A 72,089-nucleotide genomic window follows, 5' to 3' on the forward strand; every position below is an offset into this window, starting at 1 on the left:
AGTTAGAAATGTACTCACCAAATACTTTGACCCATAACTTACTGAATAAATAAGTATGAAGTACTCACTTTACCCTGTTTTTGGTCCTTGCTCGTATGAAGGTGGTTTACCTATTTATGCAAGTGCTTCTCTGACAATAGATGTGTAACAGCCTAATGTAACATTGTATGGAAATACAATATAACACTGAAGCAGACATGTTTTATACATTTAACAAGGTGCTTTATTAATGCAACAGTGTTAGTCAGTTTTTCAATGTTCATCATCAGCCGTGTCATACTGTCCATGAACCCCCTGTCAGTTGCCTCCATATGCTCCAGTATTTTTTAATTTTAAGTCCTCCAGCATGAAAGCCAACAACTGTCCATCATTTGGCAATTTCCTTTTTTTTCTAGTCTGTAACTGCACAAACGCGCACTCTCACAGCGAGATTCAACACCAAACATGTTGCTTGTTTTCTGTAGATGTGTCCTATGCATGATCAGTAGGAGGAGATTCACCCAAATACTCATTTTAATGTGGACAGAGGTATTTTCAAAAACACTTGGTGTGGACACCTATTGTTTTTACATGAAACCAGTATTTTCAAAGTTATCCGGTCTAGTGTGGATGTAGCCTCAGTTGCTCTGTTTAGATTATCCAAGAGCAAGAGACTGTTGAGAGTCCACAAAATGGAAGAAACAAAGACAACTGGCTTGTCTGCTTCCCCTGTCCTTGATCAGACTGCAGTTTCTTCCGACCAAAAGATGTTTTGTGCTGAGTCCCTTCTTCAGTCCTGAAAAAGGGTCTCGGTCCAAGACATCAATTATCTGTTCAATTCCCTAGATGCTGCCTGACTCACTGAGTTCCTCCAGTATTGTGTGTGTGTTGCTTTGGATTTCCAGCATCTGCAGACTTTCTCATGTTCCAGGTTTAATCTCACTGACGTGCGTCATGGAATTTTTTGTTTTTCAGAAACAGTAGAGTGTAATACGTAAAAAAATGCTATAAATTACCACAGTAAATATATATAAAAATAAATAAAATGAAAAGAGAGCAAAATAGCGAGGTGGTGTTCATGCGGTGATTCATTGATTGTTCAGAAATCTGATGGCAGTGTGGAAGAAGCTGTTCCTTAAGCAGTGAGGGTGTGTCTTCAGGCTCCTGTACCTCCTCCCTGATGGTAGCAATAAGAAAACAGCACGTAATGGGCGAAGGGGGTCCTTAATGATAGATGCCGCTATGTTGAAGCATTGCCTTTTGAAGCAGAGCAGGCTGGTTACCATGACAGAGAAGGACAAAGTGCTGGTGAATGAGATTAGTACAGTTAGGTACCGGATGTTAGTATGGACACAGCAGGTTGAAGAGCCTGTAGTATTCAGGCTTCATATCATCAATGCACCCAAATCTCCACCGACATCTGTATAGAGCACTCCCACTTTCTTATATCCAGAAGCACATTCTCCATTGCCATTTGAAGCAGGTGCCTTGTGACTTTACTTATTAACTGATAGTAAATGACAAGCTACGTAGCCCGGGGTGCAGAACGCAATAAATACAGGACAAACAGTGATACAAGCCGCCTCATATTCAAGCAGCTTCTGGTATTCGTTGTAACACACTTGAACAGGGGAGCCACGGTGGCGTAGCGGGCAGAGCGACGTTATTACAGTTTGGGGTGGTGGAATTCAGAGTTCAGTTCCGGCGTCCTCCCCGTGGAATGCACAGATTTCTCCAGGTCCTCCCATTTCGTTCCACAATCCAAAGACCTACCGGTTGGTAGGTTACTTGGTCATGGAAATCATCCTGTGATTAGGCTAGGGGTAATTGGGGGTTGCTGGGCAGTGAGGCTCAAAGAGCCAGAAGGGCCTAATTTTTAAAAAAACATAAATTTTGATTCAATGGTACCAAAACACATAGCTTCTTATTTTTGTTTTCCTTTCCACAATTAATAATTTCTATTTTGCTTTTAAGATTACAATAAAGCTTCAAATCACTGCGTATACCACACACCCGGCGACAGATTTGATGATCTGTGAAGAGCACTTAGCCATTGGAAGTGATTTTGCCATCTTCAGAAAGAACCACCTATTGCCAATGTCCCTCCATTATTGCTTCGACCACGTTAGCTTCCTTGCACTGCGCATCAGCATCCAGCCTACACTCTCAGTGCAGCTAGATTTCCTGCCTATCACTCTATGTCAGGTAATGTTCTGTCTTCTGTGTGATTATTTCCTAGGGCATATTAACCTTGCTGATGCAGGGCACTCAGTCTGAAACATCAACAATTCCTTCCCCAACCCCCCCCCCCCACAGATGTCGCTCGGCCTGCGGACTTCCTCCAGCAGTTTGTTCTCTCTCCAGATTCCAGCATCAGCAGTCTCTTGTGTCTTTTAACTTTGCTCAGAATTAATTATGGCACTGGATGAAAACATATGAGATAATTCTGTGCATTTTAATAGTTCTTCCTTTGGCCAACACTAAACAAAATATAATGAATCTAATCAGAGAAAATGTATTGTAACACACGTAAATTTAGTTTCCTTATTTACTTTTAAATGATTCTTTTTTTTTCCCAGGTTCAGATTCAGATTTATTTACTGCCTGTACATCGAAACGTACAGTGAAATGTATCATCTGCATTAACAACCAACACCCCTAACGCATCTTTGGCCTGCAAGTGTCACCACACACTCAAACACCAACAGAGCTTTCCCAGCACGCATGGTAGAACAACACAGAATAGAAAACAGAACATACCAAGTGACAAAGCAACAACAGCAAAACAAGCCCCACTCCTCCCTCCCACCCACTTACACAGTCCCCTAACCCTGGGGCAGGCCGTCTTCTTTGGCCTCCAAACTCTGGCAATCGACTCCCAAAGGACTTGCAGACGAAGGGGTCCAGATATCAGTCTTCAACTTCTGGACTTCCAATCGACTTTTGGGCTTCACCACATCCACGTCACTGACCTTCAAATGTGAAGCAGAGGCTTAGATTCTGGCCTAACCTCCAACTCCCCCACATCCCTGACCCTAAACCCTAACTCGATCCCTGAATCCCCCGTCTGTCCCCAAAACCATCCCTTATTTCTTCTCCTTTATAATGAACCTCATTAGGGAAAGGGAGAGATGGTCACCATGTCAGCCTGTCCCCGAGCAGTTTTTAGGAAGGTCATGCTTGATTTACTTCATAGATTTCCTTTAATTTATTTTTTCCAGATAAAGATGTAGTTGGCATAACCAGCATCGACTGTTCATCATTAATTGCGCTTAGTGGTCAGCCAACTGCTTGAGTTGCAGCCTGTTATCCCACTCTGCTGTTTGTTAGGCACTTCCAGGATCTAGAGCCAGAAGATGTGTGAAATTCCCCGTTCAGAGTCCATAGGGATAGAACTTAGAATTATGAATGTGCAATCACTCTGATGGAATTATACCAATAGACCAGCCCACCCTATAACCATCAGAGTTTTGAAGAATGGAGGCAGATTTGGGAAAGGTGCAAAAAAAACCCAGGGTTGTCATACCCTAATTAGACTGGAACTTCCTTAGTACAAGAGGATTGGATGGGGTAGAATTTGTTAGGTGCACCAAGAAGAGATTTTTTATAACATTATGTGGATTGTTAACTAGAGGGGGAGTCATACTGGTCCTTGTACAGGGTAATGAACATGGCCAGGACACTAACCTTTCAGTGGAGGGACATTTAGGAAACAGTGATCACAACATAAGACTTAAGAAAAATATGAATAATGATTTAAAAATAGACCTTGTTGGAAAGTAAATTGAGGGAGGTTAGATTAGGAGAACATTAGGCAGAGTTAATTAGGAATGGTTATTTTTGAGTAAGTCCATATCTGCCATTTGGAGGTTATTTGGAGCCAGATGTACAGATTACTTGTGTTGGTATGTTTCAGTAAGAAGGAAGGGCAAGGATGGCAAGGTAAATGAACTCTTAATAATTAATTTGTTGCAGGTTTATTCAAGAGAAAGGAAAAATATGTATGGTTTAGGAAGGTAAAACTGAAAAGCACCAGAGAAGCCAGAGAAGAACTCAACAAGAGAATTAAGGAAGCCAAGCGGGGCCATGAAAAGTTCTTGGGAAGTAGGATTAAAGAGAACCCCAAGGAATTCTATACATCAAGAGGAGATGGATAATTTGGGAGAGAATAGGACTACTCATGAATAAAAGAGGGAACACGTATTTGGAGATGGAGGATTGAATGAGGTCCTAAATGAGAACTTTGCATCAGTATTTGCCTAGGACAGGGAAATGAAGGATAGAGAGAACAGTATGAAGCAGGCAAGTTTCCATGGCTAGGTATCTTAAAGAACAATGAGGTGGTAATGTCCTCAGGACCTGATGGAATATACCCTAGGTTATTGAGAGGCAAGAAATGAGATTCCTGGGGATTGACCAAGTTCCTTGTGTCCTCTCTAACCACTGGCAAAGTTCCGGAGGACTGGAGAGTAGCTAATGTCATTCCTTTTTTCAAGAAGGGAAGTAGGAAGACTCCTGGAAACCAGGGACTGGAGAGTCTCACTTTAGCGGTACTGAAGTTGTTGGAGTGAATTCTTAGGGATAGGATTTATGACTATTTGGACAAGTGTGGCTTAATTAGGAACAGTTGACATGGCTTTCTATGAGACAAGTCATGATTTACTAACTTGACTGAGATTTTTCGAGGAGGTATCCAAAGAGATCAATGAAGGTAAAGCAATGGAGATTGTTTACGTGAGTTGTTTACATCCTCTTCACATTCACCCTACCTCGTCCTTTCAACATTCGGTAGGTTTCAATGAGATCCCCCACATTCTTCTAAACACCAGTGAGTACAGGCCCAAAGCTGCCAAACACTCCTCATGTGTTAACCCCTTCATTCCCAGAACTATTCTTGTGAACCTCCTGTAGACTATCTCCAATGACAACACATCACTTCTGTGGGGCCCGAAACAGTTTACAATACTCCAAGTGCGGCCTGACTAGTGTCTTACCAGTCACTAATGTCTCAGCATTATCTCTTTGCTTTTATATTCTATTCCCCTTGAAATAAATGCCAAACATTGCATTTGCTTTCTTTACCACAGACTCAACCTGTAAATAATTTTTTTGGGAATTTTGCAGGAGGACTCCTAAGTTCCTCTGCACCGCTGATCTTTGAACCTTCTTCCCATTTAGATAATAGTCCGCACCATTGCTCCTTTCACCAAAATGCATTATCATACAACACTTCCAACACTGCATTCCACCTGCCACTTTTTTGTCCATTCTTCCAATTTGTCTAAGTCATGCTGCAATCATATTGCTCCCTCAGCACTACCTACCCCTCCATCTATCTTCATATTATCTGCAAATGTTGCCACAAAGCCATCAATTCCATTATCTAAATAATTGACAAACAATGTGAAAAGCAGCACTCCCAATACTGACCCCTGAGGAGCACCACTAGTCACTGGCAGCCAACTCTTTTATTCCCACTTACTGCCTTCTGCCTGTCAGCCATTCCATTATCCATGCTAGTATCTTTCCTGTAATGCTATAGGATTTTATCTTGTTAAGCATCCTCATGTGTGGCATCTTATCAAATGCTTCTGAAAATCCAAGTAAATGACATCCACTGCCTCTCCTATGTCCACCCTGCTTGTTACTTCCTCGAAGAACTCAAACAGACTTGTCAGGCAAGATCTCCCTTTACAGAAACTATGCTGACTTTGACTTACTTTGTCATTGGTCTCCAAGTATCTCAAACCCTCCTCCTTAACAATAGGTTCCAACACTTTCCCAACCACTGAGATTAGGTCAACTGGCCTATGATTTCCTTTCTTTTGCCTTCCTTCCTCCCTTCTTAAAGAGCGAAGTGACTTCTGCAATCTTCCAGTCCTCTGGGACCATGACAGAATCAAGCGATTCTTGAAAGGTCAAGACCAATGCATCCATTATCTCTTCTCTCAGGACTCTGGGATGCAGTCCATCTGGTCCAGGTGACTTATCCACCTTCAGACCTTTCAGCGAGCCTAGCACTTTTTCCTTTGTAATAGCAATTACACGCACTCTTGCTCCCTGACACTCTCTGTCACACTGCAGTGTCTTTCAACATGAAGATAGGTGCAAAGTACCCAATAAGTGCATCTTTTAGTCCATGAGCCAGGACCCCAAATTTGGGCCACCAGTACCTTCTGGGGGGAATAATTCTTATAGTGATTTTTGGCAAGGTATACACCCCTAGTGCTAGAAAATATGTGTTGGCATTGCGGCGGTGGTAGCTTGCATGGTAACCTCCATGCTATAAGAACCATGATCCCATGGTGCTTTGCCTAAGATAAGATGAATTTTGCCAGGTACCTGTCCCCTTACTTTGCTCAGATGATGAACCTCCCAGAGAAGAATCCTTCTGTGTATGAGGCTTTCAATGAGCTCAGGTATCATCTTTTCAGTGCCAAAAAAAGTGAAATCGAAAGTCATCAACTCCCATCATGCAAGGACTGCTTAACAAAACATGAACAGCGAGCCAACTACCAGGCTGGTATATGGAGAAGATGTTTGGAGAAGGACCCACAAGTGCCAAGCCCTGTTGGTAGAGGATGGAAGATGGAGAGAGAAGAGGAAGCTGGACAGTTGGTGGTGCACTGGATGGAAGGCCAGCCAGCACCCAATGCCGTCCGATCTACTGGCCTGTAACTGTCCAAACGAATGTTCACTCCCAAGATGTATGTGTGTTGCAAATGGCCTCAGGTGTACTGACATGTGTAGACTGGCAGACTGTGAGAACCAGGCATCCATGTCAGAGAGTGTGGGAAGCTAAGATGAAGATGTGGAAGACGAGGAAGGCATGGAAAACTTGGAAAATTAATATGATTATTAATAGGTCATGAAAGTATGAAAAACAAAGTATAGGAAGCAGTCTTTGATTAAATATATTCATTTTGCAACCAAATGGGGCTTAGGTTATGACTGTGTGGAACTGAACATTTGAATTATTGTACTGTAATTCTATATGCTATGACAAAAGCTTAAGATTATTTTGATTTGATACAACAATATGGAAAATATCATAACATTGATAAATCTCCAGAAATCTCTCCAAATGAGGTTTTTTACCTTTTGGGGGGTGGGGTAGCATTTTCTGCTGTACTGATGTTAATATGGAATATACACAAAAAGTGACTACTTATTTGAATTCCTGAATAAATTCTCTACAAATCTATGTGATTGTATGTGTCCTAGGGTTTTTATTGACTTTTCCAAAATAAACAACAGACAAATATTTTTCTAAAAATGAAATGATTCACTCTACTGAAATTGGGCACTGTACTGCGAGTGCCACCAATGACATAATTTTCAATGTAGAATTTTATAACAACATTTGATGAAAAGTGGTTGAACTCCGCTATCGTTGTGACAAACTTCAATGTTGAGGGATCACTGATGACAAAATACCACTAGGTTGAATATATATGTTGCACGTTATATTGGCCACTTTTCAGAAATGCTTATTTTAGGGTAGTGTTATAAAATGCATGATAGCACACATAAAGCTACCACTGGTGCAATGCTATCACATATTTTCTAACTCTAGAGACATATACCTTGTCAAAAATCACTATGAGCATTATTCCCCTCAGATGGTACCGACCAACCCTACTGGCTCATGGACTTTTTATCCATAATAACTTTTCTGTGTCCACAACTCCCTGTAGTTTTTTGTGGTCTCAGGCAGAGCATTTTCCATACCAAGCCATTATGCATCCAGTTAGAATGCTTTCTAAAGAGCAACTATACAACTAGGTGATGGTCAATGGGGACATGCCAAATTTCTTTAGCTCCCCTAGAGAAGTCAAGGTGCTGGAGTGCATTGCTGATAATATTGTTGAAGAAAGACAAACTATTGATTAGTTAGTTTGCAGAAGTAATAAAGATTGGTGACAGTTTGGACAAAAATCCCCAAAGTATATGTGTGGATCATTCGCAGAAATTGGCAGAGAAATGGCAGAAAGACTTTAATCTGGCCAAATATATGAGGTGCTGCAATTTGAGAGATCAAATATAAAGGGAAAGTACATAGTAAGTGGTAGCTTCTAAAATTATAAAAAGGCATAGACAGAGTCAGCAAGTACCTTTTTCCCCGGTCAAGATGTTATAAGGCATGCATTTAAGGTGAGATGGGAAAATTCAAAGGAGAGGAGTGGAGCACATTTTTCACACAGAGTAGTGGGTGCCTGGAATGTGCTTCCAGGGGTGGTGATAGAAACAGATATGATATAGGTGCTTATGTGTCTCTTAGACAGGCACATGAATAATGGAGGGAAATGAACCATGTGAAAGCAGAAGGGACAAGGTTGCTAGTTTAATCAGTTGGTGCAATATCATGGGTTGAAGGACCTGTTCCTGTACTGTACTCCTTTATGTTCTATATTCTATTTGTACAGTGGTTTGAGCTCCCATGTGCCCATTCCTTCTTGACAGTGGAGTTCTCATGCTTGGGGAGTGCTTCCAATTTAGTGTGAGTGAATAACTGATGTGTATTTTGTTTCTCATTACAGCCTCTCTGCAAAGGTTTTTGGGGATGGGCAATGGAGAATGTGTGTTTTCGACATTGGTGGGCTGGCTTTGTCCTGGATGGTGCTGAGCTTAGTAAGGTCACAACAGCATGTTGATCAAGGGAAAAAAAATTAAAAACTCAGAGCTAAAGGGAAAGTGGTGTAGGATCCTAATTTTTGTTGGTGGTAGGAAGCATAGAATTTTGTTTGATGCTTATAACTGAAATTGTGCTCACAGAAAGTCTCTGTAGTGCTCTCTGTGATTTATTGATTAAGTTAGGTGTATTTGGGAGGGAACAATATGAAGAAATTTGCAGGTAATGCAATAACACATTAAGTTTGATGAGATGAAATCTGTCAGAGCAAAAAATGTGGCAAAAAGGATTTAATTCAGAGGAATATGCAGTAATCCACCTGGGGAAAACAATGAAGGTAAGGGAGTGCACAATAAATTGTAAGGATATTTTAAACAGTAACAGAACAGAGTGCAATATATAGATCACCGAGGGTGATGGACAGTTTGACAATGATACATAGTATTCTTTTATTTATTGGGAGTGTGTGTGCAGATATTTGTGAAGATATTGCCAGAATTGGAGAATTTTAGTCATGTGGTACACTTGAATATGTTGAGGCTTTTTCCTCTAGAATTTGACATACCGGGAGAGATTAGATCAAAATGTGACAAATTATGACAGGTGTATATAGGGTAAGTAGACAATAACAGAAAAATGTGGCATACATATATACAAGATGTTGTTGCTGCTGACATTCACCCTGTTGGTAGATCAGAATTTTCCAGCGTTCTTTCCTGTTGGTTCTAATTGCATCCTGGTCTACAAATAAATATCCTGCCTGTACTGAACGAGCAATTGTCTCAAGCGAGAGCTCAAACTTTATTTCAAACTGATTAGTAATTAGATTTCTTTGTGAGCAGCCATATAATCATACTGAAAATGAACAGTGAATCTTGGCCTGAATTGTGAAGCATTCCAGCCATGCATAATATATGTGACAGAATGGAATCAATACTTCACACAGCATACATTGAGAATACATGTTGCTACTACATTTTATATCCAGGATTTAATTTCAGAACACTTCACAGTGAGGTTAGCAGTGCTACAGTTGTTTGTTCATTTTGTATCAAGGAATCTAGTTAAATTTATATCAAATTTTCTAATGAGCACTGTGATCAAGCATTAACTTTGCTCTTTCATCTCTAGGTGTTTGAGGGGTTTGCTTAGATTTTCCAACAAAAGCTATTTGCTCAAAATCTTCTTGCCAGCAAGCATATAGTAAATTTGGCATGAAGTGCACAATAATTAATTACTTTGAAGAAAATAGCTCATTTGGTTAACCACTTTAAATGAATAGCATATATTTAATTAACTAATTTTGTTTGTGAATCATATCTACAGCCATAAATGAAATTTACTCCATATTGATAATTTGTGTCATTTCAATCTTTAGTTTGTTTATTTATGTCCTAAGGAAGTCATGCTGTAAATATGTTAAATAAATATAGGAAATTTAGCAGCTTATGGACTCTATATGATGCAAATGCTGTTATGCTATACAATGTTTTTAATAATTCATAGTAATAAAATATCAGCATCCAGTGATTTGCTTGCACTAATATATTATTTCCAAATAGATTTATTTGTTGCTGTTGGTTAATACAATTTTACAGATTAGGTGAGTCTTTCATTTAACATTGCTCCAATTTCCATGGGCATGATTAAGTCGTAAGTCAACATTTTGCTGTGGTTGGCAGGAAAACATTCTTTAAAGCAGAACTCCTATACCAGATCATATAGCCTCGTGCCCAGATTCACAGGCACTTCAGGGATACGTACAACACTTACTGCTCCCAGCTCTATTGAATCACTACTCCACCCACTATCTGCAGCAATGCAGCTAAAAATCCAGCTTTACATCCAGCTTCTCACATTGGGTCATGCTTAATTGAATTACATTTTAATTTTTTTTGCGTGCGTCTGAAATACTAACAGTGATGTTACTTATCAATAAAAGACCATTAATTTAATGTTTAGTAGCCAATACCAATCAGTGAGAAAATCTTTTAGCACAGCTACAAGCTGGAAAATGCTAACATTCCCACCTTCAATGCAGATAGCATTATGAAATTAAATGCTATAATGATAACCGTACCAATTATTTTCCTTTAGATGATGGAGGGTAGATTAAAAACTTAATGCAACACAGCATTTATATTCATCGGGATGGTTTGCACATTGGATAAAATGCAGATGGAATTTGTAGAAATACAGTGCAGATTCATTCTGACCGGTCTGAAAGATGACATTAACTGCGTTTATCCCGTGTCCATTGCAATGGAAATTCAAGTGGACACTGGATAATCATATTCACAGTGGAAATAAAAGCAGCTTTTGTTGGCAGAGCAGAGCAAACAGCTGAAGGCGATAATAGCAGTGGAGGTGGTGAGGATCAAAGTGGCCATCCCCCCGACATACTTTAAAACCCAGGAATAAGTCAATTATTCCTGGATTTCTAAGTACATTATAACTACCGCTTATAAATAGGTTCGATTTTGATCAAAAGTACGGTGAATGCTTTATAGTAAACGACGTGTTAAAAAGCTCAAAGCAAGCTCTATCTAGCTTTTCGTCCCCTTGGCTCCACCAATAGAAAAAAGGTGGAGCCAGTCGAACAAACGATCTGAAACTAAGAGAACTCTCCCCACATCCATATACCAATCATTAAAAATTTGCCAGGACTTTCTGTGTGCCACCTGCCATCACACACGAGACTTTCCTGTTCATTTACCTGTTCCTTCAATCTGCTGACACCACTTTTTTAATGATAAAAGTAAATTAGCTGGATGAACGCCTTGTTTCGAGTGTGTGCCCGCAGTTTTCAATTTAAAAAGGTTATTAGTGCAAATAAGCACCACATAGCAACTATTGCCCTATTCACTATGCATTCAATGAAATCCAAAATGGTTCTTTTGAGTTGAATTTAAAGTGGAATGTAATATTTGTGAGGGCGTGACCGGCGCCCCCTCCCCCCTCCCCAGCAGTGTATGAACATTGAAGCAAAGCTATTGAACATGTCCGATTGTCCGCAGATGCGGTTCAGCACCATGGACAGCACCAAACAATCGCGCTGGAAAAGAACAGAGTACAAATCTCAGATATTATAAAACCTGCTGCTTCCAAAATATTAATTATTGATGTCAAACATTGAGCATATAGTACGGGATGTGCCATTCCAAAAAGAGGGGTGAGCCAATATTGATTTGAATTTCAAACTGTCTACTAGCACTTTGTACTTTAGCATCATTGGTGGATCAATATTTAATGCCTGGAGATCCAGAGAATGCACCAGTCATGTCAAGGGACCTCTTCAGCCAATCTGCTTTGCTTGGCAGGTGATTATTATTCATAGAAGTCTGCCTGTATTCTTTCCCTTCCAGAGCTCCACACTGCTGACTCAGTGCCTTATTCAGTCATCTTTCTCTACGCCGCTGTTGCCGGACCCTTTTCCCTTCCAGCCTCTAAGTATTTGCTTCCTCCACCATGTCTAAAACAGCAATCGGTAAGAATTTCTCACTTTTGTACTACGCAGTGAATTTTATCAGCAGAAAATACAGTGTTTGCACATATAATGATTTTGGTCTTTTTTTCACATATACGTACGTATGCGTGTGGTTCTCTGTGTTGATTATATACTTCATTTATGCTAGTATTTGTTCAAATATATAGTTTATTAAATCGATTAATTGTTAACTGTAAAGTCTATTGGTAGTTTTCTTCTCTGAAATATTCGGTCCATTAATAACTGCAGTTTATTCAGAATTACCCAGCCCAGAAATGGGAGTAGCACTTCAGAAATTACTGAAATTAGTTTTATAATTTGCAATCAGTAGTAGCTCGTGTCGGCGTAAATGAAATAACCCTTATCCCCAAAACTAGCTCGTTTAGAAGCTCGGTTAGATGATAGATCGTGGGCTAACAAAATGTAGTAACCTTATACTTTCTTTTATTCTTTTGTATGATTGGTTTCGTTCTTTAAAGGGCAGTGTAAGTCCTGAAATCTTCGGGAAATATAAGTGCTTTTGCAGTGGTATGCTTGTTCGGGATTTTTTTTTCACTCTGACTGGACACAGCACAATGCAGACAGACCCCACCCATATAGCTGTTCTTTCAGCATTCGGGCACAATCTTTTCAGTTTATGTGACCCGATTGAGATTGCTGATAAAAACAAAATGAACAATCTTACAGATTGATATTTACTAAATAAGATATGAAATTCTAGTAGGCAGCATATTAAATGTCACTTTATCCTTAAATGAACGAGTCTGCAGAATTACAGCAGACCACCATTTAATGAATGGGACACCATTAAGACAATGATCAAATAAGTGAACTGCTCAAATCCTTTGATGTTCACTACAGGCTATGTCTTAAAACTAGCAGGGGAAAAAAGATGAAGAGATATATAAGGAATCAACCAGCTGCTAATTATAATTTTGGACCCATTATTAAATACTACCATCTGGGAATTTTAATAATATCTTCAATTAGTTCCCTCTTCAGACACAGATGTTCAGTTAGCGTGGACAGAAGAGATTTGTATGTAAATGAAATGTAGAATGAATAGTGAGGAAGAAGGTGGGAAGGGCGTGGTGCTCATTCTAAAACATAGCTCTATGCAAATACACGGAGACTAAACTCTGGGAGAGCAGCCAGCCCTGCAGTGCTTACAGCAGTGATCCCTCCCCACTGCACCAATCTGGTAATCAGTATTGATAATTTGTAGTTGGTGAAAGACTGATCACTGCAGACACCCTTATTAAGAATTCTGTTGCCATGGAAAGCTCTTTGACTGATTAATGAACAGCTTCTACATGGCAAACAGCAGATTCAGTTAAGGATGGGGCTGCTGGGATTAGTAGTTCAAAAGGGCCACTGCTGGGAATCAAAGTTCAGGTTAGCAGAACCCTCAGACAGGCTCTGTATTTGAATGGGCAAAGCAAACCTCAGATGGTGTCCAGGAGAAAAATAGATCAGAATTATACCATTAGTGAGAACATTATTTACATCAGTAATGGTCTGTGTATTGTTTCCATCATTATTACAAGCACATTTGCACTAGAAAAAAATCTTCCTCCCACGTCTGTATAAAATATTATTGTCTCTATTATTCTTTAATCTTTTGAATTTTGAGAATTTTCCTTTAAGAAATTAGTCAATTCTGCTCTTGCTCATCACATTGTATTGGCAAATTTTGCATCTACCATTTTCAGTTTATTCGCATCATAAAATATATAAATGCAAAGTATATGATGTTGTGCTCTCACAAACTCATCTCCTTAACAGATTGATTCCTGACATGGATAAAAATGTACATTTTTAATATAATGTAATACACAAGTTAATTGTGTATTAGAAGCAATTATAGCATGGTTTGCTGAATACCTCGTTGATGATTTACCACCATTATTACCCTGCCCAACCCTTTTGCATGTTATCATTTACTAGAAGAGCAAAGTGGTTCGGGTCACTGATTCTTCAATAACCACTGTCTTGCCATTTTGTGGCTAGCCACCAAGGATGCAGTTCAAAGCAAATTACCCTTAACTCATTCAAGACAGCGCCCCATGCTTCAACATGGTGCTCATTCTTTTATACTGGCTGGAATTGACAATGTTTGCCTAGCTCTTTGAGGTAGGTATTTCAAATAGTAGATAGGGTTCATACTGAAATGCATGTTTTCTGATTGGGTGTCAATCACTAGTATAAACTGAAATCTGATTTCACAAAACATTTTAGAGAAAAATTCTTGTTAATCATTTTACATTTGGTAATCTCTTTTTAAACCAGTATGACCTTGCAAAGAGGTCATTTTAGGTAAGTGTATGATGTAAATCAGAATTTATTTTAATCTCTACTTCCCACATTTGTTTCCCCTCTTGCTTAAGATACTATGAAAATCAAAATCCATCTTGGGATAATTTATATTAATTAATTCACATGTCATTATTAATATTGAAGAGGAATTGGATTCCACCTGATGGCCTTCAATTCAAAAGCAAAATTGAATAATTTATTTTGATGAAATAAATAAAAGACAAATTGCTCAGACGTAGTACTGGAATATTAACACCTTGAATATTAATTGAAAAAAATGTAAATATCCAAAAGCAATATCAAATTTGGAATTTCAAGATAGTTTTTCATTGATTGATCATTATTCATGGAATTCTGTTCTTTGTCTATTAGTACCTTTCAGAACATGTGTATCCATATGTATGTGTGTCCATATAGTCCTAACTGTTTCCATGCTAACATTCTTCCATTTCAATATGGCTGACTCTTATATGCCTTTTGGCTTCAGCGAGACAATGAATTGCATAAAACTCACTCAATGGTGAGAAAGCCTCCCCGCTATATTTTCAAAATATATGAGGTATTGAATACAGAAATATAATGATGCCTTTACTAATGGTTCAGGAAATCAATTGAAAGACTCGTATGATTTTCTTTTATTTACTAGACTTTCACAGACAACTATTTGCCACTAATGTTCAAATGACTTTGCCAGTCCTCCTTTGCTTTAATGTTCCTTATCATAAAACTACAGCGTGGCAGTGGCTATGAAAGCAGTATTTAAAATGGTACTCCAGTGACATACCAATATCATGGAGATACCACAAATCACTATTTTAGCAAGCATACTATTTTTCCAGGATATTTCTAAATGAATAACAAGTAATAAAAACTATATGGTTTGTTCTCAAGAATAAAGCAAAAGTTGCACAGTTAGACAATGCAGAGTGATGTTTAGCATTATGCAGAATTAACTAATGAAGGATATTCCTAACATAATGTGCTATTTGATAAGAATTTACTAAAGAAAACTGTAAAATGGCAATATGGGGAAGAAAGTTTTTAGAGACAGGAAAACCGAATACAGAGCAGCAATTAAATACATTCATAAATAATAACTATTATGCAAATGATGGAAATATTCAGCAGTTCAGGTAGCACCTGTAGATAGACAAACAATTTTGCTCAATGAATTTTCATTGGAACTAGGGCTTTTAGTCTGTCAAAATACTCCAAGAATCTTCACAGTAGTAGACCCAACTCAAACAGGAACATCAAGGCAATAAAGTGGAAGAGATAGTGTGCTTGAAGCAGGAGTTAATTTTCTGCATATCTTTTGAAAGAATTCTTTTGAAAATGTTCTAACTAAAATAGTCTTTAAAGAGGGATTTGAAAATGGGGACAAGGGAAATGAAGAGAGAACTTGTTCACCTGTATTAAATGTATAGTGTTGGCTGTGCATTTGTCCCTGTATCCAAAATATAGTTTATTGCCTTCAGAGAATTCCAGCTTTCAAGTAACATAGTAATAATGAATTACATACCAAGGTGAATATTTGTATGATAGAACCAGAAAACTCTGCTCTCAACTTTTAAGTGTGCCATTTAGAACTATTTGTCATTAGAATCACTGTGGTACAATGTACCCCTTTGCTAGCCTGGTGGGTATGCATTGCATGTTGTGGTACCATTTCATAGTGACCATCTATGATATAATAGCACATTTAAGCATTAGAGCTTAATCTCCAGGGAGATTGTTCCCAGAAAGCTTGGAAACAACTAACCTGAGCATTAGTCTTCTTTTGCTTCTCTTGAATTTTTTTCTTTATAATAGAAGGCAATGACTAATCTAACATCATGTATGGTCAGTGGAATTGTGTGCCCTCCAGCTAACATGGGATGATGGTGACAAAGAACGTTTGAAGTCAAGACACAATGAAAGTTTTGTAGACTACGAACAGTAAGAACCGATGGAAAATGTGGTCCAATTGGAAAATACATATTCATACCCTATAGAACTAACATGGGCCTGAATGTATCCCTTTCCCTGTGTCACATTGTCTGATGTTACCATGGATACATGACATGCTAGCACTCCCAAATGTGAAATGGGGCTCTTGGCATCACTAAGAAGCTCAATTTTTATGTCGCTGTCTTTGGAAAGTGATGTGGTTCAAATTAGTAAGAAGGTTTTTCTTAAGTTAGATTTTACCTTACTGTATTTTTTTTATTTGCTTGCCAGTAATGAAATTGTAAAACGGGCCCAAAATGGTGGAATACCATTTAACCACTCAAATTTTAGGCTTTGGTCTTGCACCTGGAGTTTCCAATGTTCACAAACCACAGTCCTTAAGGGATAAGAAATAAAACCAACTCACCTGCACTTGCCTGAATCAGCAGATTGCAGAATGGCACAGCGTGTGCTGACTACTGCATTTTCCTCCCCTCGTTCCTGGCTTCAAATTAACATTGCAAAGCACACAAGGTGGAGAATTATTTCAAAAGCAAGCTCAAAAGACTCGTGTCAGCAAAAAAAATTGTTATTAATATGTAAAGCTAGGGTGCTGAATTGTCAAATTTATAAAACGTTTTGCATTGGAATTTCTTCTGTATGCTGCTAATATCAACTGTCCCTGTATGAACACAAGAGATTCTGCAGATGCAAAAAATCCTGAGTAACAAGTACAAGATACTGCAAGAATTCAGCAGGACAAGCAGCAACTATGAAGAAGAATAAACGTTCGACATTTTGGTCCAAGACACTTTATCAGGCTGCATCAGGTCCTGATGAAAATTCTTGACCCGAAACGTCAAATGTTTATTCCTTTCCATAGATACTGCCTGATTTGATGAGTTCCTCTAGTACCTTGTGCATGTGTCTGTCTGTTAGACATTTTGCTGGAATTCATTGCTAAGTAATAGTCAGTTAATCCATCATTTTACCAGAATGAAGGGAGTACAGTATAATTGTGTGGTGCATTTTCTTATTGCTGTATCCTATTTTGTTCTCATTATCTGGTTTCATAAGGATGGGGGTGAGGAAATCAATAAGTGGCATAGATTATTGACAAACCCATCAGTAAACAGGTCCAAAAAGTCTGCTGCACTGCAGAAGTGTTAATTTATAGGCCATCTGTTGATTCTCCAGAACAAGCACTAACATAAAGGGTGGTATTGCAAGGAGTTTATAGAGATATGCAGGGTGGTTACTATAATACCATTCTCCTGTGCATTGTGTAGAGTGATAGCATCATTGTGAAAATGTTGCTATATTAATCTTCCTGAAACATCAGGAAGCTCTCACCATTTATCATTATTGAGGCTGTCTGACACTGTTTCATTCCAGGGGCATCATTGCCTTCCTAAGGATCAGTAACCTGCAACTGGCTGTTGCCATTAGTCTGCTTGCTGAAGCTGCCATTGTCCTCCCCTATCCTGGTACTACCACTCTCTAATCTGGTCAACCACTCCCTCTCTATCGTGTGCTTGTCATCATTCTCCATCCAGAGTGCCTTGGTTCTCCATGTGTGGAGATGCCACCTTGCAGTTGCACCTCTGTCCATCATACGCTGCCATCATTCTTCAAGCTGGGCTGTCACCGATCTCACCTTGCGCCTGCTGTCTCTTTCAATCACGGGATTGCCATTTCTCTCTTCATCCTGCGGATGCCACCATTCTCCATCATGACTTCTTCCATCACTCTGCTTTCCGGGGATGCTGTCCAGAGAATATTGTGTCATTCCATATTTTGACAAGTTGCCACTCTCCATGCCAAGCGTTCCATCATTCTCCATTCTAAGAGCGCGAATGTCTTCCTTCCAAGCGATGCTGTGTCTCTACTGAGTGTACGATCACAAATAGAGGAAGCTGAAAGAAAAGGTATTCAGAAATCACCAGACACTGCCATTGAGCAGACGGTGACTAATACCAACTTCCAGAATGACATTTAAATTTAAATACTCTAAAGAAAGAGAGGTGTTTTTGCACTGGTTTCTATTACAAGAATAAGAGAGAAGGCTTTGTGTACAGTCATTATTTTCTAAATGAATTATCACTGCGGCTTTGGCAATTGCAGCTGCCAGTTTCCATTCAAAAATATCACAAGAGTAAACCTTTGTTTTCATGATGTTTGTAGAGCAATGTAAGCTCGGGCACCAGGCCTGTTTATTGAGAGCTATTGTATCATTAATGCTTCATCTTTGCAAGCAGATTAGGAACTAGTTGCAATTTTGTTTGAAAGACAGTATCTCATCTCTAACAACACACTTTCCAACTGAGTTTTCACCCTAAGTTAGATTATCAGGAGCTGGAGTGAAGTAACCGGACTTGTGTAACCTCCAGATCCTGATGAAGAGTCTCGGCCCAAAACATCATCTCTTTATTCCTTTCCATAGACGCTGCCTGACTTGCTGAGTTCCTCCAGCGTTTTGTGGTGTTACTTTGGATTTTCAGTATCTGCAGAATCTCTTGCGTAAAGAGCCCCGCCTAAACTGTACCCTCCAAAAACGTAAACAAGAACAGTTTAGTATTGTTCTGACAAAGGGTCTCGGCCCGAAACATCAGCTGTACTTCTCCCTATAGATGCTGCCTGGCCCGCTGAGTTCCACCAGCATTTTGTGTGTGTTGTTGTTTGAATTTCCAACATCTGCAGATTTCCTTGTGTTTAGTATTGTTCTGTCTGACTAATTGGTAATCACCCCTTCTAGGAACTTACTTTATTTTATGCAATATCTACTATCTGGTAAACAGCAGCTTGAAAAACCAAAGTAATGCTTCAGTATTTGATAGAATTTTAAATTGCATTAAAATCTAATTTAATATGGGTTTATTATGAGAGAGAAATCGCCTTGTATTCATTCTAATAATTTGATAGAGCTGCCAGGCAGCTTAATTGAATAATCTCTAAAAACTGACACGAAGCCTGGAATGCAAAAGTATCCCATGTATGCAACGCAGCCAGTTCATCAGTGATTCTACCACAGTCATAAAAAAAATGGTTTCTGCCTCCAGCCAAAATGGGGAAACAGCAGGGGGACAATACCTCACACTCTGTCAGTTAAAACCAGCCCCCACTGCTTAAAGTTAGCTTGAACAATTTATTCAGATGGTGTTTATGACTGGATCAGATGCTGGATTTTAAATACTGCAGTGGATGATTTAGCAGTGGTAATGCAAAGTACGTGTCCTATAGCCACAGGGCACTGAGCTCTTCAAGACACACAGTCAAACAACAATGGGAACAGATAACTGTGCAGGTCAGTATCTCCGATCACCTTTGAGGACCAGAGACAGAGTTTAGTAAGAAACTCAATGACCTCACATGAATTGTCAGGGTCAGTGTACGCATGTTCACATTCTACCACCTGCAGCATTAGTCTTAGCCACACATAAAAATATATAAAAAATATAGCTTTATTTGTCACAGGAACTTCTAAACATACAGTGAAATGTGTCATTTTATGGTAAATCAAATCAATGAGGATTGTACTGGGCAGCCCACAATGTTGTCAATATAGCATGTTCATAACTCACTAAATTTAAACATACGCCTTTAGAATTTGGGAGGAAACTGGAGCACCTGGAGGAAACTCATACAGTCACGGGAAGAACACACAAGCTCCTTACAGACAAAAGTGGGTATTGAATTCTGATTAGTGATCACTGGCATTGTAACAGCATTATACTAAGCACTATGTTATTGAAACTCTATCAGTCTGTACTCATCCTTATGCTCCTGTAATCTTTCTCATTCTCATACTCTTGCCACTGTTGAAAGTCTCATATCCACATTTCAACAACTGTCTGAAGTGCTAAGGCTGTCTCCCTCTTGCAGGAGAACACAGAGCACAAGCGGACAATATACAGATGTGCTACCGGAAGATATCATCATGATCGTCATTTGCCATTTCATAAGACTATCATGGCACTTGGCAAATTCTTCTACAGAAATGGTTTGCCATTGCCGTCTTCTGGGCAGTGTCTGGTCAGCCATGATTAATACTCTTCAGAATCGGTCTGCCTACATCAGTGGTCACATAACCAGACTTGGAATATTCACCAGCTGCTCATACGGCCATCCACCACTTAGTCCCTTGGTTTCATGTGATCCTGATCACAGGGCTAAGCAGATGCTGCACCTTGCCCAAGGGTATCCTGCAGGCTAGTGGAGGGAAGAGGTGTCTTACACCTCATATCGTAGAGATGTATCTCCACCGTGCCACCCCAGGAGCAAATAACACACCCCAATAAATCAGAATCTGTAATGGATTTAATGTCACCGACATGTTGTTAACTTTATGGCAACAGTACAATTAAATACATGAGAAATAAATAGAGAAAAAAAAGGAATTACAGTTAGTATATATGTCTTTTAAATAGATAAGTTTAAAAAAGTAGTGCAAAAACACAAAAATTTTAAAAAAGTAGTGAGGTAGTCCATTTCTCAATGTCCATTAAGAAATTGGATGGCAGAGGGGAAGAAGATATTGAATCACTGAGTGTGTGCCTTTAGGCTTCTGTAGCTCCTTCCCAATAGTAACAACAAGAAGAGGGCATGTCCTGGCTGGTGGGGACCCTTAATGATGGACACTGCCTTCCAAAGGCACCGCTCGTTGAAGATCTCCTTGAAGATCGTGGGTACCCTTCTGGTACCCATAATGGAACTAATTTTACGAGTTTCTGCAACTTACTTCGATCTTGTGCAAAAGCACCCCCTCCCCCCATACCAGATAGTGATGCAGCCAGTCAGCATGCTCTCAATACAATTGTAAAAGTTTTCGAGTGTTTTAGTTGACAAACCAAATCTCCTCAAACTCTTAATGAAATATCGCTGCTGTCCTGCATTCTTTATAGCTGCATCAATGTGTTGTGTCCAGGTTAGGTCCTGACACCCATGAACTTGAAATTGCTCGCTCTCTCCACCTCTGACGGCATGGGCATTGCCAAGGCAGGTGTCCAACAGTGGTGATGCACCTAATCCTCCTCCCTAAATCCCACATCTTCAGCATGCTTTTATCTCTTCTGATTTGCATCACACTGTGTGCAAACACATCAATCTTTCAGCCTCTCCCACCACTTCCTCAACTCTACCCTCCCCTGGCCTACTCCCATAACTTTATCCAAGGTCTAACATCCGTCCAAACATTAGAAGAACAGCAAGAATGCAATGAAGATGGAGACCCATCATCATGCAATTTCTTGGGTACAAACCCACCTGCTCACATAAGGATCATGTTCATAATGTGAGGGAGAGCATAAAGACAGATCTGTACGCCTGTGGTGAGTCACAGGGCAAGGATGGCCCACAGCCTGAAGAATGGCAAAGAATTGGGAAGATTGACTACTCAGCATAAGATGAGGTTACCCAAGCTGACCCAATGCACATGTAGAGTTCTGAGTTTTAATAGGATGGATCACAGAAGGCACTGTATAATCGAATGCCAATGCATTGACATGATTTCCAAGGCTTGTGTTCAATAGTAGGGAGTCTGGCTCCAATTTGGCACAAGGTTTGGCACAGAGCTTGGCATCTTCCCTTTCTATAATGGAAATGGTGAGTGGTTATGCTCATACACACCTGGAGCCATCAACGTTTTTGAATCAAATAGTTGATGTCAAAATACCAATGAAGTACAAGCAATGTACAGGATCTCCAAGCTGTTCAGTAGTGACAACCAGAAATGGCAGCATTTATAGAGGGAAATGGACAAGTCCAGTTTCAGATACATTTCTTTATCACAAGTGCATCAGAACCATGGAGTGAGACACATCTTTTGCGTTAACAACCAATACAACGTAAGGTTGTGCTGGGGGCAGCCTGCAAGTGTTGACACATATTCTGGCACCAACATAACATGCCAACAACGTTCAGAGCAACAAAAATCAGCAGCAAGATCAGCCCTCTCTCTCACTCACACACTCTCTGTCTCACTCTCACACTCACCTCCGACCCCAGGACCGGCCTCCGGGCCTCCAGCTCCTGTGGACACATGGACTCACGGACAATGGGCCTTCGATTTCATCTGCGGACTCTCAGACACAGGGCTTCAGCTGGTTTGACAGTTGACGTTTCAGATTGAGACCCTTCATCTGGACTGAAAGTTAGGGGTTATAGACAGTATAAAAAGGTGGGGAGGGGGGAATGAATGATAAAACAAGAGAGGGCAGGCAATGTGTAGATTAAGGTGAGTGGGGTGGTTGATAGGCAGATGGGGGAGTGGGGAATGGGAATTGCATCAGTGATCCAGGAGTTCCTCAATCATTTTCTGTCTACTACCAACCAATAAGTGGCATTGTAGGAGGCAGTGCTCTAGGTGGTGGGCAATAGCAGTGAATAGCAGAGCTTGAAACTGGCCTTCACCCCCAGGAAGACAGCATCCGTTCCCCCAGCCCTTCGGCTCCGCTGGTGTCCCTGCTACTGACTTGGTTGGATTCGTGGGACCATTGTTGAGAAGGTGCATTCAAAACCAGGACTGCCAAAGATCCTCCTCCAGGACCATGAGAGAGCAGATCCATTGAACCTTACGACCTTCTAGCAAAATGCTGCAGCCACCTGGGTTGCACTTTTCAAGGAGCTAGGGCAAGCAGAGACTCATGGGATGCAGGCGGCAATTCAAGATTCAAAGTGCATTTATTATCAAAGTTTCTTTGCAGCATGCAACCCTGAAATTCATTTTCCGCACAGACAGCCACAAAACATGGAATCGACCTGTTCAACGATAAGCATCAAGCCCCCCCCCCCCACATGCAAACTGCAACAAAAAAGAGCAAAAACGCAGAATATTAAAGACAAAATTAATAGGCAGATTTCAGTTCAGCTCAGTGTTCATTATCTGCAGGCCGCGCCAATTCAAAAATCACCCAAAAGTAGCAGCAAAAAAAATGGAGTGCCCGGAACTAGAACACATCATAAACCTGAATTAGAGCCCACAATCTACAAACCGCCTCGTTTAAGCCTAGCTCCGGCACCATCCTCTGACGGCGTTAAGGAAGAGAGAGATTGTTCGAAGGCAAGGACCTTCCCTCAAGAGCAGTGAGCAAGAGGGGGAGAGGGAGACACCTTCCTCCGGCAGCAGAGGCCGCTAGACGGCGCTGAACACTCACTCGCCCTCCGCACACACCTCAATGATTGCAATATTCCTCGGCGGTTTGATTGGCGCGAGATGGAGCCGATCACGGGCTCACACTCATCTCCTGGCTTCCTCGCCTCAACGCCGCGTGTTTCACTTGCAGCCCGTGGAGCCCTCTCGAAAGCAGCAAGCGTCAGTTCACCTGGTTGGCCTGAAAATACATCACTGGAATGTAGATGACAAGCTCCAGCTGTAGCAGAATCACATCGGAAATAAAATCAAGACACAAAAGTAGTAAGAGGAGTTGCTTTGTGAACTGCTTTCAGGATGTTGCCTCTGGTAGAATTGTTCACTGGCGCCATCTTCTTCCAGATGAGTAATTTATTTCTATTTCTATGTCAGGTGACCTGCATTATATTTATAAACACAGTTTGCACTTATTGTTATGTCGTGCCCTGGCCAGCCAGCTGATTGGTTACCCAGTGACTGAGGGAAGTTGAGCCTGCTGGTTGACAGAGAATTGGATTGTGGTTTCAAGCATCTGACTTGGTGTGTTTGTCACAGGCAGCCAAGGCAGAATTAATTTCCTCCTGCTCTTCCTCACTCATGATCCAGTGGTTGTGCAGCACGTTACCACGGACCCCAATACCCCATCTGCTTCGCGGTCTTCGCAGAACGTAGACCCGTACAGCACAGTACAGGCCCTTGGGCTCATGGTGCTGTGTACTCCAAGATCAATCTGACCGTTTCCTCCTGCACAGCCCTCCATTTTTCTACCATCCATGTGCCTGTCTAAGATTCTCTTAGATGTCCCTAATATATCTGCCTCTACCACCACCCCTGGCAGTGAGACCCATAAACCCACCACACTCTGAGTAATAAAACCTATCTCTGACATTCCCCCTTTACCTTCAAATCACCTTAAAATGATGCCCTTTCATTTTAGCCATTTCTGCCCTGAGGATAAAACACCCTATCAATGCCTCTAGTCATCTTACATACTGTATAAAATTGCCTCTCATCCACCTTTGCCCCAAGAGAAACACCCTGGCTCACTCAACCTTTGTTTATAAAGCATATTCTCTAATACAGAGTTATACGATGATTAGGGGCATTGATGGAGGGTGGAAATGGCTAATATGGAAGGGCGTCATTTTAATATGATCGGTAAATCATCTCTGCACCCTCCTTAAACTTTCACATCCTTCCAATAAGGAGGCAACAAGAACTGAACACAATATTCCAAGTGTGGTCTAACCAGGGTTTTATAGAGCTACAATATTGCCTCACAGCTCTTGAACTCAATCCTCCAATTAATGAAGGCCAACACACCACCTGCGTCTTAACCCCCTATCAACTTGCACAGCAACATTTTGGGATCTATGGATGTGGAGTCCAAGATCTCTCTGTTCCTCCACACTGCTAAAGATCATGCCATTAATCCCATTAACCCTGTACTCTGCCTTCTAGTGTACATTGCAAAATGTATCACTTCATACTTTTTCAAATTGAGCTCCATCTGCCACTTATCAGCACTAATCTGCATCCTATCAATATCCTGACATTGTTTTGGCCGGTCATAGAGACCCCTTGGCCCAACAAATCCACTCCAAACACACCTGGTCCCAATTTGGCCCATATTGTTCTAAGCCCATCCCTTCATGTACCTGTCCAAATGCTTCTTAAATGATGTCTGCCTTGACCACTTTTTCCCAGCACCTCATTCCATCACAGTGGCAATGATTTAATCTATCACCATAATGTGGAAGCATGGCTTTTGCTGTGCTGTGGTGCAGAGAGTGTAGACTGAGCACCAGAGGCGATGATTATTCTCACAGCCATTTTTTAGATAGTTGCTGTTTCCCAAGTGGAGCAATCAATGCAATTTACCACAGAATAATGCCACATAATGCCTACTAGGGTATTTGCCTCCAGTCTGCATGATTCTCAGTGCAAATTTCTCCATCTCCAGCCTTCTTTAGTTTGATCACACTGGCAATCCTGGCAGTACAAACCTCACCTTGTCCGAAGATTGCATGCATGGTTGCTGTAATTGGTAGATTTCAGTATCCTTGTCTGTTTGAGAGCACAAATGTCTCACACAGTGAACTTTGTTGTGAAAGGAGAATTATTGTCTCAATACTCTGCATGGCCACACCCCTTGCTGAGGAATTTGCACCCCAGTGACTTCACCCAAATCTTCACCTGTCATCAATTTGTCTTGCGTTGGAAATTTGTCCACTCATGCTGAACCCCAAGGAGGCATATCATATCTATGACCCTATGACCCACTGCTTTGTGCAAAAACCTTAAAGTCAACAGAAAGTCTTTCAGCATCTGCCACAACAGTCCCTTTAGACCAGGAGTCCCCAACTATTTTTATGCCAAAGAATCTTATCATTAACTGACGCATCTGTGGACCCCAGGCTGGAAACCCCAGCTTTAGACTTTTGCATCGTCCTAACACCAAACACCAGTAGACCACCCCAACAACAAGAAGAAATGAAGAAAACATCTAACCCAAAATTCAACAATCTCTTTAAGTAGCAGTACTAGGTGTGGTGTTCCTCCCTGAATGCAGTCCCCGCCCCCAAGCCTTGGGAAATTAAGAATGAGTGGTAGTTAGAGCACTAACCTTTAGCTGACATCATGGAGTGCCAGTTCCACAATCCTCAGTGCCTGTGGGTTTGCAAGCCCTCTCCAACGCGCTGTATAGCATAAATCATTCCACAAATGTAAAAACATGCTGTGTGCCATTTTGAATTCCTTATATACAGTTTATCTCTAACATAATTTTGAAGCCAGTTTCCTGATGAGCTTGTCAATATTAAATGTCAAGTATTATTGTAGGTAATTAGCAGTCATTTAAAATGATATAAAACAAATCAAAATTTATGTTTCTTTTAATTTAACCTTGAATGGATAAGTAAAAATAGACCTTTGTCTTCATTTAAAAAGGAGCAACATCAATTTTCTGACATAAATCTACTATTGTATATTGAATGTATTATTCCATAATGATCTATACTGCTCTAGCCTTTGACAGGGGCTAAGACTGACTCATTAATCTAATTTCATTTCATTTGAATTGTGGGAGAAATATTTCATATTGTACATGACAATCATCTTTTCATACTGACATTTTAACCATCAAGAAGTGTTTTTATAAAATTAGACATTAGAATACGTCAGTGTGATGAAATTAGTGATCTTTTCAAAGTCAGCGCACTGCTATGTAGGATGCAAGTCTGTAGCACCTAAATTGCGATACTTGCAAGTCAAGATACTCCTTAAGACACTCAAGTGAACAGAAGTCAAACAAGCGTTTGCATGGGTCCTGTACATTGACAAATATCTTTCATTCTGTAAGCTAAAAATTCAATACGACTTCTGCAAATTAACATAGTGCATTTAAATGAACAGAATTTGGTTTACGAAATCTAATTTACTTAACAGAAGATAAATAATGTTGTATAAACTCATTGTATAAACATTAAGATCTTCCTTCCTTCCCCATCCTCTCAATTTTTAAAGAAAATCATTAGAAAGGGTATTCTTAAGAATGTAAGCAACTACCTTGCCCGTCAGCCTTATGAAATGGCGGCATGTTGTCAGTTTATGGAAGCTTTGGGTTTGGATCGAACGTTAGACCTTTGTAGTTTCCTTGCAGAATATAATGTCCTGCTTAAAATTAATAAATTGTGCTAAAACTCAATGCAAAATGCTCAATGCAAAAAGCACTACAAATTTATTTAAAGCACATTGTGCTTTATTTGATTAATATTAGTTTTCCCTTTGCGAGCTATAAAATTGTCAGGAATTATTTCACTACAGATATTGTTTCCTGAAACATGATCCCTGCTGGCAGTTTGTTAAACTATATTCATCCACGCTGCCAAGTCATCTACTCAGGCTTCTATATTTACAAACATTAATTACATGATGCCTTTGAAATGATCTGATATACCTGCTAAGCACACAGTAGTCCTCTGTTCACTGCTGTTTACTGGAGGATGCATCAAACAAATTCTAAAATAATATTACTGTAAATAGTTTAAAACATCAAATTAGTGAGTTGGTTTCAATTTTCCAATCTAGTCCTGCAATAGAGGGAATTTCTACAATGATGTTTATGGACTATGTCATATGTGTCGAGGCTGTTGAGGAACTGAGTTTATTGTTCACATTAAGTAGACAACTTTCTATTTCATTGATTTACTGTTGACATCTCTGTCATTTCCCTTCCTACTAGGTGGTTTTGGGTTTTCATTATTCGCAAATCAATAGGAAAATATTGTTCCTTTTGCAATTTTTTTTTCTGATTGCGTAGCATCAGAAATGGTGATGGTGCTCTATAAAATAGCAAGTGAGCATGCTCAAATATGGAATATGACCAGAACATGGCAGTCATATTGATGCACAGATTCAGATGCAGTGGGAACGATTGCTCGTCATTTCCTGCAGTAAATATCAGTCAGTTGCTGGAAGAAAATGTGAAGATCGTCATGGCTGTTTGTATGGAGACAATGGGTAGAGCTGTGTGAAGTGCTATAGGCAGCTTTCTGCTCAGCTTTTTCTTTCTCCTTAGACGTGGGATCCAAACTGGCAAAAAAAAGGGAAATCATGATGCAGGGTATTTTTTTAACATTCAGAAGGAACTGAGGAGAAAGATACTCAATATTTGTGATGCTAGAACAGAGCCATGGAAAAGATAAAAGTCACAATTAATCGTGTTTATTTAAATGTATTTTTTCCATTTCTTGATGGAGTCCCTGGTTAATGAAGATAAATTGATGGTTGGTGCTAGTGAGCAGACGCAAGTGAAGTTTATTCCAATGCAGCTCCGTGCTGAGGCCCATAGAAAAGGTCAAATGCCCAATTAAGTTCCTCACTTTGTGGGTAAAGAGCTGACAACCAGAGGGGTTTATTAACTACGATGCTGATAGAGTCCATGTATCTGGGCTCAAGTTATTCAAGGGTGTGAATCTTACTCTCAAAGAATCTGCTCCCATGCAATCAGCCATCAGTAATGTCAATTTTTCAAATATTTACCTACAGTTGTAAAATTCAAATAAGCATTGCAAACAATAGATCTCCTATGTACTCTGCAGATCACAGGGGCAGAACTGAAACTATTATCACTGATCATCAATCTTTCCTTTTGGCCACTCATCCAGCTATGAAAGCCTCCCAATTAGCTCCTAATATAAAATCCAGTGAAGCATTCAAATAAAACCTTCTGAAATTCAAGATACCCAACACCCATCTCATTACCATGAAATTTAAATAATTGGACTGGCAATTTTTCTGCATGGATTACTTTTCAAAAATGTTATCAAGTTTAAGTTGCTATTAGATTCTCAGAACACTTACAGCGCAGAAACAGGCCCTTTGGTCCATCTAGTCCATGCCAGATTATCAACCTCCCTAGTCCCAATGACCTGCACTTGGACTATAGCCCTCCATGCCTTTCCCATTCATGTGCTTATCTAAATTTCTCTTAAGTGTTGAAATTGAACCCGCATCCATCACTTCCACTGACAGCTCATTCCACACTCTCACCAGCCTCTGAGTGAACTGCATCTTTTACTCTCATTAAACGTATTCATAAACAATTGGGGAACTAAGCATAGTAGGGTGAATGGGAGCCAATCAGGAGGAATATGACCAAGGAGAACAGAAGGATTGAAAGAAGAGAGAGGAAGGAAGATCTTTGCAAAATCAGAAATAAATGATATAGGGAGCTCACAAACAAGTCCTGCCGAAGGGTCTCAAACCGAACCATCGGCTGTACTCCTTTCCATAAATGCTGCCTGGCCTGCCGAGTTCCTGCAGCATATTGTGTGCATTGATATAGGGAGCTCTGCAATTCCTCACCACAAATCGTTACAGAGCTTGCACATCAGTAAAGGCACTGACATTCAACGCATCATTATTTCCCAAGCAATCGTGTGACAATATTAGACAACTGCAGCAAGCAATGTAAGCTGCATTTGTAAACTTATGTAAGTCGAAGTGAGCCCCATGTCACACTAGTTCATGTGCGATTCAGCGTTAACATCACTATATACAGTAAGCTTCCTTAATAAAGGATCATCTTACATGCACCTCAAATAATTGTGAAGCAGCAGGTATTATAATAATTATAACACTATTAATCATGTAATACAAAATTCTAAATGTGCCAGCCTTTCAGTCTATTCAGAGCTTCAAACCTCTGAGGTCTCTTCATGGGTGATTAAAATAGCTTTCAGAAACTGTTATGGGGATTTTCTGAACTATAAAGCATAAGATATCAGTGCAATATTTAAGTAACAGCTACATCTAATTGGCACGTGTTGTATTAGTTTGGCACTCACTCTTTTCTAGAATGGAATGCATTTTTATCTCTTATTAGACTACGGAATTAAATCACACAGATTATACTACTGGGAAAGCCTAACTTTGATAGATGAATCTACCCCTCCCACAAAACAGCAGAAAACAGAATATTTCTTTAATATTTAATAAATACAGCTCAGGTTCACTGCATGAGATAGAAACATCTGCTTCCTAAAATTCACTGAGAGGGCATGAGCAGTTTAATGAATATAATGAACTTCAGGACAGCCTCTTTTGGACAGGGTATATATCGATTGGTTCTATAATATTATTAAACTTGATGTTCATGTTGACATTCTATACAATAATGTGACATTCTAATGACTTGCATCCTTCTTTCTTTTTATCTATTTGTTCCGTTAGCTATAATGAAATTAAATTACTAGATGCCAAAATTGCAATTGTTTCCTGCTCAATTTATCTCCGGCATAACCCTGAAAACAAGTCCATCTCCGAATATCAAAGCAAGAATCCCTTCTGTGCATGGAATGATAATTATCAAAAATGATGGGTGAAAATGCTATACGAATTATTTTGGATTTGACTGTTGTTGCATTATTGAAAAATGAAGTTCAGCTGCTCGAACACTGAAACTCGCATGCATTTTTAATACCTGAAACACGGTGATCGGCAAACACTATCCGTGCATTCAATTTTGCGGGAAAGACTGCTCACATCATTGTATCATTCTTCACATAAAGGTACACAGGATACTTGGCACACTTGACATTGCCAGGACACAGAAAGAAGCCATTCCAATGGTATTTCAGCAGACATTGAGCTTCACGAACTGAATTTTTTAACCAAAAAATAAACATTAGAGTTGTTTGAGTTAAAAATGGCAGAAACTAGCCATGGGCACTACAGCATAGAGTTTCTGCTTGTCTTGAATGACATATTAGGCGGGGGATGTGAAAGGTGAGAAGAGGAGGGGGTAGTGCACATGCTCTGTGTTCAGATCTCCTGCTGCAAACCGCTTCCCACTCCGATTCACTTTGTGCCCTTGAGGTGCCAAGCATGCCAGGTATTTTAGAAATAGCTATGCAAAAAGGTATGGTGTGTTTTGAATTTCAGTCATGTCAGATTTAATAGAGATTAGCAACTAAGCAAGATCTGAAACAATATTGACTGCCAATAAATTTTACCACATAACCAAACTGAAAATACAGATTTTTTTAATGTAACAAAGTCCAATGAATTTTCTTGTGCACAATCCCTTAGGCATTCAGTCCCCTCCAGACCTTTCGTGTTCTATGTTACTTTGTTGACGTAGATTGTGACTACAGAAAAAGCCTCCTCAGAAACTAAATCAGCCGATGAGAAGTGCCAAGTGTTGCCCCTTGCTGAACTTGTGCTTTGGTTTCTGAGGAACAAATTGTTCAGGACTTGGGTGAACCAGTGAACAAAACTCTCGCATTCACTTAGTACAGGCAACCAAAGATGAAGGTCTCTACCAAATATCATCAATCATGTCATTATTTTTGTTGGGAGAGGTTGAAATGGAGCTTGCACACACTACTTGTGCTGGCAGCTGGCTCCACATTCTCACAGCACCCAGAGTGAAGAAGTTTCTGAAGTTCCCCTTAAACTTTTCAACTTGGGCAGCATCCGTACTCAGGGGTGCAGGCTTAATCTTTCAAGTAGATGCCTTGGCAATTTGACAAACTGATTTATTATTGTCACATGTAGCGAGGGAGAGTGAAAGACACACAGATCATTTCAACACCTGAGTGCAGTGAGATAGCACAAAGCAATGACGGATTGCAATACATAGTGTTACAGACACAGAGAACGTGTAGTGCTAGCAGGCAATGAGGTGCAAGGTCAGATGATTGCCAGACCTGTAATGAGATTCAAAAGAAGATCTTTCATACGTCATAGATAAATGGAATTAAATTTAAGAGTAGAATAACTATAATAGAATTGATGAGTAGATTTGTAAAAGTTGACATGCTCTGCCACCATCTCATTAAGAATTGACTTTTCATCCAAAGACAGATTTCACTATGGATTTATATGGCTATTTACTCACATATACGCTATATTAAAGGATTTATGGGGGAACATGGGATCAGAACAATTTCCAGATATAAAAGTGCAATTCTTGTCCATGGAAGTGAATTTCTCACCTATTAAAGGTGGGTAGTGCCTTCACCCCAGCCCCTGAAATCTAGCAACATGGGTCTTCAGACCTCCTGCCACTTAAACTCAGTATTTTCTCGTGAGTATGAAGTCACCGTATTAGCATTTCAGTCAAGTGGTGAGAAGACCAGGCCTGCTCTGGAGTTGCATCACCAGTGTCTGACAGCAGGATGTGCTGTTGCCCCAGGGAGAATACAAAGCAAGTCCAGGACAAGTGAGGGAAATGGTAACTTATTACCACAAGGATCAGGTTGTCACAATGGTCCTCTCTCTTCATATTACATTTTACATTATTTTGCGGTATTATTTATCATAACTAGAAGATCTGGTTGCATTGCACTACTCTGCCTAAACATTATTAAATGAACATATGCATGGAAGATTAATTGTTTTCCTAAGCCCAGCAAATACCCACTTCTAAACAAAATATACATAAAACATAGAGCAATACAGCTTAGTGCAGGTCCTTCTGCCTACGATGTTGTGTCAAGCTTTTAACCCTTTAATCTAACCATTCCCTCCCACATTTTTCTGTCATCCATGTGACTATGTAAGATTCTCTACCACCACCCTGGTAGTGCATATTACAAATCTCTGTGTAAAATAAAACATTGCCCCCCCCCCACCTATACTTTCCTCCAATCACCTTAAAATTACATTCCCTGGTATTAGCCATTTCCACCCTGGAGAAAAAGTCTCTGACTACCTACCCGATGTATGCCTCATATCATCTTGTACACCACTATCAGGTCTCCTTTGTTCCAAAGAGAAAAGCGTTAACTCGATCAACCTACCTAATCCAGGCAGTATCCTGGTAAATTTCCTCTGCACCCTCCCTGCACTTCTAACCAGTCAGTTTCCAGCTTGTTCTTGCAGCTGTGGCCAGTTCTGCCCTATGTAATTCTAGTTTGATCTGTTGTTTCTCAGAGATTAATATCGATTGGTATAACAAAGTGAAAGGAAACTGACTGCTGATGTTAAGAAGCTATGACAATGTGTTTTATTTTATTTCAGCCTACAAGGAGAAAATGAAGGAGCTCTCAATGCTCTCTCTGATATGTTCCTGCTTCTATCCTGAACCACATGCTGCCACATTCTACAACTATGATGGTGAGTCCAATGCTATCTGAATGAACCACAATCGAGATTTATTTAATGTCGGAGTTTCCCATTACAATCATAAATGATTCCTCCCAGTGCATTTCAACTTTTTAGTGCCATTTGTAATTCCTTTGAGACACTATTCTGCAAATTATTTTGCTCACAAGAAATAAACAATCAGTAAAGAAAGCAGAAGTCCAAAGGTAATGGAACCACATTTCCATGGCAGTGTTCTTTGCTTCCATAAGACTGTTCCATAGGAGCAGAATTAGGCCACTCAGTCTATAAAGTCTACTCCACCATTCCATCATGGCTGATATATTATCCCTCTCAACCCTGTTTTTCTGCCTTCTCCCCATAACCTGTGAAACCCTGACTAATCAAGAAACTATCAACTTCTGCTTTAAATATTCTCAATGACTTGGCCACCACAGTGGCCCATGACAATGGATTCCACAGATTCACCGCTTTCTGGCTAGAGAAATTCCTTCTCATCTCTGTTCCAAAATGGACATCCCATTCTAAGGCTTTGCCCTGTAGTCCTAGACTCACCCGCTGTAAGAAACATCCTCTTCACATTCACTCTGTCTGGGCTTTTCAATATTCAATAGGTTTCAATGAAACCCTCTCTTGTTCTTCTAAACTCCAGTGAGTGCAGGATAGAACCATCAAACGCTCCTCGTACTTTAACCCTTTCATTTCCGGAGTCGTTTTCGCAAACCTCCTCTGGACCCTCCTGGATGCCAGGATATCATTACTTAGATAAGGGCCCAAAGCTACTCCCAATACTCCAAGTGTGGTCTGACCAATGCCTTATAAAGCCTCAGCATCACCTCCTTACTGTTATATTCTGGTTCTCTCAAAATGAATGTTAATGTTGCATTTGCCTTCCTTACCACCAACTCAACCTGCAAGTTAACTTTTAAAGGATTCCTACACAAGGACTCCGAAGTCCCTTTGCACCTCTGATTTTTGAATTTTCTTCCTGTTTAGAAAACAGTCTATGCCTTTTTTCCTTTTTACCAAAGTGCATGACCAGACACTTCCTTACACTATATTCCATCTGCCACTTCTGTGCCCACTCTGTGCTTGTCCTTCTGCAAACTCCCTACGTTCTCAACACTACCTGCTCCCTCACCTATCTTTGTATCATCTGCAAACTTGGCCACAAAACTTGGCTAGCAATTCCATCATACTAATCGTTGATATGTAATGTGAAAAGAAGCAGTTTCAATACTAACCTCTGCAGAACACCACTTGTCATGAGCAGCCATCCAGAATAGGTCACCTTTATTCCAACTCTGCCTCCTGCCAATCACCCAATCTTCCATCCATGCTTGTATCTGTTCTGTAATAACGTGAGCTCTTACTATGAGCAACCTCAAGTTTGGCACCTTGTCAAAGTCCTTCTGAAAATCGAAGTAGACAACATCCACTGACACTCTTTCATCTATCCTGCCTGTTATTTCCTCAAGGAAATCCAACAGATTTGTCAGGCAAGATTTCCCCTTAAGGAAGCTATGCTGATGTTGGCCTACTTTATCATGAGCCTCCAAGTACCCCGAAACCTTCTCCTTAATAATGGGCACCAACATCTTCCCAACCACTGAAGCCAGGCTAACTAACCTATAATTTCCTTCCTCCTGCTTTACTCCCTTCTTAAAGAGTGCAGTGATATTTGCAATCTTGCAGTCCTCTAGAACCATTCCAGAATCTAGAGATTCTTGACAAATCATTACTAATGCTTCCACAATCTCTTTAGCTAGCTCTTTCAGAATGCTGGGGTGTAGTCCATCTGGTCCAGTTAATTTATCTGCCTTCAGCCCTTCAGTTTCCCAACCACCTTCTCCTTAGTAAATAGCAACTTCACTCACTTCTGGCTCCGACCCTCTTATTATTGACTAGTTTATATTCATTTTTCATCTTTTTTTCTCTTTACGGCTGTTTTAGTTGTTGTCTGTTGTTTCTTAAAGCTTCCCAATCCTTAAACTTCTCACTGAATTTTTGTTATATGTATTACATGCCCTCTCTTTTGCTTTTATGCTTTTAATTTCCCTTCTTGTCCATGGTTGCCTCATCCTCTCTTTGAAATACTTCTTTATCTTTGGGATGTATCTACCCTGAGCATTATGAATTGTCCCCAGAAACTCCAGCTATTGCTGTTCTGCCATTATCCCTGCTAGCACCTTTTTCAATCATCTTTGGCCAGCTCATATAACCATATAACCATATAACAATTACAGCATGGAAACAGGCCATCTTGGCCCTTCTAGAATGTGCCGATGCTTACTCTCACCTAGTCCCACTGGCCCTCACTCAGCCCATAACCTTCCATTCCTTTCCTGTCCATATACCTATCCAATTTTACTTTAAATGACAATACCAAACCTGCCTCTACCAGTTCTACTGGAAGCTCATTCCACACAGCTACCACTCTTTGAGTAAAGAAATTCCCCCTCGTGTTACCCTTAAACTTTTGCCCCCTAACTCTCAAATCATGTCCTCTTGTTTGAATCTCCCCTACTCTCAATGGAAAAAGCCAATCCACGTCAACTCGATCTATCTCCCTTGTTATTTTAAATACCTCTATCAAGTCCTCCCTCAACCTTCTACGCTCCAAAGAATAAAGACCTAACTTGTTCAGCCTTTCCCTGTAACTTCGGTGCTGAAACCCAGGTAACATTCCAGTAAATCTTCTCTGCACTCTCTCTATTTTGTTGATACCTTTCTTATAATTCAGTGACCAGAACTGTACACAATACTCCAAATTTGGCCTCACCAATGCCTTGTACAATATTAACATTACATCCCAACTCATATACTCAATGCTCTGATTTATAAAGGCCAGCATACTAAAAGCTTTCTTCACCACCCTATCCACATGAGATTCCACCTTCAGGGAACTATGCACCATTATTCCTAGATCACTCTGTTCTACTGCATTCTTCAATGCCCTACCATTTACCATGTATGTCCTATTTGGATTATTCCTACCAAAATGTAGCACCTCACACTTATCAGCATTAAACTCCTTCTGCCGTCGTTCAACCCACTCTTCTAACTGGCCTAAATCTCTCTGCAAGCTTTGAAAACCTACTTCATTATCCACAACACCACCTACCTTAGTATCATCTGCATACTTACTAATCCAATTTACCACCCCATCATCCAAATCATTAATGTATATGACATCAACATTGGACCCAATGCAGATCCCTGAGGCACACCACTAGTCACTGGTCTCCAACCTGACAAAGAGTTATCCACCACTACTCTCTGGCATCTCCCATCCAGACACTGTTGAATCCATTTTACTACTTCAATATTAATACCTAACAATTGAACCTTCCTAACTAACCTTCCGTGCGGAACCTTGTCAAAGGCCTTACTGAAGTCCATATAGACAACATCCACTGCTTTACCCTCATTAACTTTCCTCGTAACCTCTTCAAAAAATTCATTAAGATTTGTCAAACATGACCTTCCACACACAGATCCATGTTGACTGTTCCTAAACCTCATACCTCTGTAGCTCACTTTACTCAAATGTAATACTGATACATCTGACTTTATCTTCTATTATATTACAACATAAGAACATAAGAGATAGGAGCAGGAGTAGGCCAATCGGCCCCTCAAGCTTGCTCCGCCATTCAACAAGATCATGGCTGATCCAATCTTAACTCTAGTTTTCACCGAATCCCACAAGGCAACAGTGCCAACCAACAGGGCACCATGTCGCCCATTTTATTTTATTATTCATCCCGCCCAAACCCATGTGATCACCTGGGGGATAAAAAACGATTTGCCAATTGAGGAGAAAAAGTCTGGAAAATTCCTCTCCAACCCATCCAGGCTATCGAAAACTGGTCCAGGAGATCACATGGCTGATCTAAACCTAGCCTCATGTCCACTTACCTGCTTGCTCACTGTATCCCCTAATGCCATTTTTATCCAGGAAAATGTCTATCTCCGTTTTGAATTTATTGAGTGTAGTAGCTTCCACAGCTCTCTGGGGCAGTAAATTCCACAGCCCCACTACCCTCTGAGTGAAGAAATTTCTCCTCATCTCAGTCCTGGAACGGCATCCCCTTATTTTAAGATTATGCCCCCTAGTCCTAGTTCCACATTCTCCCCGCATCCACCCGATCAAGCCCCTTCACAATCTTATATGTTTCAATAAGATTGCTTCTCATTCTTCGGAACTCCAATGAGTAGAGTCCCAATCTACTCAACCTCTCATCATACGTCAACCCACCCATCCCCGGAATTAACCTAGTGAACCTTCTCTGCACTGCCTCGAGAGCCAGTATGTCCTTTCTTAAATATGGACACCAGAACTGCACGCAGTACTCCAGGTGTGGTCTCACCAATACCCGGCACAACTGCAGTAAGACCTCCCTGTTCTTATACTCCATCCCCCTAGCAATAAAAGCCAGCATTCCATTGGCCTTCTTGACCACCTGCTGCACTTGCATACTAACTTTTTGTGTTTCCTGCACCAGGACCCCCAGATCCCTTTGCACAGAAGCACTTTCCAGTTTCTCTCCATTTAGATAATAACTTGCTCTAATATTTTTCCTGCCAAAGTGCAAGACCTCACACTTGTCAGTATTATATTTCATCTGCCAAATGTCTGCCCAATCACTCAGCCTATCTATGTCCCCCTGCAGGGTTTCAATGTCCTCCGCACTCATTTCACTCCCTCCCATCTTTGTGTCATCAGCAAACTTCGATACGTTGCACTTAGTCCCTTTCCCCAAATCATTAATATCACTGTCTCCCAAGGGTTCCTTTACCTTAAACTCCCTAATCAAATTTGGTTCATTACAGAACTCCCAGTCCTGAATTGCCTTTCCATCAGCGGGCTCAGCCACAAGCCACTCTAAAAAGCCATCTCGTAGGCATTCAAAATATTTTCGAATTTGCACCTCTGATTCAAAGAAATCAAAGGTGAAACGAAAGCTGGGAGTCCTTGTGAAGGATTCCCTAAAGGTTAACATTTTGTGCCAGTGGTAAGGGAGGCAAATGCAATGTTAGCATTCATTTCAAGAGGACTAGAAGATAGGAACAAGGATGTAGTGCGGAGGCTGAATAAGGGACTGGTGAGGCCTTACTTGGAGTATTGTGAGCAGTTTTGGACTCCTTATCTAAGAAAGGATGGGCTGACATTGGAGAGGGTTTAGAGGAGGTTTAGAGAATGATTCTAGGAATGAAAATGTTATATTGTATGAGCGGTATTTGATGGTTTTGGGCTTGTACTCACTGGAGTTTAGAAGAATGGGTGGGGGGGGGGGCAGAGAAACTCATTGAAACCTATCAAATATTGTCAAGTCTGGGTAGAGTAGTGGGGAGAATGTTTCCTGAGTAAGTGGGTGAGTCTAGGACCAGAGGGCACAGCCTTAGACTAGAGGGATGCTCATTTAGAACTGAAATGAGAAGGAATTTCTTTAGACAAAGGGTAGTGAATCTGTGGAATTAATTGCCACAGTTATTGGGGATACTTAAAGCGAGCTTGATAGGTTCTTGATTAGTCAGGGTGTCAAAGAAGAAAGCAGGAGAATGGGGCTGAGAGGGATAATAAATCAGCAATGATGGAGTGCCGGAGCAGATTCACTGGGCTGAGTAGCCTAACTCTTACATTCTTACTCTACAAATTCTCTCTCTCGGGATCCAGCACCAACCTGATTTTCCTAGTCCACCTGCATATTGAAATCCTCCGTGACAATTGTAACATTGCCCTTATTACATGCCTTTTCTATCTCTCATTGAAAGTTATGTCCCACATCCTGGCTACTGTTTCAGTACATAAAACCCATCAGGGTCTTTTTACCCTTGCAGTTTCTTAACTCTAGCCACAAGTTTCATTTAAGTATTCTTCCTAAATATTATAAAATTAATGTAAGAATTAGTTATGAATTATTTTCCTAAACACAGCAAATTCCCACTTACAATCAACCAGACTGTACTTTATGGGATCACATAACAAGGATAAAATTCAGTATGAGCCATCTCAGCTATTGCCTCAGGCCACGTTAAAGACCCTCAGCATCTGGATGTGCTCTTTTCATCTTGTTATCATTGAGGAGGAGGTACAGGAGCCTGAAAACCCACACTCAACGTTTTAAAAGTAGCTTCATCTCTCAACCTTCAGATTTCTGAATGGTCCATGAATCCGTAAAAACTATCCCATTATCCATCTTTGCATTACTTATACTTTTAACCTAGAGGAATGTTATGCACCATACTTCTGCTGCAAAATAACAAATTTCACAATATGACCAACATTCACAGTAAATTTAATATCAAAGTACATATATGCTACCATATAGTACATTGAGACCCATTTTCTTGCAGTCATTTACAGCAAGAAAGGAAAAATAGAATAGAGTTTACAAAAAGCCATACGTTTACAGGCAAAGACCTTTAGACATAGGAGCAGAATTAGGTTATTCGGCCTGTCAAATCTGCTTTGCCATTCCATCATGGCTGATTTATTATCCCTCTCAACCCTATTCTCCTGCCTTTTCCTTGTAATTCTGGTAGCCCTTGTTAATCAAGAACCTCTGTTTTAAATATACCCAATGACTTGGCCTCCACACTTGTCTGTGGCAATAAATTCCATAGATTCACCACCCTCTGGCTAAAGAAATCCCTCCTCATTTCTATTCTGAAGGGACGTCATTCTATTCTGAGGCTTTGCCCACCGGTTCTAGACTCCCCTACATTCTCCCATCCACTCTGTCTTGGCCTTTCAATATTAGATGGATTTCAATGAGACTTCCCACCCCCCCCCCCAACCCACCCCATTCTTCTGAACTCCATTGGGTACAGGCCCAGAGCATTCAAACGTTCCTCAGGTGTTAACCCTTTCATTCCCAGGATCATCCTCCTGAACCTCCTCTGGACCCTGTCCAATCCTTAGAATAAGGAGACTGACTAAGAACCAAAGTCAGTGATAAGAAACCTGTTTTTGATTCTGATTCTGAATCTGCAAAGAAGTAGTCTCTCATCAAATTGTTAGGTTCAAAGTTGAAAGTAAATTTACTATTAAAGAACATACTGTACATGTAACCACACACAGCCCTGAGATTCATTTTCTTGTAGGCATACTCAATAATTCAAATAACCATCATATAATCAATAAAAGACCACACCAACTGGGTGTACAACCAGTGTGCAAAAGACAACAAACTGTGGCAATACAAAAAGTAATAATAATAATAATAAGAAGAAGAAATACATAAGCAATAAATATCAAAAACACAAGATGAAGAGTCTTTGAAAGAGAGTCCGTAGATTGCAGGAACAGTTCAGTGATTGGACAATTGAAATTGAGTGAAGTTATCCCCTTTGGTGGTGTGAGTCCTGAGGTTCCTGAATCTTCTTCCTGATTCTTTTCTTTTGCCAGAGATCAGAGAATGGATAAGGTGTCTGAGTGTGACCACCAGCTGTAACTTAGGGATGTGATATAAAAGTAATCAGACCAACCACTTCTTCATTCAAAGAATCTACAGAAGATATCAAGAGCATGAGTTTACTCTTTAAGCTTATCACTCTTTTTGCAATGGACATTAGCTGTGATGTGTGCAGTTCCAGATTAATGAAAGGGTGTCTCACAGCTGGTCAATAGAATTCTACAACCAATTAAGGCAAAAAACTGTAAACTTTGCTTCAGCGGACTTTGGCTAACTTACTCACTTGTTGACGGGCATATTGAGGCATCACTGTTTTCTTCCCATAGGACGATAAGTTTATTTCTCTCATTTGAAACCCATTGTACTTAGATTGCCACTTTGAACTGATGCACTGTTCTGATGCAACATGGTTCTGCGGTAAGATGCACAAGTTCACTCTACACGTGTTACTTTACAGACATGGAAGTGAAGCAAATCAACAAGCGTGCCTCAGGTCAATCTTTTGAGGTGATCTTGAAGCCACCTTCCCCAGAAGCAATGCCAGCTCTGGACCGAACTCTGTCACCTCCAAAGAAGAAGGACCTCTCTTTGGATGAGATCCAGAAGAAGCTTGAGGCTGCAGAGGACAGAAGGAAGGTAAAAAAATTGTGCTTTGGGTTGTGCTGGATAAAATAATGATGAAGAAAATGAAAAGCTTCTCTTGGAGATGTGATGCAGAACCAAATAAGTTGGAGATCATAAACACAAGAGATTCTGCAGATGCTGGAAATCTAGAGGAACATCCGCAAAATGCAGGAGGAATTCAGCAACATCTATGGAGAGGAATGATCAATGCAAAGTTTTGGGCTGAGACCATTTATCAGAACTGGAGTGGAAGGGGGAAGCAGACAGAATAAGAAGGTAGGGGAGGGGACGGAATACAAGCTGGCAGGTGAAACCAAAAGAAGGGAAAGGTACATCAGTGGGGGAAGGAGAGATGAAGTGAGAAGCTGGGAGGTCATAGGGAGGAGAGGTAGAGCGCTGAAGAAGAAGGAATCTGATAGGAGAGGAGAGTGGACCATGGGAGAAAGGGAAGGAAGAGGGGCACCAGAGGGATGTGATGGGCAGGTGAGGAGAAGGGGTAAGAGGAGAGCCACAATAGGAAATGGAAGAAGAGGGAGGGGGGAGAAATTACCAGAAGTTGGAGAAATTAATGGTCATGCCTTCAGGTTGGGAGCCACTCTCCATCCTGATAGCATAAAGAGTTAGAGATCAGTTTCTGCTCTGAGTGGATTTAGTTAATCTTAGCAACTGGCAGTGGGAGTGTTGTTATAGTTCTGTATGCACTAAAGGTATTAGGAATATCTTAGGAATAAAGCAAGATACCATAGTTCCCATGGCTGGAAGTTTAGCAGCACTCCCAATCCATGTTATTTAAAGTGGGGGTTGATTGATTCTTGATTAGTAAGGGTGTCACAGGTTCTAAAGAGAAGGCATGAGAATGGGGTTGAGAGGGAAAGTAAATCAGCCAGGATCCAATGGTGGAGCAAACTGGATGGACTAAATAGCCTAATTCTGCTGCTGTATCTTCTGGTCTTCTGCTTCCACATTCTGGTTGTTCTGGGCTGGAAGGAACAGTGTACAGAGTCAGTCATTGGGAGCTGACACTGTCTGCCTCAAGGCAACAATGGGGAAGGAAGACTGAAATAATTTTGTAAATAAACTCTAATTTTTAATACATTTAATATTATGTTAATATTATAATACTTCAAAGTACGATTTAACAATATCAGTAATATAACAACTCAAAGAGAAGTGCAAGAGAAGCAGGTTTCTAACACAAGACATGGCGCAGGCACTGTCAGATACATTGATCTGTTTCACAGTGGAATTAGCTCGAATAGCTACAACACAGGCTCCCTGAACTTTGATTCAATTTGGCACCAACAGATATTTAACTCGCTCAGAACATTCTGAGACTGATGCAGCCTGACCTACTGAGGGCTGTCAGCACTTTCTGTTTTGATTCAGATTTCCAGCGTCTGCGATATATCTTTATGACCCTGTGCTTGCCTTTGACCTTGCCCATAAGCTACACGTAACTAAAGCAGGTTCCTTCGCCACTGAGTACTGCTGACAGTTGGTAGGAACTTAAGAACAAAATAACAACTTCCATTACACTCCATTATATTACTAATCCTGGGATTCTTATTGGATATGATAATTTAGCAGTAATGCTTTGGTTAAGAGTTTTGAGAGTTATAGAACAAAGCATCACATGTAATGAAACAGAAATGAAGGATGCACACAAAGTTTGTTTTCAAAGTTCACTGCAGTAACAGTAATTACTGAAAAAGCATCTGAGCCATACTTTCATGATGTGCTTTGTAATTAAGTTTTAAGGTGCTTGGACATAGGTACGGAGGAGATGTCAGGAGTAAGTTTTTATGCAGAGTGGTGACTGCGTGGAATGGGCTGCTGGCGACGGTGGTGGAGGCGGATACGACAGGGTCTTTTAAGAGACTCCTGGATGGCCACATGGAGCTTAGAAAAATAGAGGGCTGTGGGTAAGCCTAGGGCAGGCATGGGCAAACTACAGCCCACGGGCCATATGCGGCCCGTTAAGCTTTTTAATCCGGCCCGCAGAACTTGATGAAATTATATTAATAAACCTTGTTAACGTTTTTTCCCTGCAATTCTGGCGTTTTCCCAATAGATGACGCACTCTATATACATTGACCTTTGTTGAGGTGCAGCGTATTACTCCACATTTGCGCTTTACTTTGTGACCTTGTGGCGACCCATTTCCTGGCACATCCAAAACGGCTCACAATTAGCCAGCGTTCCGGCTAAGGGAGATAGCCTGCGGGTATTTGCGAGCACAGAGCTCCGTATACTGGCGCGCTCTGACTGTTCTGTCATTGTGCGGGTCATTGTTGAGTTTTGGCACAAGGGACAATTGAATAAGAAGGAGCAGGACAAGTAGACCTGCAACCCCTACCGTTTTTGAAATAAAGACAGGCAGGAGGAGAGTGATGATGATAATATCTTGAAGGATAACGGAATTTTCAGTGCTTTAAAATAATAACTGTTACTATTAAAAAAGCTGTATTTTATTCATTTAATTTTCAGTGTTTTAAAAGTCATTTCAATAAATAGCTAAATACCATGGGACTTCAAAGACAGATATTTTGTTGTAATGCATTTGTTCATTTTCAGTTGAAATTAAAGCACATGTTTTCTACATATCCCATGATATTTTAGTTTCTCTTATGAGGTGTATTACCAAAACACTCCATCCATCTGCTCCTGTCAAATTTTAGAACCCTTTGTGGCCCTCAAGTCAAAAAGTTTGCCCACCCCTAGCCTAGGGAATTCTAAGGTAGGGACATGTTCAACACAGCTTTGTGGGCCGAAGGACCTGTATTGTGCTGTAGGTTTTCTATGTTTCAATAAGAGCATCAGTTATCTTGCATTCACAAACAGACATGACCATGTGTTTCCTATTTTTGTCATTTAAAGTTGGCTAATTAAAATATGAAACTAAATTTCAAAACAGGCCAATGGCAGTGATCCATTTTGGGCAGCCCAATCCTGTTAAACCCAGTAAAAATTCATAGATAAGCCTTATTTGTCATATGAACATTGAAACCTACAATGAAATCTGTTGTTTATGTCAAATCAGATCAGCAGGGATTGCGATGGGGGCAGCCCAGAAGTTTTGCCACACTTCCGATGCAAACATAGCATACCCACCACTCACTCACCCTATCCGTACGTCGTTTGAATGCAGGAGAAAACCAGACCACCCACAAGAAAGCCACACGGTCACAAGGAGGACATAGAGAGTCCCTTATAGACGGTGCCAAGAATCCAACCCCGATCCTACAGCTGGCACTATAAAGCAATTAACCACCACACCGCTGTGATGGCGCTAGAGTTACTGTGGCGCAGCGACCAGCCAACCTGCAAGTCTGTGTTGGTACGAAGGGGCCACTGTACAGGATCGGGAAAAGCGGCAGAGAGTTGTGAACTCAGCCAGCTCCATCATGGGCCCCAACATTGGGGGCATCTTCAAAAGGCGATGCCTCGAAAAGGGCATCATCATTTAGGACCCCAAACACCAGGGTCTTACTAGTACCATCACGGCAGAGATACAGGAGTCTGATCTTCTCCGGTCTTTGGATCTGTCTTCACTAGGGAAGCCACAAACAATCTCCCAGATGTAATAGTGGCCAAAGGAACTAGGGTAAAGGATGAAATGAAGGAAATTTATATTAGGCAAGAAACGGTGTTGGATAGACTGTTGAGTCTGAAGGCTGACAAGTCCCCGGGACCTGACGGTCTGCATCCCAGGGTACTTAAAGAGGTGGCTCTGGAAGTCATGGATGCATTGGTAATCATTTTCCAATGTTCTATAGATTCAGGAACATTTCCTGCTGATTGGAGAGTGGCTAATGTTGTCCCACTTTTCAAGAAAGGAGGGAGAGAGAAGACAGGGAATTATAGACCAGTTAACCTGATGTCAGTGGTGGGAAAGATGCTGGAGTCAATTATAAAAGAGGAAATTACGACACATTTGGATAGCAGTAGAAGGATCAGTCCGAGTCAGCATGGATTTACGAAGGGAAAATCATGCTTGACTAATCTTCTGGAGTTTTTTGAGGATGTAACTATGAAAATGGACAAGGGAGAGCCGGTGGATGTAGTGTACCTGGACTTCCAGAAAGCTTTTGATAAAGTCCCACATAGGAGATTAGTGGGCAAAATTAGGGCACACGGTATTGGGGGCAGAGTACTGAAATGGATTGAAAATTGGCTGGCTGACAGGAAACAAAGAGTAGCGATTAACGGGTCCCTTTCAGAATGGCAGGCTGTGACCAGTGGGGTTTGGTGCTGGGACCACAGCTGTTTACGATATACATTAATGATTTAGATGAAGGGATTAGAAGTAACATTAGCAAATTTGCCGATAACACAAAGCTGGGTGGCAGTATGAAATGTCAGGAGGATGTTATGAGAATGCAGGGTGACTTGGACAGGTTGGGTGAGTGGGTAAATGTATGGCAGATGCAGTTTAATGTGGATAAATGTGAGGTTATCCACTTTGGTGGCAAGAACAGGAAGGCAGATTACTATCTAAATGGAGTCAAGTTAGGAAAAGGGGAAGTACAACGAGATCTAGGTGTTCTTGTACATCAATGAAAGCAAGCATGCAGGTAAAGCAGGGAGTGAAGAAAGCTAATGGCATGCTGGCCTTTATAACAAGAGGAATTGAGTATAGGAGTAAAGAGGTCCTTCTGCAGCTGTACAGAGCCCTGGTGAGACCCCACCTGGAGTATTGTGTGCAGTTTTCATCTCCAAATTTGAGGAAGGACATTCTTGCTATTGAGGGAGTGCAGCAGAGGTTTACAAGGTTTATTCCTGGAATGGCGGGACTATTATATGTTGAAAGATTGGAGCGACTGGGCTTGTATACACTGGAATTTAGAAGGATGAGAGGGGATCTGATTGAAACATATAAGATTATTCAGGGATTGGACACGCTGGAGGCAGGAAGCATGTTCCCGCTGATGGGTGAGTCCAGAACTAGAGGCCACAGTTTAAGAATAAGGGGTAGGCCATTTAGAACAGAGATGCAGAAAAACTTTTTCACCTAGAGAGTGTTGGATATGTGGAATGCTCTGCCCCAGAAGGCAGTGGAGGCTGAGTCTCTGGATGCATTCAAGAGAGAGTTAGATAGAGCTCTTATAGATAGCGGGGTCAAGGGATATGAGGAGAGGGTAGGAACGGGGTACTGATTGTGTACGATCAGCCATGATCACAGTGAATGGCAGTGCTGGCTAGAAGGGCCAAATGGCCTACTCCTGCACCTACTGTCTATTGTCTATTGACACACAATCAACACTTTAGGAACAACTTCTTACCCTCTGCCATCAGATTTCTGAATGGACAATGAACGCTACTTCACAATTTTTCCTCTTTTTTTGCACTGCTTATTTAATTTAATTATTTTACATATTTATTAATTTTAATTTATAATTTCTTATGTATTGCACTGTTCAACTGCCGCAAGATAACAAATTTGACAAGGTATACGTCGGTGGTATTAAACCTGATTCTGATTGTTATTACAACATCATGCAGACTCCGCACAGACAGAAAATCCGAGGCCAGGTCAGCAGAGCTGTGAAGTGACGCTCTACCAACTGCACCACTGTGGGAAAAGTCTAGTTAATGGAATCTCTTTAGCAAAGCCCCAGAATGGAGTTCACCGTTGTGTATGGGTCCCAAACACACTTTGTTTCCACTCAGTACATCAGGTTCAATTATCCCTGCATCTCTTTAACTTAAAGAGATGCTTAATTAATATCTATCAATGCCAAATTGAACAGGGGACCTGTAATGTACCTATTCAAACTAATTTCATGGTGATAACATATTAGTGAATGCACTATATATAAAATTTTCACTATCATGCTTTCTAAGTTGAAAAAGCTTCGATAGAAGCAACATAGGGCCAATGAACATTAAATTAATGTAATACATAATAAAGCAGAAGATATTAATCTGTCATCTGTCAAAGACATTTAGGGGTGATTATTTTATCTTCTACAAGCCTTGACAATGAGTTTTGAAGTCTTTGGTGGCAGGGACAGTACATCCAATTCCATTCTTACTCATCCTAACATGCCTGGATCGAACGTTTTTCTGCATAATCAGACCCAAACCACAATTTGAGAGTGGCTCCATCCTTATCATGCACAGATAATCACACAACCTACAGTTTGATTATCTTTTGGTCAGCCATTTGCTTAAATTAGGCAGATTTTTCTCACCCTTTATAACACTTCCTAAAATTAACTCAGAGCAATGATTGTCCTCCAGTGGTAACCTTCTTATGCAAATATGTTACAGCCTTATAGGATCATTTCACAGCTTCCTCGCCCATTTGCCTCTGTATACCATTGCTACCTCACTGCCTGAAGGAATTACTTTAACAACCATCTCCTATCAGACTTGTTTCAGTCTTTGAAGTGAAGGTGAACAGAGGTTCACTTCTGGACTTGGCCAAATCGCCATGTTTGGAGCTGATGGGTGAAGAGGTGGTTGCTCAATCCCTCTAACTCTGCATGAAGAATGCGATGTGCTAAGCAGAGGGCACCTCTAACCTTAGTGGTTTTGGATTTGTCTGATTCTGACTGAATAAGCCCCAACAAGCCAATCCACCTTTAACCTAATTGAAGCAGGGAAAATCCTACGTTAGCCTTAAGTTCAAAATCAGGTCTTTGACCAAAGAATCGATGAAAAGAGAGGAGGAGCCTTCTAAAACCATATAGCTTGTGCACACAATAAAAAAAATCTACACTCACTGACCACTTTATTATGCACCTCCTGTACTTCAAGAATGAGGGTATGTTTGTGGTCTTCTGCTGTTGTAGCCCATCCACTTCAAGGTTCAATGTGTTCTGTGTTCAGAGATACTCTTCTGCGCTCCACTGTTATAACGTGTGGTTATTTGTGTTACTGTCAGCTTCATTCAGCTGGAACCAGTCTGGCCATTCTCCTCCGACCTCTCTCATTAACTCTCCCAAAATTGCCACTTTTGTTTTTACACAATTCTCTGTAAACTCGAGAGACTGATGTGCACGAAAATCCCAGATCAGCGGTTTCTGAGATACTCAAGCCACCCAATCTGGCACCAACAATCGTTCCACGGTCAAAATCCCTTAGATCACATTTCTTCCTCATTCCGATGTTTGACTCAGTGCAACACGGGTGAAATCCTCCCCTCTATTGAACACATTTACACAGAGCAATGTCACAGGAAAGCAGCATTCATCATCAAGGACCCCACCACACAGGCCATGCGCTCTTCTCTCTACTGCCATCAAGTGAAAGGTACAATGGCCTCAGGACTCATACTACCAGGTTCAGGAACAGTTATTACCCCTCAACCATTGGGCTTTTGAACCAGTGAGGATAACATCATTCAACTTCCCCATTCAACATGCCCCATCACTAAACTGTTTCCACCAACTATGGACTCACTTTCAAGGACTCTTCATCTTATGTTTTCAATTTTTATTGCTTATTTCTTCTTCTTCTTCTTCTTCTTCTTCTTCTTCTTCTTCTTCTTCTTCTTCTTCTTCTTCTTCTTCTTCTTCTTCTTCTTCTTCTTCTTCTTCTTCTTCTTCTTCTTCTTCTTCTTCTTCTTCTTCTTCTTCTTCTTCTTCTTCTTCTTCTTCTTCTTCTTCTTCTTCTTCTTCTCTTCTCTTTTGCATTTGCACAGTTTATTGTCTTTTGCACAATGATTATTTGTCCACCCTGTTAGGTAAGGTCTTTCATTGATTCTATTATGGTTCTTGGATTTATTGAGTATGCCCCCAAAATAGAAACGTAGCAAACCTACAGCACAATATAAGCCCTTCAGCTCACAAAGTTGTGTTGAACATGTCCCTACCTTAAAAATTACTAGGGTTGCCTATAGCCCTCTGTTTTTCTTAGCTTCATGTACCCTATCGTATCTGCTTCCAACACTGTTGCCAGCCGCTCATTCCATACACTCACCACTCGCTACGTAAAAAAAAACTTACCCCTGACATCTCCTCAGTACCTACTCCCCAGCACCTTAAACCTGTGTCCTCTTGTGGCAAACATTTCAGCCCCAGGAAAAAGCCTCTGACTATCCACACAATCAATGCCTCGCATCATCTTGTACACCTGTGTCAGGTCAGAAATAACAAATCTCAGTGTTTATATGGTGACATATATGAACTTTGATTACTTTGAACTTTGATCCAAACAACAACTGACCATTTCTGCATGTTTTTATGCATTGAGTTCTTACCACATGATTGGCTGACTAAATATTTGCATTAACAAGCAGGTGTGGCCACTGGCTGTATATTCCAAGAACAGGTATAAATAATACCTCATCACTACATTCAAGTCAATGTAATTTCTTTATTAAGCCATGTTCACAATTAAATCTAATTCATTGTACTAGTTAAGTACATTTTAACAACTGCTTTCATCATAATTATCTTTCAGTAATACGTGCAAATGAATGCATATTAGTAATATAGCACATTGCACTATTATAAAAATGGTGATTGCTATGCACAATATACCATAATTTCTCAGTCTGGTCCTTCAGAAATGAAGTTCGAATGACTGAAGGAATGCACCTGTCACAGTAACATTACTTATTTACTGTAGTAAATATGCATACAGTGCTTACTGTAAAATAAATGATTTTATAAATGAATGATACCCAACCAGGGTAGGTCTTACACGGTGAGTGGTAGGGCACTGGGGAGTGCGGTAGAACAGAGGGATCTGGGTAACACAGATCCATAATTCATTGAAGATGGTGTCACAGGGTCATAAAGAAAGGTTTTGGCACTTCAACTTTCATAATACAAACTACTGAGTACAGGAGATGGAATAGAAACATAGAAAACCTACAGCACAATACAAGCCCTTCAGCCCACAATGCTGTGCCAAACATGTCCTTATTACCTTAGAAATTACCTCGGGTTACCCATAGCCCTCTATTTTTCTGAGCTCCATGTACCTCTCCAGGAGTCTCTTAAAAGACCCTATCGTATCCGCCCCCACCACCGTCGCCGGCAGCCCATTCCACGCACTCACAACTCTCTGTGTAAAAAAACTTACCCCTGACATCTCCTCTGTACCTACTTCCAAGCAACTTAAAACTGCCCTCTCATGTTAGATGAAATTCTGTAAGACGTTGGTGAGGCCTAATTTGGAGCACTGTGTGCAGTTTTGGTCCCTATCTACTGGAAAGATGTACGGTAAGTAAGATTGACAGAGTGCGGAGAAAATTTGCAAGGATGTGGCTGGACTTGAGGATCTGAGTTATAGAGAAAGCTTGAATAGGTTAGGAATTTACTCCCTAGAATGTAGAAGATTGAGGGGAGATTTGGTAGAGGTATACAAAATTATGAGGCGTATAGATAGGGAGGGTAAATGCAAGAAGGCTTTTTCCACTGAGGTTGGGGTGGGTGATACTACAACTAGAGGTCATGGGTGAAGGGCGAAAGATGAAAAGCTTAAGGAGGGACATCTTCACTCAGAGGGAGGTGAGAGTGTGGAACAAGCTGCCAGTGCAGGGTCAGTTTCAACATTTAAGAGAAATTCGGTTAGGTACATGGATGGGAGGGGTATGGAAGGCTGTGGTCCAGGTGCAAGTCGATGGGACTAGGCAGATTAATGGCCAAGCATAGAATAGGTGGGCTGAAGGGCCTGATTCTGTACTGTGGTGTTCTGTGACTATGATTTAGAACAGCAGCATATAACATACTGCAGGGAGGATCAAGATGACAATCGAGTCACTGTTGGGGGCCACCTGTTTGTGATGGATGCTTGCCATTGCCACTCTGACCACCTTCTGTCCCTGGTCACTTTATGGAATCCAATAGCAGAAAACCAACTTCCTGCAGCTTTGCAGCAGTTACATTGGGAAATCTGGATACTGAACCTAAACCGGGTTCAGCAAATCAGTCTTAGCCCAGTTGCCAGGAAGCCAACATGGCTCAGACAATTTACATGTTCTGAATTAATTAACAACTTTTACAATTGCCTTGCTTTCATTTTATAATAGTTTTTTAATTTAATCTTTTTTAATTGTTTATGTTTGTTTTAATAGCATTTAAGCATGTTTCTATCTTTATGAACTTATTTACAAATACGCTAAGCTCTTTGACAGCTTTGACAGTCGGTCAGGCAATGGAAGGTTTAGCTAGCTGTAGGGGCATATTTGAGGGCAAGACTTCTCACGTACAGCACCAAGGTTCCACTTTGCGCTGAACCTTGCCCGTTAAGAACTGAACCGGTAAGTGGGGCTGGGGAGCTGTAAGGTGCAGGTACTTTACTGCTCACTGAGGTGGGCCAGGCAGAAGCATCACGAACACGAGGGTCCGTAGCACGCCCACAAGTCACTAACCCTAACTGTACGACCTTGGAATGTGGGAAGAAACCAGAGCAGCCAGAGGTAACCCATACAGTCAAGGGGAGAACGTACCAATTCCTTACAGACAATGGCGGATGGGGGATGTGGAACCCCAATCAGTGGTCATGGCACTGTAATGCGATTGCACTAACCACGGCACTACCATCCCACCCTACTTGTGATACTGTACATTATTTCTGCCTGTAACCTATATTGCTTATGGAACTTTGAATGAAGAACCACGTAAACAATATTCCTGCACAGCCTGCTCGTTGCTGAAGACTAATCATTGACTGCAACACCATAATTGGGTTGACCATAAGATATAAGAGCAGGATTAGGCCCATCGAGCCTGCTCCACCATTTCATGATGGCTGATCCGAATTTTTACCAGCCCCAATATCTTGCCTCTCCCCATATCCCTTCATGCCCTTACCAATCAAGAATCTATCAACTTTTGCCTTAAATATACATAAAGACTTGGCCTCCATAGCTGTCTGCGGCAAAGAATTTCTCAGATTCGCCACTCTCTGGCTAAAGAAATTCCTCCTCAGTTCTGTTCTAAAAGGACACCCCTCCATTCTGAGGCTGTGTCCTCTGGTTTTAGACTCTCCCATCGTAGGAAACATCCTCTCCACATCCACTCTATCAAGGCCTTTCACCATTCGATAGGTTTCAGTCAGGTCACCCCTCATTCATTTGAATTCCAGTGAATACAGGCCCAGAGCCATCAAACACTCTTCCTATGGCAAGCCATTCAATCCTGGAATTATTTTTATGAACCTCCTTTGAACCCCTTTCAATGTCGGCACATCTTTTCTAAGATAAGGGGCCCAAAACTGCTCACAATACTCCAAGTGAGTCCTCACCAGTGCTTTATAAAGTCTCTACATTACATCCTTGCTCCTATATTCTAGTTCACTTGAAATGAATGCCAACATTGCATTTGCCTTCCTCTCCACAGACTCAACCTGCAAATTAACCTTTAGGAATCCTGCACAAGGACTCCCAAGACCCCTTGCAGCTCTGTATTTCAGTTTGTCCCCCATTACTCCAGCATCGTTTTCCAACAGTCTGATATCCATTCTCAACTCTCTTTTACACTTTATGTATCTGAAGAAGTTTTGATATCTTCTTTAATATTACTGGCTAGCTTACTTTCGTATTCCATCTTTATCTTCTTTATGACTTTTTCAGTTGTCTTCTGCTGGTTTTTAAAAGCTTCCCATTCCTCTAACTTCCCACTAATTTTTGCCCTATTATATACCCTTTCTTTGGCTTTTATGGTGCCTTTGAGTGCTCTTGTTAGCCACAGTTGTGTCATTTTTTCTTTTAGAATACTTCTTCCTCTTTGGGATGTATATATCCTGTGCCTTCGGAACTACTTCCAGAAATTCCAGCCATTGGTGCTTTGCTCTCAACCCTGCCAGTGTTATTTCCAATCAATTCTGGCCAACTTTTCTCTCATACCTATGCAATTCCCTTTACTCTGCTTCTCACTTCCAAATTTCAGCATGAATATGATCATGTTATGATTACTTTCCCTTAAGGGTTCTTTTATCTTAAGCTCTAATCAATTATAGTTCATTGCATAACGCCCAATCCTGAATAGCTGATCCCCTAGTGGCCTCAAGCACGAGCTGTTCTAAAAAGCCATCTCATAGGCATTCTAGAAACTCCTCTTGGAATCCAGCACCAACCTGATTTATCCAACCTACCTGCATATTGAAATCCCCCATGACTATTGTAACATTGCCCTTTTGGCATGCAATTTCAAAAAACTGCCCTCTGTCATTTGTACGCCACATCCTTACTGCTGTTTGGGGGTCTGTATACAACTCCCATCAGGGTCTTTTTACCCTTGCAGTTCCTTAGCTCTATCCACAATGATTCAACACATTCCAACCCGAGGTTACCTCTTTCTAATGAATTGATTTTGCTTTTTTACCAACAGGGCAATGCTGCTCTACTGCCTTCCTGCCTGTTCTTTCGATACAATGTGTATGCTCTGACATTAAGCTCCTAGCTAGTCTTCTTTCAGCCATGATTCAGTGATGTCTACATCATACATGTCAATCTAACAGTGTCAACCGCTATATTCTGTATACTGCTCTCATTCAAATATAACACTTTCAGTCCTGTATTCACCCTTTTCAATTTTGTTCGCATTTTACATTGCAACTCATCCTGTTGACTACAATTTTGCCCTATGTGCAGCCTCTCCTCACTACACACTGCCTCTGTTTGTAAATCAACTACCTCATCTTCAAAACTATCACTCCGGTTCCCATCACACTGCCAAATTAGTTTAAACCCTCCCAAACAATTCTAGCCAATTTGCCCGCAACAGTATTGGGACCCGTCTGGTTCAGGTGTCATCTGTCCCTTTTGTACAGGTCATACCTTCCCCAGAAGAGATCCCAATGATCCATAAATCTGAACCCCTGTCCCTGCACCAATTCTTTAGCTATGCATTCACCTGCCAAATTCAATTTACTAGGATGTTACCTGGGTTTCAGCACTTAAGTTACAGAGAAAGGTTGAACAAGTTAGGTCTCTATTCATTGGAGCGTAGAAGGTTGAGGGGGGATTTGATCAAGGTATTTAAAATTTTGAGAGGGATAGATAGAGTTGACGTGAATAGGCTGTTTCCATTGAGAGTAGGGGAGATTTAAATGAGAGGACATGATTTGAGAGTTAGGGGGCAGAAGTTTAAGGGAAACACGAGGGGGTATTTCTTTACTCAGAGAGTGATAGCTGTGTGGAATGAGCTTCCTGTAGAAGTAGTAGAGGCCAGTTCAGTTGTGTCATTTAAGGTAAATTTGGATAGGTATATGGGCAGGAAAGGAGTGGAAGGTTATGGGCTGAGTGCGGGTAGGTGGGACTAGGTGAGATTAAGAGTTCGGCACGGACTAGGAGGGCCGAGATGGCCTGTTTCCGTGCTGTGATTGTTATGTGGTTATATGGTTATAAATCATCCTTTTCTTACCTCACTGGCATATGGCACAGACATACTGTAAATCCAGAGATTACTACCTGGGAATCCTGCTTCTTGGCTTTCTACCTGGCTCCCTAAAATTTCTCTTCAGGATCTCCTCACCTTGTCTACCTATGCCATTGGTGCCAAGACTTCTGGCTGCTCACCCATACCCTTGAGGGTTCTATTGTAGACAGATACCATTGAGATACGTCTCAATTATTAACTATTTGTGTTAGCATCGACTGATTAGGAGTACCATACTAGCTCAAATGTTTGCCAATGCCTAGTGTAAAAACCTATTTATAATTTACCAATTTATTACTGTAGCCTTGTTTGTAGGGGTTGTCTTACTTGTCACTGTCTATTCCTTCTCCTGGAAGCCACAGGACATGAAATTCAATACAAGCATTTAATTGTTCTTTCACTCTCCCATACAAACTCCACGCCACAACTATCCACACACTTATTTTCATCTTTTAGCAATTCCATTTTTATCTTGACTATACTTTTACTGGTAATATTCCCATAGAGCAAGTTTGTTGACTTGTAACTTGTTCTCTCAGTTGATGATCTCCACATAGGCTATTTTGTGTATTCTTTAGCCCTTTCACCACAAATACCCCTGATCACCACTCAATTTATACCCTATTTAAACATATTCCATTGATGTTACTTTAATAATTTTATTCCATCTGCTCTGAGAAATCCTTTGTTTAAATTCCAGGGTATTTGGATTTTTGTCCTTGACTGATTCCTTTGTCACAGAAAGCCCAGTTATGGTCTTTATTCCCCTGAATAAATGTTGCCTGACCTGCTGAGTTCCTCCAGCATTTTGAGTGTGTGTGTGTGTGTGCTGATTATAGCAAGGAAATGCCTTTCTGTGATGAAACAGTGCATTTGAATTGTCAGGAATATTGTGTTGTGTTCCTTTTGTAACCTGCTAATACATTTTCTCCCTGGCAATTTGAATTGAAAAGTATGAATTTTAATGAGTTTGTATAAAGGATGGAGATAAATTAGAGATTTATTTGTTCACACAACTCATTCCTGTTTTCCATTTTTATCTTTTATCATGCTTTCTGTGCCTTTGTTGATAAATGTGACTATTTCTGTGACAAACTCTTTGCCCTAATTAACAGCATTTTACAATCTGCTTAGAAAGATTGCCACAATCAGAACATAATGTATGAATACGTGAGACAACACACAGAATATTGGTTGATTATTTAAGAGAAGTGGAAATGCATACAGAGTACGTTGGAGAACTGTTTCTAATATGTACATGCATGCACTTGCGAGCACACACACACTGGTGTATATACAAACATACACATATCTTTTCTGTTGATTGTAGTCTCAGGAGGCCCAGATTCTGAAGCAGCTCGCAGAGAAGAGAGAGCATGAGCGAGAGGTCTTGCAAAAGGCCATGGAAGAGAACAACAATTTCAGCAGGACTGCAGAGGAAAAACTGATCATAAAGATGGAACTGAACAAGGAAAACCGTGAGGCTCACTTAGCTGCTCTTATGGAACGTCTCCGCGAGAGGGTAAATATCAAATAACTTCTGATTACTGGTGTCTATGACAAAAATTCCTCTCATTAGTTCCAGTGGAACCTTTTGGCTGATTTTCAATCCACTGTAATACCGGCCAGCAATCACTTCACCACAATTTATTACCTGTCAAGCTGAGGAGTTTGAAAATCACCCTATGTATCCCAGATATCAAGCTTCTCATTCCTCTTCTTTATATATAAACTAAAATATTCCATAACTGTTTTAAAATGTTTCTTATCCTTTCAACAATGGTACAATACTTTTAATAGTCTTATCAGTGAAGGCACCAGGGGCTCAATGGATAGAGGGCAGCATTAAACCATAACCTGTCTCCCAGATACAATAGGCTGAACGTTGAAGTATCTTCCCACTGGTCCATACCCATCTTGGCATTTCTTTGCAGCTAAATGTGCTTTTTCATTTGAGAAAAAAATTCATTGGCTGGCTAGGAAATCTCACTGGTACATTTGGATTTTGAAGGAATATTGTGTTTTTTGCTATGTTTGGATTTTTTTTAGAATGTCGTTTAGAGATCAAATTTAACCAGCCCTGACCACTGTTCTACTGGGGAAGAATTATGGGGGTGGGTAAGGTAAAAGTGCAGTTGGAGTTAGGGCCACTTTCATTAGATATTTCCACCCCCCCCCAACCAATGGTATTTAGTTTTTTATCTTCAGTCAGAGTTAGGCCACCCATCCCAAAGAAATTAGGGACTTACCTCAGTGGTATTTTTCCCTGCTCACAATGTCTGCAGTGATTCACTCCAGTTTCAATCAAAATATGAACTACCAAATGAAAGCAGAGCCTGGGAGTAAAAGTTCCCGAGATTTCATGCCCCACGGAGTCAGTGACTGTTTCAGCCAATGAAATGTTGCAGCCGATCCCTCCTGTCCAATACTAAGTAATCAGAAAGGAGAAGAAATACTGAGCACTGCAAGAATCTAGTGGGAGCCACAGCTATTCACTGCCCTTATGAAATAGTAATGCATGTTTTCTAGTATGCTCAAGGTGTAAAAAAAAAGAGCTGTCATTGTAAATAATGGAATAGTAACCTTAATCTACTTGAGAGACAGAGAAATGAATGAAAGGTATATTATGCCTCAGTTGTTCAATATTTAAACAATACCTGGAGAATTGTGAGCAATTTCTAGGCACTACTCCTAAGAAAGCATACTCTGGTTTCGACAGCAATGCAGGGTAAATTTGGATTTCGAGTTTCATTGGAAAGAGATTACATTACCATTGTTAGAGATTGCATTGGCCGGAGTTTAAAATGTTAAGGGCTGGCTTGATGGATATTTTCAAGGGGAATCAGTAAAGTTTGCTGGAGAGTCTAGAACCACAGTACATTGTTTGAAAATTACACCCACGTCATTCAGCTGCACTTCCACACAAAGTAGTAGTGTGGAATTGTTTTGCTAATGGAATTTATTGCTAGTACGGTTGTTAATTTTAAATCTGGCACATTTTATAATTTTCAATATTAAGGATTTTGGGAGAAAAGCAATAACATTGAGTGAGTTGATAAATCAGCGATGATCTCATTGAATACTTTTATTGACTGGTTGGGATATAGCTTGTAGCTCTTCAAGCTGCACTGCCCAGCAAACCCCCGATTTCAACACTAGTCAACACGGGACAGTTTGCAATGACCAATTAACCTACTGACCATCTTTGAACTGTGAGAGGAAACCGGAGCACCTGAGGTAACCCACGTGGAGAAAGTACAAGCTCCTTACAGGCGACGGTGGGAATTGAACCCGGATGCTGCTACCGTAAAGCGTTATGCTAACCACTAGCAATGGTGCCGCCCCAGTAATTAAGAGGTGGAAGGGCCAATCTGCCCCTGCCTGTTCCTGTCTCCTAATACTAATACTGTAGCCACGCCATACATTCCAAATTAACCAGAAACTTTCAAAAAAAAGGATTCCTTGCTATATGTGTCAATACTACAGTTAAATTATTTAAATCTACCAATTAAAAGAAGCAGACCAATCTAGCAAAACATTAAATACTAAGTTGACTCTCATTGCTACAAATTAATTGAATGGCAATATCAAAGGCAATGAAGAAATTATTTCACAATATCACGGCTATTCATGGAATACATAGAAATGAGAACCTCTAGGGGCTTTGCATTGGAATGCTATCCAATTGTGTGCAAGTGAGAGTGTCAGGTTAGGTTGTTAGACTAATTGGCTATAGTAACTCTCTCCTAGTGTAAGTGACTGACAGGAGAATAAGGGGATTGTGAATGAGCATATATGATGGAATAGTTATCAGGGAATGCATGTAAGTTGTTGCTTTTGAATATAGACTGAGACCTGATGGGCCAAAAGGTCTCATTCTACGTCATAAAGCAAGTATGAGGATTTTGAAAAGAAATACTAGTGAGGCTTTAATCAAACTTAACCAGGATGTAGCTATATTTCAAAATGGAACTGGCACATATTTATGAACAGTATGTAAAGAGTTCCCCTTTCCTCTGTTGAGCACAGACTATCAGTATCTTAAACTGTGCCTCTGGAGGCATTTTCTTGAAAGGAAAGAAGACAGAACATCCCTAGGAACAGATTCTAGCCTTGAAAGTGTCAAGTGATGAGAAAGGGGCTGCAGCCCCTATGATGCCACCTCTCTTTCCTTTCTTACCATATTATATTGGTTCTATATTAAATTCAAGAGCAAATTTGATTTGATGTAGCAGATTGGATCAGAGACAGATGTTGCAGGGAACTAACTGCTGGATTTGTAAGAGAGCCAAAAGGCCATGAGGGACAGGTTTATCTTGTCAACAACGCCTACATCCCAAATTTGTAAAAGTTTACAAATATTATCATTGATACTTGTTTTAAAAATAGCACAAAAAATGTCAATTGACAGCATGTGAAAGACAGCTGACAGTCCCTCAACAGCGCAATGCTCAATCTTTAGTCACTTCTCAGTGTTATGCTTTGTAACTTCAAAACATTAAATTAATTCAAAGGAAGACAGGGGAGTTTGAAATATGAGTCAAACATCGGGTTTACTTTAAGTGAGATGCACAAGTATCATATGGTAGCGTGATGACATATGCAATTTATGTATTTTTACATATAACCCGGAATGAATTATTTAAATGAACAAGAATGCTTAAGCAACAGACACACATATACACAAGATTACTCAAATATTACTTAAATATTAAATACACAACACTCAGCATAACCCTCAGAAGGGCAATAATGCAGAGAAACATTGGTCCAAAATTGACTCTATTGCCATTATCCACAATGAGATGAAGGAAGTTAATCCTTAGAAATGAACTATTTCTGCATCATGATGGAACTAAGATAAATGCATCATAAAACATCTTCTGTCTGTAGCTGTGATCATTCCATTTTTTATACCTAATGCAAAAATGTTTAATGTTCTCAGAAATTTAACCTGAGACACTCTTCAAATTTATTAACTCCACAGCATATGACATAGGAACAATACCAGGAGGGACAAAATTCTTTTTTTAAACTGCTGTTTGCAACAGGCAGTGTCCAACAGAGTAGTTAAAACACCAGCCGTTGTCAAACTATGGACTGTCCATTTCTACAGAATACAGTATTATTGAGTAACAAAGGCCACCATTGAAGCATAGTTCAATCTACTGTGCCACCTTTGGCCACGTCAGGAATTGTACATAGATCACAGACAAAAAATAAAACTCTGCAAGTGCTGGGAATGTGAAATAAAAAGGTTTATGATGAGAGAGTTTCATGTTATTGACACAAAATGTAAACTTTGGTTTTCATTCAATGCATGTTGCCTGCCTGCTGAGTAATCTCCATTTAATTTCACCTTTCCAGCATCCCCAGAAATTGCTTTTTTTTATCACTTTCAGTTGAGATTAACCATGGGGCCGGTTTGTGATACAGTGAACGGCGTGTTACGATCTATTGACTATTCTAAACTAGCAATAGTATCAATCCTACTGCCAATGAAATAGATTATATAAATAGCTACTTACATAAGAGTCAAATAGTCCAGAAATTGTCCATTGAAATTGCTTCATTAATTCATTCTTTGCTTCAGTTTATTTCTCCTTAGTCAATAAATAATAGCTATTGTAAATGTGTCTCATTATTCTCACAGGAGAGGCATGCTACAGAGGTCCGCAGGAACAAGGAACTTCGGGAAGAGATCTCTGGCTGAACGCCATAGCCTGATGCATTTCACCATCCCGAATCAAGCCTTCCGCCCATATATTCTGGATAGTGATACATTAGTATGGGGGTCATATGAAATGGTTTAAGAAAATCAATAAATCAAGTACTATAATTAAAATTTTAGTTTAAAAATACACAAAGAAAAATGAGAACCAATCAATTTGCAAAAGGATTTGCTTGATGTGGAAACACAACCTGGGTCTTGTTTTGTAATTACCCACTTTTTGTTTTATTAATGATCTGAGTATGCATAATACAAGCTGTTTCATACTTTACTGCATCCTGCCTCATGTCCTTTATGTTGTCTCCTTCCACTGATTTGACATTTACTAGATCAGCCCTTTGGAAGCTCTGTACTCATTGAGAGAGAACCTGAGGAACATCAAGGTCAGGTAGTCAATGGTGCTAGTGACCTTTGTGTCAACGTCAAACCAGAACTCTCAGTTCTATTTTCCACAACACGCACTGGCCTTGACCTTTCACTCTTAAGCAACATGGTCTGTTTTTTCTCTTTGTTCAAAACCCCTTGATCTATGAGCAGGGCTTTGTACTGGTCTTTTTGAGGGAAGGGAAATTGTGCCAAGTAAGGCTACTGAGCACCCAAGACCTACAAATCTGTTCCAGCTGTTAAAGTTATTACCTAGAAGGATGCTGCCTGCTTATTCTAATCTTCATTAGTAGTATTTTCATGTATGTCATTGTGAGCAAGCTGTGATAATAAAGAAAGGAGTTCTGTGAACTGTATAATGTTCAGTCTGTTCATTGCTTTATTCTCCTGAACACTGACTCTCTTCAGAAAGCACTAAATCATTTCAAAACGATCTGCTTTGTTCAATATGAGTTAGGCAAGCACCTCTCTTGATGGCTAGCTGACAGTTAACATCAGTGCCAGGGCAGAAGGAATAGGAAAAGGTCGCTTAACTACTATCAACCCATCATTCAATCAGAGCATGGCTATCTGCAGTACAACCCTTTTTACCTGTCCTCTCATCCATATCCTTGCCCAATATCATTCATTATTTTACACTGCCCTACACCGAGTGCTGATTCTCTTCAGAAAACAATGACAGGCTCTTCGTCATCTCACAGTATTTTGCTCAAAGTGCACTGGCAAGCTACCCCTTGAGTTCTCATGCTTCAAGCTCAGGTTCTTTGAAAAAGATTTAATCTAGGCTCAAAAAAGCAGAAAATGATGAAAATATCAAGCAATTCCATTGGACTCTTTAAAGAGTATTGGAGAAAATTTCAGGAGTCCTGTGGTAGCGAAGGCACAGACTTGGAACTTTGACAATCCACGGTTGTTCTACCCTTGGAGGAGAGAGGTTCACAGTTGTTTTCCACTCTTCATTGCCGTGTCTGTCTAATGGGAAATGCAATGGCCTCGGATACAAGTCGTAGGAGCAGAATTAGACCACTTGGCCCTTCGAGTCTGCTGTGCCATTTCATCATGGCTGACTTACTATCCTTCTCAATCCCATTCTCCTGCCTTCTCTCCACAAACATTGATGCCCTGACTAACCAAGAATCGATCAACCACTGCTTTAAATATACTCAATAGCGTGGCATACACAACCGTCCGTGGCAACAAATTCCACAGATTCACCACCTCTGGCTAAAGAAATTCCTCCTCACCTCTGTTATAAATGGATGTCCCTCTATTCTGACACTGTGCCCTCTGGTCCTAGACTCACCCACTATCCTCTGCATATCCACTCTGTCTTGGCCTTAAAATATTTGATAGGTTTTAATGAGGTCACCCGTCATTCTTCTAAACTCCAGCAAGGACTGGAGCCTTCAAACACTCCTCGTACATTAATCCTTTCACTCCTTAATCATTCTTGTGAACCTCCTCTGGACCCTCTCCAATCCTAGCACATCCTTTCTCTGATAAGGGGCCCACAGCTGCTCACAATACTCTGTGCAGTTTGACCAATGCCTTAGAAAGCCTCAGTATCACATCTTTGCCTAATATTCTAGTCATCTCAAAAATGAGTGCTGGCATTGCATTTGCCTTCCTTAGCATCAAATCAACCTGTAAATTAAGCATTAGAAAATCCTGTACAAGGACTCTCAAGTCCCTTTGCACCTCTGATTTTTGAATTTTCTCCCCATTCAGTAAACAGTCTGCACCTTTTTTCCAAGTGTACTGCATGAGCATGCACTTCCCTGCACTGCTGTATATTCCATCTGCCATTTCTTTACCATTCTACCAATCTGTCAAACTCCTGCAGACTCTCCGCTTCCTCAACACTACCTGCCCCTCCACCAATCTTTGTATCATCCGCAAACTTGACGGCAAAGCCATAATTTCCATCACTCAAATCATTGGCATAGACAGTAATGTGAGAAGAAGCGGTCTCAATACTGACACCTGCAGGGCACCACTTGCCACCAGCTGCCAACCAGAAAAGGCTCCTTTTATTCCAACGATTTGCCTCTTGCCAATCATCCAATCTTATATCCATGCCGGTCTCTTTCCTGCAGTACAATGGTCATTATCTTGTTAAACAGCCTCATGTGAGATTGATGGGTCTGACAACATTCAAATACTAGTTCTCACACAAACTGTGAGAGACTAGGTAAAATGTGAAGAGACGACTCCATCAGGCTGTGAAGAGAGAAACTAAAGAACATTTTAAAGTACTAATGTAACCACCCAAATGTGAAAGAAATTGACTAAGTTCTTTATTTAAGCTTCAAACTTCAGCCATTTTTGATTTGATTTGATTTTTGCTTCCCTCTAAAGCATCTTTCAGTTTTACATACTCAGTCTCTGTGAGTGATTCTTATGCACTTTGAATCTGTTCATTTTCAGGCACTATTCGCTGGAATTACACTGTGATTTAGAGTCACAGAGCCGTAGTACACTACAGCACAGAAACAGGATCATTCGGCCATCGAGTCCATGCAGAACTATAGATCTGTCTACTCCCTTCGACCTGCACCTGGACCATATACCTTTCCAAACTTCTCAAGAGTTGAAATCGAACCCACATCCATCACTTCCACTGGCAGATCGGTTCACACTCTTACCTCCTTCTGAGTGAAGATGCCCCCCATCATATTCCCCTTAAACATTTCACCTTTCGCTGTAAACCCATGACCATCATTGCTCTTGGTAAATTTTTCTACCGAAGTGGGTTGCCATTGCCTTCTTCTGAGCAGCAACTTTTCAAGACAGATGACCCTAGCCATTATCAACACTGGTGTCTGCCTGGCATCAGTGGTCATATAACCAGGACTTGTGATATGCACCAGCTGCTCAAACAACTTTACGCCACCATGGCTTCATGAAACCCTGTACTACACCTTGCCCAAGGATGACCACAGGCTAGCAGAGGGAAGGAGTGCTTTACACTTCCTTTGTTAGAGACGTATCTCCACCCTGCGACCCTGCCACTTTTGTACACCTCTATCAAATCTCCCCTTTTTTTCCTACACTCTAGAGAATAAAGTCCTAACCAATTCAACCTTCTCCTATAACTCAGGTCCTCAAATGCTGGCAACATCCTTGTAAATTTTTTCTGTACTCTTTCAATCTTATTGATTTTTTTCTTGAAGGTAGGTGACCAGAACGCCACACATTACTCCAAATTAGGCATCACCAATATCTTATACAACTTGGGCATAATATTCAACTCGTGTAGTCCTCAGTACTTTGATTTATGAAGGTAAATGTGCCAAGTTTTTCTTTCTGACACTATCTGTCTGTGATGCCACTTTCAAGGAATTACAGATCTGTATTCCTGGATCCCTCTGTTCTGCTGCACTTCTCAGTGCTCAACCACTCACCATCTAAGTCCTACCCTGGTTTGTCCTCCCAAAGTGCAACTCCTCACACACTTCTTCATCAAATTCTGTCTGCCATTTTTTGACCCATTTTTCCAGCTGGTCCAGATCCCACTGCAAGCTTTGGTAGCCTTCCCTACTGTCCACTATGCCCCCAATCTTGGTGTCATCTGCAAATTTGCTAGTCCAGTTTACTATATTATCATCCAGATCATTGAGGACAAATAACAATGGACCCAGCACCAATCCCTGTGACAACCCACTAGTCACAGGCCTCCAGTGAGAGTGGCAACCATCTGGCTTCTCTCATGAAGTCAATGCCTAATCCAATTTATTATCTCATCCTGAATGCCAAGTGACTGAACCTTCTTGAGCAGCCTCCCATACGGGACCTTGATAATGGCCTCAGTAAAGTCCATATAGACAACATCCACTGCCTTGGTTTCATCAGCTTTCCTAGTAACTCCCTCAGAAAGCTCTATAAGTGCTGTTAGACATGACATACCATGCACACTCCATGTTGACTATCTCTAATCAGTCCATGCCTATCCAAATACTTCCTTATCCAACCCTTTAGAATACCTTTCAAAAGCTTACCCACTACTGATGTCAGGCTCACTGGCCTGTAATTTCCTGGCTTATTCATTGAGCCTTTCTTAAACAATGGAACAACATTCTATCCTCTAATCCTCAGGTACCTCACCTGTGGCTAAGGACATTTTAGATACTTCTGCTAGGGCCTCTGCAATTTATGCACTAGCCTCTCACAAGGTCCGAGGGAACATCTTGTGAGGTCCTGGGCATTTATCCACCCTAATTTGCCTCAAGGTAACAAACATCTCCTCCTCTGTAATCTGTATAGGGTCCATGACCTCACTGATGCTTTGCCTCTCATCTATAGGCTCTGCATTCGTGTCCTGAGTAAACACAGATGTAAAAAGTCCATTTAAGATTTTCCCCATCACTTTCAGCTCCACACACAAATTATCACTCTGATCTTCCAGAGGATCAGTTACGTCCCTTGCTATCCTTTTGATCTCAGTTTATCTTGCCCCAATGCACACTTGCCAGATCACTTTTGATACCATCATAATTGGTTTTTCTCCAATTTAGGATCTCAATGCAAGGACCAGACCTATTTTTTCTGTATAATTATTTTGAAACTAATGGCATTAAGATCACTAGATGTGAAGTATTCCCCTACACAAACTTCTATCACCTGCCCTAATAGGAGATGTAGTACTGCACCCTTTCATTTGGGACCTCTATGCGGTGATTATGTTGGATCCTTGCATTGAAAGATACGCAGCTCAGAACATTAGTCTGTCCCACTATGGTCAACATTTCAATTTCTCACTCTGTAGGCTTAGCAACATCTTTCCTCACAACCATTCCATTATTTCCTCAGGTGGTCTGATTTCCACTTCCCTGCAAATCTAGTTTAACCCGCCCAACCCGACTAGCATGTCTTCCCACAAGGATATTAATTCCCCTCCAGTACAGTTGTTCCCCAAGTGTACTGTTCTCACCTTCCCTGGAAGAGATCCCAATGATCCAAAAGTTCTGCACCATCTCCTTAGCCATGTGTTAAACTCCCTGATCTCATCACCCTTCCTACACATGTCATCAGCATTGACATGGACCACTCTCCCACTGATGAACGCTGTGCACACAATCTCAAGATGAGCCTGACCTTGGCACCCGGGAGGCAACCTACCATCCAAGAATCTTGTTCTCGTCTGCAGAACCTCCTGTCTATTCCATTAACCATTGAATCCCCTATCACTACAGCTCACCTCTTCTCCCTCCTTCCCTTCTGAGCCATGGAGCCAGACTCAATGCCAAAGACTTGACTGCTGTGGCTTTCCTCTGCTAGATCATCTCCCCAGCAGTATCCAAAGAGGTATACCTATTATTGGGTGGAATGGGCACAGGGGTGCTCTGCACTGGCTGCCTATCCCACCTCCTGGCAATCACCCTGTTACCTGTATCCTGCACCTTATGTGTAACTACCTCTCTGTATCACCCATCTATCAACCCTTCAGACTCCGGAGTTAATAATCCGGAGTTGATCCATCTCCAGCTCCAGGTCCTTAACACGATCTGTAAAAAGCTGCAGCTGGAAGGTGTACATTTCTTGTAGGTGTAATCACGAGGAACACTGGAGATCTCCCTGCCTTTCCACATCCTGCAAGAGAAGCATTCCTCTATCCTCCAATTTCATTTCACTAAGAAAGAAAGAAAGAAAGAAAATTAAATGAATTTATTGATTCAAAACAAAGCAGCTGTACATCGGGAGTGTAACGGTGAGGCAGTGGGAATATGAGAGCATGAAGAGAAGCTGAAAGAAAAGTCAGAAGAAGCTAAAACATTTGAAAGCATTTCAGGTAACTGGTTTTGAAAGCTAACGCTAACTATAATCTTATTTTCAGTTGAAATATCAGCTGAACTTGTATTAATATCCTATCACTTGTGTTGCCACTTTGAGGGAACTGTGGACTTGCCCAAGATCCCTTCTATAAATTAATGCTCCTAATGACCCTGCCAGTTACTGAATAGTTTTATCTTACATTTGACCTCCCAAAGTGCTGCACCACACTTTTATCCAGAGTAAACTCATCTGCTATGTCTCTGTCCGTAAGTTTAGATGGTCCCCTTCCCACTAAAACATTTAACAATCCCCTGTTCCTCTTCACAGCTCTGATAATTGTTGTGCCTGCTAATGAGGCTATCTACAATTTTGTTCAAGATCTAAGGTTTAACTACCTCCATGTATCACCTGTCAATAAATCCCTCAGCTGCCTGAATGACCCATAGTTGTCCAGGATCATTAATAAATATCATAAACAATAGAGGTCCCAACACTGATTCTTGTGAATATCTTGTTCACAGATCTCCAGAAGAACACCCCTCTATCTTCCACAGCCAAGCCAATTTTGAATCTAATCTACCATGGAAAAGGAGAGGACAGGAAAAATTTTCATTGGGGAAGGGCAAATTATGAGGCTATGGCTAGAACTTGCGGGTGTGAATTGGGATGATGTTTTTGCAGGGAAATGTACTATGGACATGTGGTCAATGTTTAGGGATATCTTGCAGGATGTTAGGGATAAATTTGTCCCAGTGAGGAAGATAAAGAATGGTAGGGTGAAGGAAACATGGGTGACAAGTGAGGTGGAAAATCTAGTCAGGTAGAAGAAGGCAGCATACATGAGGTTTAGGAAGCAAGGATCAGATGGGTCTATCGAGGAATATAGGATAGAAAGAAGGGAGCTTAAGAAAGGGCTGAGAAGAGCAAGAAGGGGGCATGAGAAGGCCTTGGTGTGTAGGGTAAAGGAAAACTCCAAGGCATTCTTCAATTAATGTGAAGAACAAAAGGATGACAGGAGTGAAGGTAGGACCATTTAGAGATAAAGGTGGGAAGATGTGCCTGGAGGCTGTGGAAGTGAGTGAGGTCCTCAATGAATACTTCTCTTCGGTATTCACCAATGAGGGGGAGCTTAATGACGATGAGGACAATATGAGTGAGGTTGTTGTTCTGGAGCATGTTGATATTAAGGGAGAAGAGGTGTTGGAGTTGTTAGAATACATTAGGACAGATAAGTCCCCGGGGCCTGACAGAATATTCCCCAGGCTGCTCCATGAGGCGAGGGAAGAGATTGCTGAACCTCTGGCTAGGATCTTTATGTCCTCGTTGTCTACGGGAATGGTACCAGAGGATTGGAGGGAGGCGAATGTTGTCCCCTTGTTCAAAAAAGGTAGTAGGGATAGTCCAGGTAATTATAAACCAGTGAGCCTTACATCTGTGGTGGGAAAGCTGTTGGAAAGAATTCTTAGAGATATGATCTATGGGAATTTAGAGAATCATGGTCTGATCAGGGACAATCAGCATGGCTTTGTGAAGGGCAGATCGTGTCTAACAAGCCTGATAGAGTTCCTTGAGGGGGTGACCAGGCACGTAGATGAGGGTATTGCGGTGGATAAGATCTACATGGATTTTAGTAAGGCAAGGTTGACAAGTTTGACAAGGTTCCACATGGTAGGCTTATTCAGAAAGTCAGAAGGCATGGGATCCAGGGAGGTTTGGCCAAGTGGATTCAGAATTGGCTTGCCTGCAGAAAGCAGAGGGTCATGGTGGAGGGAGTACATTCAGATTGGAGGGTTGTGACTAGTGGTGTCCCACAAGGATCTGTTCTGGGACCTCTACTTTTTGTGATTTTTATTAACGACCTGGATGTGGGGGTAGAAGGGTGGGTTGGCAAGTTTGCCACAGAAGTTGACACAGAAGATGACACAGAAGTTGGTGGGTTGTGGATAGTGTAGAGGATTGTCGAAGATTGCAGAGAGACATTGATAGGATGCAGAAGTGGGCTGAGAAGTGGCAGATGGAGTTCAACCTGGAGAAGTGCGAGGTGGTACACTTTGGAAGGACAAACTCCAAGGCAGAGTACAAAGTAAATGGCAGGATACTTGGTAGTGTGGAGGAGCAGAGGGATCTGGGGGTACGTGTCCACAGATCCCTGAAAGTTGCCTCACAGTTAGATAGGGTAGTTAAGAAAGCTTATGGGGTGTTGGCTTTCATAAGTTGAGGGATAGAGTTTAAGAGTCACGAGGTAATGATGCAGCTCTATAAAACTCTGGTTAGGCCACACTTGGAGTACTGTGTCCAGTCTCACCATAGAAAGGATCTGGAAGCTTTGGAAAGAGTACAGAGGAGATTTACCAGGATGCTGCCTGGTTTAGAGAGTATGCATTATGATCAGAGATTAAGGGAGCTAGGGCTTTACTCTTTACAGAGAAGGAAAATGAGAGGAGACATGATAGAGGTATACAAGGTATTAAGAGGAATAGATAGAATGGGCAGCCAGCACCTCTTCCCCAGGGCACCACTGCTCAATACAAGAGGACATGGCTTTAAGGTAAGGGGTGGGAAGTTCAAGGGGGATATTAGAGGAAGGTTTTTTACTCAGAGAGTGGTTGGTGCGTGGAATGCACAGCCTGAGTCAGTGGTGGAGGCAGATACACTAGCGAAGTTTAAGAGACTACTGGACAGGTAAATGGAGGAATTTAAGGTGGGGGTTTATATGGGAGGCAGGGTTTAAGGGTCAGCACAACATTGTGGGCCGAAGGGCCTGTATTGTGCTGTACTATTCCATGTTCTATGTTTAATGTTCTTTATGTCCATGGACCCTATGTATTTTAATCTTATAAGCCACAACGTCTCCCACAAAAAGCCTTGCTGACTTTCCCTAATGCGTTTTAAGATGTGAGTAGAACAAAGCATCTTCTCCAATAATTTCATAACCATTGATGTAATGTTCACCAGCCTACAGTTTCCTGATTTGTCTCTATTCCTCTTCTTGGCTATTCTCTATTTCTCTGAGACTTCACCTGCGGCAAAATCTTTCTCAAGGTGCCAGTTGTCTCCTTTGTTGCCCTTCTCAAGAACCTGGGATATATCTCATCAGGCATTGGGGGCATATCAATCTTCATGAGCTTCATCATCACCTCCTTCTTGATATAAATCTGCCTGAGAATATCAGTATAACCCTCCCTGAATTCATTGTCCTTCATCTCCTTCTCTTTGGTAACTATCAATGTGAAATACTCATTTAATAGCTCACCAACGTACTCTGACTCCAACCATAAATTCACTCCATTGTCCTTGAGTGGTCTTACTTTGTCTCTGATTACCCCTTTTGTTTTTAACATATATATAAGATACCATGGTATGTTTAATCCTGATTGCCAAAGACATTTCATGGGCCATTTTGCTTAAATTCTCTCTTACTTCCTTTATTTTCCTCAAAAGTCTTGTCCAATTTCAGTTCCTTCCACCTTACTTACGTTTCCTTTGGCAACACCACTCGTCATTCAGCTCTCTGGAACTTTACCATTCTTGTCTTTCATCCTCACAGGAGCATGCTAACTTCTATGTATCTTTCTATTAAATGCAACCTGTAGCTCCTGGTTCCAGAGTGATAATCTCAAGTATATATCAAGTTATATTAAGAGAAGTTTACATAGGCACATGAATAGGAGGAAGATGGAGGGATAAGGACATCGTGTAGTTAGGAGGGTGTATTTTTTGGGTTTTTTAATTTACTTTTTAGCTGGATCGGCATAACATTGTTGGTCTGTTCTGTGCTGTACTGTTCTATGTTCTATGTTCTAAGGTTAACTTTACTGAGTTCAACCTACTCCTAGTAACATGTCCATTGGACACTCAGAGCTGCTGCGCAGATCGATAGTGTTGTTAGAAGGCATTTGGTGTGATGACCTTCATCAAACATGGGACTGAGTTCAAGAGCTGTGAGGTAATTTTACAGCTATATAAGACCATAGTTAGACCCCACTTGGAATACTGTGTTCAGTTCTGGTCACCTCATTACAGGAAGAATGTGGATACTGTAGAGAGAGTGCAGAGGAGATTCACAAAGAAGTTGCCTGGATTGGAGAGCATGCCTTATGAGAATAGGTTGAGTGAACTTGGCCTTTTCTCCTTGGAGTGAGGGAGGATGAGGGGTGATCTGATAGATGGTGTATAAGATGATGAGAGGCATTGGCCATGCGAATATTCAGAAGCTTTTTTAATCAGGGCTGAAATGGCTAACACAATGGGGTGTATTTTTAAGGGGTTTGGAAGTAGGTACAAGGGGGATGTCAGCGGTAAGTTCTCCACCCGGAGAGTGGTGGGTGCATAGAATGCTCTGCCAGCAACGGTGGTAGAGGCAGATACAATAGGGTCTTTCAAGAGACTCTTAGATAGGTACATGGAGCTTAGAAAAATAGAGGGCTATGTGGTAGGGAAGTTCTAGGCAGTTTCTAGAATAGGTTACATGGTCAGCACAACATTGTGGGCCGAAGTACCTGTAATGTGCTGTAGATTTCTATGTTTTTAGTACCACTGGAGGGAGGTCAGCGATCATCACGTGACATAGAGTGTGTTATTACAAAGAAATGGGTGCTGCAAATCACTTCAAATAGTGTGACAAGAGATTTACAATTACATCTAAAGAATTACTTGGTTACAGATGGTCAGTTTTCCAATGATAATATATTCATATATCACTGAGTTCGGCTGTAAAAATTATTACTGTAAAAGTTTAACTGTAGGTGCAAATCATAAAACACCTACATTCAAGAATAGATGTCCAAACTTATCAAAATAAGGGAAGTGGTAATTTTCATTCTCCCCCAAAAATAACACAGGATATGCATTGAGCTTGCCATTTTCTATTAATAGAATATTGTTGCCTGTGTGCAGTGCTGTTCCCATTGTATTGAGGCAAGTTTCCGTAGTCAGCGTGCTAACTCAAGCATAGAACTTATCAGCGAGTTCACTCTGTGTTTGTAGGCTAAGCTTCGATGACTCTTAGCAAGCTAGCTTGTTGAATATTGTTTTATCACTCTTGAATAATTTCCATACCAGCTTTTCCCTAAAAATATGTCCAACTGCACAATTTTGGTCTTTCCCTGGTACTAGTGTAAATCACTCAAATTGCTCCCGATTTCCAGCATCTGCAGAATCGGCCTGCATCCATCCTGCCAAAGAGTCTCGGTCCAAAACATCAGCTGTGCTCTTTTTCATAAATACTGCCTGGCCTGCTGAGTTCCTCCAGCATTTTGTGTGCTTTGATCTAGATTTGCAGCATTTACAAAATCGCGTGTGTTTATAATACTAGCTACTCCAATACTAGATATAGTTTGTTAATCAAATTTCTGCTGAAAATTCTTTTCTCTGTACATGTACATGTGGATGGAAGTTTCAGTATGCAGTGATTTCAGTTTCAGACATACCTTTGGCGTACTTAAGCGCTACTCCAAAATTAATACAGGTTCTTCCTTAGAAAATAGACCCTGTGTTATTAACACTTCCAAACCCTACATATAGCAACAAAGCAAAATGTAAAACCAACCCATTCTTGTGCCTTTCAATAGGTTGTCAGAGCAACTGTGTCTGAAGTACAAATGTAAACGAGATGGAGAAAATGTAATAAAAAGTCGAGATTTTTAAAAATAAGGCCTTTCAACATAGCTGTTTAAAAATTCATAATTACATGTTTGATGTTATCCCAACAGTCCCTAGTCCATTCTGATGCCAAGAACT

At 40.8% G+C, this 72,089-nt stretch overlaps 1 protein-coding gene across 5 annotated transcripts; it reads left to right on the forward strand.

Moving 5' to 3' along the window:
- The first annotated feature begins 32,984 nt into the window (after window positions 1-32,984).
- stmn2b (stathmin 2b) lies at window positions 32,985-60,176 on the forward strand. Of its 5 annotated transcripts, XM_059954864.1 has the most exons (6): window positions 32,997-33,093; window positions 36,379-36,388; window positions 40,880-40,888; window positions 40,946-41,138; window positions 55,794-55,985; window positions 60,117-60,176. In XM_059954864.1, exons 1-6 carry the CDS (start codon window positions 33,012-33,014, stop codon window positions 60,174-60,176), a joined length of 546 nt encoding a protein of 181 aa, XP_059810847.1. In that variant the 5' UTR covers window positions 32,997-33,011. The 5 variants fall into 5 exon arrangements, with proteins under 5 accessions (XP_059810795.1, XP_059810847.1, XP_059810631.1 ...); XM_059954930.1 differs by lacking the exons at window positions 36,379-36,388; window positions 40,880-40,888 and adding an exon at window positions 33,278-33,279 and having other exon boundaries at window positions 33,006-33,068; window positions 40,934-41,138; XM_059954812.1 differs by lacking the exons at window positions 36,379-36,388; window positions 40,880-40,888 and having other exon boundaries at window positions 32,985-33,093; window positions 40,960-41,138.
- The last annotated feature ends 11,913 nt before the right edge of the window (window positions 60,177-72,089 follow it).

The sequence above is a fragment of the Hypanus sabinus genome, chromosome 1 (assembly GCF_030144855.1).
Source record: "Hypanus sabinus isolate sHypSab1 chromosome 1, sHypSab1.hap1, whole genome shotgun sequence".
Lineage (NCBI taxonomy): Eukaryota > Metazoa > Chordata > Chondrichthyes > Myliobatiformes > Dasyatidae > Hypanus > Hypanus sabinus.

Coding starts and splice junctions, on each gene's coding strand:
- stmn2b (XM_059954648.1), top strand. CDS start 33,012: ATGAAGGAGCTCTCAATGCTCTCTCTGATATGTTCCTGCTTCTATCCT. Junction 33,113..40,945: donor GGTGAGTCCAATGCTATCTG/AATGAACCACAA, acceptor TTCACTCTACAC/GTGTTACTTTACAGACATGG. Junction 55,986..60,116: donor TGGAACGTCTCCGCGAGAGG/GTAAATATCAAA, acceptor TTATTCTCACAG/GAGAGGCATGCTACAGAGGT.